General features: G+C 39.2%; 1 protein-coding gene across 4 annotated transcripts; it reads right to left on the bottom strand.

Moving 5' to 3' along the window:
• Positions 1 to 21806: 21806 nt before the first annotated feature.
• Positions 21807 to 30673, bottom strand: TAC1 (tachykinin precursor 1). 4 transcript variants are annotated; one of them, XM_060156109.1, is made up of 7 exons: positions 30565 to 30673; positions 29961 to 30092; positions 28823 to 28919; positions 28306 to 28350; positions 27748 to 27771; positions 26244 to 26297; positions 21807 to 22388 (listed from the first exon to the last, which is right to left on the bottom strand). In XM_060156109.1, the coding sequence occupies exons 2-7, from the start codon at positions 30081 to 30083 to the stop codon at positions 22339 to 22341; spliced, it is 393 nt and encodes a 130-aa protein (XP_060012092.1). In that variant the 5' UTR covers positions 30084 to 30092; positions 30565 to 30673; the 3' UTR covers positions 21807 to 22338. The 4 variants fall into 4 exon arrangements, with proteins under 4 accessions (XP_060012092.1, XP_060012094.1, XP_060012093.1 ...); XM_060156111.1 differs by lacking the exon at positions 26244 to 26297; XM_060156110.1 differs by lacking the exon at positions 28306 to 28350.
• Between the last annotated feature and the right edge of the window lie 41416 nt (positions 30674 to 72089).

The following is a 72089-nucleotide window of genomic DNA, read 5'->3' as shown; positions in this document are numbered from 1 at the left end:
GTGGTTGAGAGTCCGCCTGCCAATGCAGGGGACACGGGTTCGTGCCCCGGTCTGGGAAGATCCCACATGCCGCAGAGCGGCTGGGCCTGTGAGCCATGGCCGCTGAGCCTGCGCATCCGGAGCCTGTGCTCCGCAACGGAAGAGGTCACAACAGTGAGAGGCCCGCGTACTGCAAAAAAAAAAAAAGTCCTTCCTTTCCTCACTAAACTTCAAAGGCAGCTGGTTTCTATATATGAGTAGGTATGTTTCCAGCATCCAGATTCCGTGCTATTTGTTTGCTTGTCTATCCCAATACCAGTGTTACAGTATTAATATATTATAGCTTTATAATAAATATTGATACTGGGGGTATTTTTTTTCAGAAGGTTAGATTAAGCTGAATAGGACAGCATTTAAACATAGGTAAAGACAGCACCTCATTATACATAAGCATTTTCCTCCAAAAGTTTTTTCTTTCTTTACAAAATCATTATTATTATTATTTGCCTTTTGCTTTTCCATTGGAATTTCATGAGAGACTTTAAAAATTCTTTCAAAAATCGTATGATGAAGAGTTTGGCAAAACTTGTAGTCAGAGGATGCAATTACTATTTCTGAAACAAAAATGCTTTGGGGCTTAAAACAATAATGAGACACCACTCCATGCCTATTGGAATGGTGAAAATCCAGACCACTGACAATACGAACCGCTGGTGAGGACGTGGAGCAATAGGAACTTTCATTCATTGCTGGTGAGAATACAAAGCAGCACAGCTACTTTGGAAGAGAGTTGGCAGTTTCTTACAAAAGTAAGTAGATTCCTACCACTCAGTCCAGCAATAGTGCTCCTTAGAATTTATCCAAATGAGTTAAAAACTTATTCCATACAAAATCCTGCACACAAATGCTTATAGTGGCTTTATTCATAATTGCTAAAACTTGGAAGCAACCGAGATGTCCTTCAGTAGGTGAATGGAGTTAAAAACTGGTACATCCAGACAACAAGATATTATTTGGCAATAAAAAGAAAGAGGCTATCAAGCCACAAAAGAGACATGGAGGAATCTTAAATGCATATTGCTAAGGGAAAGAAGTCGATCCGCAAAGGCTGTATACTGTATGACTCTAAGTATATGACATTCTGGAAAAGGCGAAACTATGGGGACAGTAAAAAGATCAGTAATTGCCAGAGGTTCTGGGGGAGAAATGAATTTTTTTAAAAAAAGTCTTATAAGAGAATTTCCCAAATGACGTAATGAGATTGAACTAGATTGAGTTGGATGCCCCTGTTATTTGTTTTCACAGCATCTTGTTCTCACCCAGCATGTGAGATTTATCTTACTATATTGCAATTGTCTGCTGCCTTCTGTTTGGGTGTAAGCTTCTTGAGGGGAGTGCCCAGTTTTATTTATTGTTTTATTAAAAATGGTAGCAGAAGACTTGTTTGGTGCTCAAAACATTTGAGAATTAACTTGTGACTCTAGTGATGCAATGTAATAAGAATCTAAAAAGGAGATAGGAGAAAATTAAGAAGAAGAAAAAAACCCCTAATGCTCATTTGCCATGAATAAATGGAATAAAAATGAAACAATAAAACCCAAACCTTAAATCACAGTATATTTGCTGTCAAACATTTTATGTTTAGACATGCGGATTTCACTTTCATGGGGTTCCCCGGCTCCCAGAGAAATAAATTTGCAAATTGAATACACTGCCATGAATTTTTTTTTTTTTTTTTTGCGGTATGTGGGCCTCTCACTGCTATGGCCTCTCCCGCCGCGGAGCACAGGCTCCAGACGTGCAGGCTCAGCGGCCATGGCTCACGGGCCCAGCTGCTCTGTGGCATGTGGGATCCTCCCGGACCGGGGCACGAACCCATGTCCCCAGCATCGGCAGGCGGACTCCCAACCACTGCACCACCAGGGAAGCCCTGCCATGAATTTTTGAATGTGCCTTCTAGAAAGTATCTGAGGTAGAGGCAAACATGCTTTTCTTCCTTAAAAAAAAAAAATCCTAAAATAGCTAACTTGAAAAATATTAGTAAGCATTGCATTTAAAGGAAAATAATGGTGATCAGGCTTTTGGAAGAAAATACTTAGGCGTAATTTTGTTTCTTCTCCACTTATATTTAAATGTTGCCTGGCTCAGTTTTCTCTACCCTTATGTCAGAAAATGACTATTCTCTACAGTGATTTCCTATTCTAGCCTCTCTTGATTTCTTTTTTCTTTTCTTTTGTGTGTGTGGGGGTGAACTCCAGTGAACTCTCCCTTCCTCTCCCCTTGCCACTGACTAACCAGGATTATCTCTCACTTAGAGATATCAAAAGATTCCAATAAGAGAGAGACAAGACAAACCACTAACTGGGAAAAAAATATTATCAGAACCTTGGTTAACTAACAAGGGGTTAGTAACCAGAATATATAAAGAGCTCCTGGGAATAAATAATAAAAAGGCAGACAATCCAATAGAAAAAAATGGACAAAAGAAAGAATGGAAATGCTATTTAATACTGCAGGGACATTCCATCAAATTGGCAGAAGCTAGAAAAACTGATAATACCAAGGGCAGCCAAAAACGTCCAGCTGTGGGAACTCCCATCCGCTGCTGGGGAGAACGCAAATTGGTACAATCACTTTTGAACAGGTTTGAAAAACAATTTGTATTACCTAGTAAAGTGGAACATGACCATACCATACGACCCAGCCATTCTGCTACCAAGCACATGCTCTTGGGAAATTTTGGCACTTGTATATTAGGAGACAGGTACCTGAATGGTTACAGCAGCATTTTTTTTCCAGCATTGTTTATAATAGGAAAAAACCTGGAAAAACCCAAGTATTCGTAAAAGTAACATGGACAAACAAGTATGGAATAATTATATAGTGAAATACTATACTGCAGTGAAAATGAATCAACTTCAGTACATACATGACATGGATGATCTTAAAGGCATAAACTTGAACAAAAGAAGAAAGTTATAGAAGAAGAGACACATAGTATTATTCCACTGCAAATGTTCAAACATGGGGACACACAGATTGTAAAGACAGAGAATAACTAGAGAATGATTACAATTTCAGGGCAGTAGTTACCACTGAGAGGGGCAAGAAGGGGTGCAATGTGAGGGTGTGGAGTGGCTTCTGGGGGTGGGAATATTCTATTTCTTGATGTGGTAGTAGGCATATGAGTGTTTAGTTTATTACTGCTCTTTAAACTGTACAAAAGCTTTCTATATACACTTGCAAGTAAGTTGTATTTTATAATTTTAACAAAATGCACCTATATGTGGGACAGTGACTTCCCTCAGGTTCATGGTCAGCTTAACTTGACCTTGATGCCATTAATTTTGTTCTTTAATTTCAGACCTTTCCCTTCCACTCAGTGGGCTCCTGCTTCTTTATGCCTTTTCAGTTTCCTGTGTTCTGCTGTCTTCTTTACTCCTTAGTACTCTGTTTACAGGCCACCAACCTGTGAGCATATCTCAATATTGTCCCTCCTGGGTTGGAGAACAGTCAAATACAGAAAAGAAATGGTTCACACGTAGGCAAGAACCGAATTATGTAACTTAATAAGTTAATTAATTACCTAAGCTTCTTTTAATTAGAGACCTTTTGTGTGCCAAGCTGTGTGCTACATTTTGGGGATAAAGCCCTTATCCTGGCAGGGGGCCCACAGCCTATTTCAGCCTGGCAGGCAGGTGTCCTCTGGGTTGCCAGTACTGGTCAACTGCTGCAGGCTGCTGCTGGCCGGGCTATTGGGGGAGGATTTCTATGTCTGCTGCAAGGGAAGAGGTAGCATCTGTGTAACTGATTTGCTATCCTTCAACTTAAAGCAGATGCTTTAACATCACATACAGGAAGAGAAAGTTTGCTTAATAAACCCGTGCAATGAGAGCTTTCTCCTGTAAGCTTCCACGGTGATGTTTTCTTCTGTATTTATTTGGCATTAGCCATGAACTGCCACTGCACCGCTCCCCCCAGCCCCGATTTTGTCTTCTTCAATATGTTTTAACTCGGTCTATTCAGTTCTGGTATTAACTCTGTAAGGGACACAGAACTTGTGTTTATATCCCACATGGAAGTTAACAGGTAATCTTGCTTATGATATGGCTAAATAAGCATTTATTAACTGATTTGTCTAACATGGTTTCAGCACCAGGACTGAACCTAATATTTAGTACTATTTAGGTATAGCTGTTCACAGTGAACCAAATTGACCTTGATGGTTTACTTTTTTAAGAGGAGTGGCTTATATTTCTTGTAAATGAAACAGTTTCAGACTCTGAGATTCTCATTTGTAAACTAAAGACAAAGTTAATAGCACATAAGGAAAATGACAAATCCTTAGTATTTGGATTGTTTCTTCCTTAAAAATCCTTTTTAAAAATTCAAAATAATGTAATATTTTACACTGTACAATGTATGTACAAAAAGGAAAACATTCTTTTTATAGCATCCCACCTACATAGTATAATTTAAGAGAAGTGCTTTAGGGCATATTTCAAATACAGGCTGTCACCTTAAATATATATCCTTTATTTAGTTGCTAGAAGTTGTTAGGTGTTTGTGTACTACCTCTCTCCTCTGTTTCAATAACATATTCCTTTGGACAGAAATATGTAAACAGGTAATAATAGGAACTAGCCTTAGAGAAAGAATTTGAGCGTAATATAGTTTAATTATATCATGCAATGTTTCTGATTTTTGATGGAAGATTAAGAGGTTGGGGAAGTCAGGCATTTTAGACTCAAAGAAGAAGTGACAACCTGTAGATAAAACAACATGCTTGGAAACTTGAGCCACTGAAAATCTTAACCTGAGAAAAACATGAGTTTTTGCTGTGTTTTATGAACAAGTTTGGATTCAAAAGGCCATGTTTTTGAAGGGCTGGTCTCATACATTGCCTACATTTTGTGCTTTCAGGATCATTCTCATGTTTCCCCAAACCTTTCCTCATCTGTTGGTTGATACTGTAAATGTCTATGACAGTGGACACTCCATTCGATTTCAGGTTTAAAGTGAAGTTGCTCTGGGAGAATATAACACAATGATTTAAACTGATTTAAATCATTGTGTTATATCAAGCATACCAGATGCTTGATTAGAACAGATTTTGGTAGATGGACAAGAGAGGAGACTGTAGGAAGGATCATAGTAAGCGTGAGAAATCCAAACTAAAAACGTATCTGTGTATCGTGATTTCTTAATAAAGTTCAAATGGTACTTACTTCTAATGTGTCAATATCATAAGTAGAATTTTCGTGCAGGTGTGTGTGTGCAATATGTCATACCTGAAGTATTTAGAAAAGGCAACTTTGCTCTTGACATTGGCTCTGTCCCTACTCCCCTTTTGCTAGTGAATTCCTTATCACATTCCAATCCTCAGAATCATGCTGACTACCATGTTTAACAGATATTTATAAATAGGTGTTTAGTAGATGCCCTTAGAAAGAGACAGAACACAAGTCTCCTCCTGCATGCCTATGTCATGGGACAGAGGGAGAGATCAACAGACAACTACTGTTTCTTTCTTGGAAGCTCTGTTGAGGAGTGACTCAGTGTTGGCTCTACCAATTTTACTATAATCGTGTATAATTTCATCACTTTAATTAGTATATTTCACATATAATTCCTATATGATATAGTTAGTACATGACAACTGAAAAATGGTTAGGTGTCAGTTGTATAATAGGCAGAGTTAGTAGAGAATGTTCCTTTAACACAGGTTAAATATTGAGAAATATGAAAATAAAACTTGAACTTTCTGTGGTAGAAAACAAAAACAAAACAAAAACAAAACCCTAATCTTTGTCAATTTATGGAAAGCCGGTCCTAGAATACATGTTTCAGACAAAATCCATTTGTTTTATCAAGTGCAGTTTAACTGCATGCTGTGAACAGATATTTTTTGAGGTTATTTACTGTAGGTTTTGAGAGAAATCCCTCAGTATCAATGTAAGCAATGGTTTGGCCACAGGGATAAAAGGAAATAGTATTACATTTTCTGCAGAGGGGAATTAAAGTTGGAAATTAATGACATCCTGGGTATTAAGATTTGGAAAAGTACACGAGTTAAAAACATCCTGACTACCAGATTCACATACAAGAAGCTTGGGAGTCGCTACTCTGTTCTAACAGATAAAAGCTAAACAGGCTGAAAAATAAACAACTTTTCTTGGATCTGCAAGAGAAGGGAGGACAGAGGGCAAATTTCCGCCTCCAAGACTGGAGAGAGAAGTAAATACAGAGGGTCACGACTTACCTGAGCAGAGACTCAGAGTAAAAACCGCAGTGGGGGAGCTTTCCTGGTGGCGCAGTGGTTGAGAGTCCGCCTGCCGATGCAGGGCACGCGGGTTCGTGCCCCGGTCTGGGAGGATACCACCTGTCGCGGGGCGGCTGGGCCCGTGAGCCATGGCCGCTGAGCCTGCGCGTCCGGAGCCTGTGCTCCGCAACGGGAGAGACCACAACAGTGAGAGGACCGCGTACCGCAAAAAAAAAAAAAAAAAAAAAAAACTCCAGGGGCACCCAGTCTTGAGAGGGCGGGCAGGGGATGGCGGGCTCAACAATATTGTGAGAATTACCTTTAGGAGCTCAGCCAGGTTCTCACAGCAAATATTGGAGAAAAATCCCCTGGTGTTTCCAGAAGGAGGAGGGGAAAAGGAACCATTTTGAACATGGCTTCCCTTCAGGTGAGACTAATTAACCACAGCCTAATTTACTGGGATATTATCAGAGCCTAACTGACCTGGCAGAAGGGAAATACACAACTCCAGCCCACTCTAGCCATCCTGTCCTGTCTAAGTGGGGAGAAAACCACTGAGAAACTCTTGAGAAGTTCACAGTCCAGAGGCACAGGTTCACTAAAGGCTGAGACCTAATCATAAGACTCTAGAAAAACTGTCCTGTCCCCGTACCTCACCATTACATTACTAAAAGCATATTTCCAGAGTTTCCTTTTACCCAGTATATCATGTCTGATTAGAAGAAAATTACAAGGCATGCCAAATGGACCCTGGAGCACGGGTGATGGGCTCATGCAGGGTCCAGGAGAAAGATAGAGAGGATCTGAAATAGAGCTATAGCCATGGAAATGGACAGATGGGACAGCTGCCGGCAGCATGCAATATATTTTGGTCTGTATAATGAATGCATCTTTTACTGAGTTAGCTCAAAAAAGAGGCTTAAGATCATCATAGATGGAGCATTGTCTTTACAATATGCCAAGCCATCATTTGTAATTACTTTTATTTTCATGATGAAGGGGAGAATCAAAACACGGCTCTTTCTCAGGAAGAGCATAATTTTGAATAGTTGATATATATAATCTCAAACTAGACATTTAGAGTGTTCCTGTTTCCCTCAATAATCTCATGTTATTTACATTGAGTTCCTCTCTTTACATAAGGCTGTAAGCCTCGAAAATTGTTGTTTAAAATTTGGTGAGCGAGCAAAACTTTCGGAGCTCATTAATCTCCATGCCCACAATCTCAGTAGCGTTGCCCTCAGAAATGTGCTGAATCCTGGTGCACCTTCTGTTCAGCTCAGTGGAGCTTGCAGCTGGGCCAGTGTTATACAAACTGCTCAATTGCATGCATTCAGTGGTAGGCAGAATTCTAAGATGATCTCCAACCCTTGGGTGTGGGAGGGACCTGTAAATATGGTGGGTTATTACTCTTATGATTGGGTTACGTTACATGGCACAGTTGGATTTTAAAAAGGGAGATTATTCTGGACCTGACCCAATCAGATCAGGAATGAATGGAAAAGGAATGAGGCTCTTCCTGGAGAGAAGGATTCAAAGTTTGGGAAATTTGAAGCATGAGAAGGATTTAACCTGAGAAAGATTCTCCACTGTTGGCTTTGAACATTAGTGGACCACATGGCAAGGAGTACGAGCAGCCTCTAGTTGCTGAGACCATCTCTCAGCAAGGAAACAGGGACTTCAGTGCTACAGCCTCAGGGAACTGAACTCTGCTACAGCAACATGAGCTTGGAAGAAACCTTGAGATCCATCAGAGGTGCAGCTGGCTAAGAGCTTGATTTCAGCCTTGTGAGAACCTGAGCTGAGCCCCCCTCCACGATGTGCCTGGACTTCTACAAAGCTGCGAGCTAATTAATGGGATTTGTTTTAAGCCACTAAATTCGTGGTTGTTCATTATATAGCAGTAAGACCTAAAGCAGATTCTCAACTTGAAATGGGTCTGCGTTTAAGAAACGCTAATAAATCATGTCCTCACCACTACAACCAAATAATTATCTCAGAAAACAAGAGGAAGAATGCCCTCTCTTTACTGCCTCATTTCCTCTGAGGGACCATGGGACTTCTCTGGATATCAGCTTCCTCAGCCATAAACAAGACAGCTAGGTAAGATGCTATCTGGTTTCTCTAATTCAAACATTCTATAATTTTCTTCTGACCACTGCTCCCTATAACTGATAACATGAAAGTTATTGCTAGAAGAGTGATTCCATTCATTGCTCACAGTATCGTAAGGAAAGGAGGAAGTGCGATGGCTGGAAATAATGCTGTGGTGCTCGGTGAAGATATGGTTTTATTTTTCTATCCCTACTTCTGGGCTTACTCACCTGTGCTGCACTCCTGAGGCAGACATGGAAACCTACAGGTTCAGATTCTGAACAAACATTAAAACCCTTACAGAAAGCTTGGCCTTTATTAAGGGATTTATTAATGTAAGTCTTAAAAGTTAATGTGTCATGTTTTAGGACTATCATCTTAAGCAGAATTATCCTTACATTATTTTATTTAAAACAAAACAAACAAGGACAAATTGCACAAAACAAGAAAACAAAAACAGGTCAGTTTTGATCCATTCAGGATATATTTATTGTCTCTGCTTCATGGAAGACCAAATATATAATTTATTTTCAGTGTAAGGAAGACTCTTTTGCCACTACTCTGGACGTAAAACTGTGTGAGAGGCTGCTCCCACCAACTCAGGGCTGATAAAGAATAATAATGATCATTGTATTTTTTTTAAATTTATTTATTTTTTGTTTTATTTTATTTTTGGCTGCGTTGGGTCTTCATTGCTGCACATGGGTTTTCTCTAGTTGCAGGGAGCAGGGGCTACTCTTCGTTGCGGTGCGTGGGCTTCTCATTGTGGTGGCTTCTCTTGTTGTGGAACATGGGCTCTAGGCACGCAGGCTCAGTAGTTGTGGCACACGGGCTCAGTAGTTGTGGCTCACGGGCTCTAGCGCGCAGGCTCAGTAGTTGTGGTGCATGGACTTAGTTGCTCCATGGCATGTGGGATCTTCCCGGACCAGGGCTTGAACCCGTGTCCCCTGCATTGGCAGCTGGACTCTCAACCACTGCGCCACTAGGGAAGCCCACGATCATTGTATTGATCTGAAAGGCAGGCTTCCTGACTGTCAACTAACTAGTTTTGTGCTTCAACTTAATGGATATTAATGACTCATTGCATTTAGTGATTCCAGTTTTCCCATAAGTGAATAAAATTTCCTGAATGAAATTCTAAATTTCCTGAATTGTAATATCTTTATACCCATCTAACTGTGATTTGGGGCTCCTATTAACAGAACAATATATTTTTTTAATGAATTAATTTTATTTAGTTTCTTGGCTGCGTTGGGTCTTCATTGCTGTGCGCAGGCTTTCTCTAGTTGCGGTGAGCGTGCTTCTCATTGTGGTGACTTCTCTTGCTGTGGAGCACAGGCTCTAGGCTGCAGTTCCTACTTTAGTACCAGTTTCACATGATTTTTCTTAATTTTTTGCAGCATCTTTCATTAATTTAAAAGCATATTTAAAAATATTTTACCTTTAAAAATATTTTAAGATGGTTTGAGGCTAGATGATTTGGGGCTCTCTATTATTCCATATTCCTGGAAATTGAACAAAGCTCTTATTTCTTTTCCTTGATGGCTCAGTGTTTGTCTTAATTCATTTCACTGAGGAGCTTCTGGGTTCATTTTTGATTTTTCTTGGTTAGGAAGCTAAGTTGGAATATTTTAGTTGTACATAGACTATCTTCACTTCCCTCAATTTCAGTAGGTTTCAGGGAGAGGAGGAGCATACCATACCTGCAAACTGCCCTTCTTTACCAGAACTTAGGTCTCCATTTCTGATTGGTCTTCTTAAAGCCTAAAATTTGCTATTCAGCCTCTCTGTCAAATAGATAGTGATCAGTAAATGCACATGAAATAAAATAGGGAAGATGTTCAGTCATTTTAAAATTGCAGTGAATCTCGTGTTAAAGAACATTTTATAATTTGTTGGTTATAGGAGTCTAACATGAAACAGCAATCTATCATTCACCGGCATTCAATATACTGATGATTAAAAGACAAAACTGAGTTCAGGGACGCCTCATCTGTCTCTCTAATGCCAGTGCGCATCGCAAAGTCTGATGCCCAGCCGACATTCAATAAATGCGCCGTCAAAGAACGGTGTTTGAATGAATGAACTAATGAATGACAGAGAGCAGTGTTAGCAACTACAATAAACTATCAGACATGAGGTGGATCACAACAAATTTGTTATTAATAATAGCTAAAATTCTAAGGTCATGAAATTTAAAAAGGAGAAAAGTTAAGGTAAAAATAGCATCATTTTGATTTACTTGTATTCCCTTATATTTTCTCGAGCATGAGTTTTTATTTTTTTAAAATTTCTTATTTAACTATAGTTGATTTACAGTATTGTGTTAGTTTTAGGTGTACGGCTTCAGATTCTTTTCCATTATAGGTTATTACAAGATATTGAATATAGTTCCATGTGCTATACAGTAAATCTTTGTTGTCAGTTTTATATATTGTAGTGTGTATCTATTAATCCCATACTCCTAGTTTACCCCCCCTCCCCTTTCCCCTTTGGTAACCATAAGTTTCTTTCCTATGTCTGTATGTTTCTGTCTGTAAATAAGTTGATTTATATATTTTTTTAGACTCCACAAATAGTATCATATAAATGTCTTTCTCCACCTGACTTACTTCACTTAGTATGATATTCTCTAGCTCCGTCCATGTTGCTGCAAATGGCAATATTTCATTCTTCTTTACAGCTGAGTAATAGTCTATTGTATGTATATATACCACATCTTCTTTACTCATTCATCTGTATATGGACATTTAGTTTGCTTCCATGTCTTGGCTATTATAAATAGTGCTGCTATGAACAGTGGGGTTGTATGGTCAGGCCACTCAAGGTGGGTGTTCTCTTGCTCTCTGCACATCCCCAGCCCGACCAGTGCCTGCTTCACCTACACCCTACTCACATGACTGACCTTCCTATGAACTTGCCCCAGGCCCCAGCTGGTGATTGTTCTTATCAAAGGGGTGGTGAGGGGCGTGCCCCTCTACTGGTTTCGCTGGTAATAAATGAACCCACCTGACGTGAATTCCCTTGTAACCGGTAATCTGCCCTTTACCCTGGGATAGACTGCCATCATATCCTGCCTGCTGTCTGCTGCACATGATGGAGTGCTGCTCCAGGACCTTGCTTCAGATGTGTAAGCTCCCCCATCCATTAAACTGTTGATGTCTCTGTTGCTGATGCTGGGCTCTTTCTTTGGTCTTGAAATTGGGCAAGCACAGGCCTTGTAGGCCTGTGTGGTGCAGCCCAATAGGGGTGCATGTATCTTTTGTGAATTAGAGTTTTTGTTTCTGGATATATGCCTAGGAGTGGGACTGCTGGATCATATGGTAGCTCTATTTTTAGTTTTTTTAGGAACCTCCATACCGTTCTCCATAGGGGCTACACCAATTTACATTCCCACCCACAGTGTGGAAGGGTTCCCTTTTCTTCACACCCTTTCCAGCATTTATTATTTGTAGATTTTTGGTGATGGCCGTTCTGGCTGGTGTGATGTGATACCTCATTGTAGTTTTGATGAGCATGAGTCTTTTGAGGGTAGCATTATTGAGAATTGTTCATAATCTTCAGAATGTTCTATCTGTTTTGCGGTCTTCCATCTGGGATTGTGTCACACTTTTGTGAATATCATGCATCATGGTCCCATGTGCAGTCTTTTTTGAGAGCCACTGAAATATATCATTTCAGTTGACCTAATGAATTATAATATAAATCACACAGGAAACTAGTTACAGTTTTTACAAAAATGAGTGGTAATTATTTATCATATATTACATAAATGATTTGCTATTTGAAAGAGCATTTTCCTTATGTTTCACTAGTTTCTAAAATATTTGGACAAACACTCATCTAGAAATTTTTCTACATTAGTTTCTTCTCTTGAAATCAAGATAATTATGTCCACAAGCTTGTAAGAATTTCTTATAAAGTTTTGGGAGAGTGAAAGGACATGACATTCTCTCATACATCATTTCTATAATTTTGAGGAAAACCTAGACAATGTAAGGTGCAAAGTGAAAAGAAAAAAGAGACACATTTTAAAATAAACAACAAGAACTTTTTAATATTATTTATGCTATTGTTGGTTAATAGAACTTTCTGACAGTCTTTTTAAAAGATTAATTAATTAATTAATTTTTGGTTGTGCTGGGTCTTTGTTGCTGCTCGCAGGCTTTCTCTAGTTGCGGTGAGTGGGAGCTACTCTTCGTGGTGGTGCATGGGCTTCTCACTGCGGTGACTTCTCTTGTTGTGGAGCACAGGCTCTAGGCAGTAGTTGTGGCTCGTGGGCTCTAGAGCGTAGGCTCAGTAGTTGTGGCAGATGGGCTTTGTTGCTCCGCGACATGTGGGATCTTCTTGGCCCAGGGCTTGAACCCGTGTCCCCTGCATTGACAGGCGGATTCTTAACTACTGTGCCACCAGGGAAGCCTCCTGAAAGTCTTAAAAAAAAAAAACTACCAGTATTTGAAGGGATCCCCAAGGTTATTTCATTTTCTGGGTCAACTGTAGAGAGGACAGAGTATCTTCATTTATTACTGAATAATGGAAGAAATAAATAGTTAACATAGAAAGATGGTATGCATAAAATGTAGTCTATCCTGGATGTTAAGGGAAAGACATTGGCATATCTTCACTAATGTATGACACTGAAGACACACCATTAATAATAAATCATGATGATGATACAAGGGAAAATAACTAACCATCTAAGAGCATAGATAAGATCCTGTTCAGAGCCATCTTACACTTTTTAAAAATAGGGTGTTCCTTTGTTTCTTCCATGGCGTATGTTCCAGTTGGGTATTATATTAGAGATGCTCATCCACTTTTGAAGTTTTTGCAAGGCTGTCTTCTATAGTTCAGAAGCACCTTCTTGTTTTACATTAATAAAAAAAATTCTAGTCTTCTTGATGTACTTGTTTGCTATGAAATAACTCTTTAAATGATAATCTAACACTTTGTTACTCTGATCTTTTTCAAGCCCTTATTGAATTTCTGGCAATTCAGATGTTCAATATATGCTTAGTTTTTCAGTTCTGAAACTGAGTCCTTGTAAAGCTAAGATCCTCTGCGAAGTTCATGATTAACCTCTCTATCCAAAACTTTATTCCCTTTCTTGTCCTGTACCTGTTCCCCCTCAAGATTGAAGAGTATCAAAGAAAAGGGGGGATTGAAACTGAGCAGAATCCTGCAGAGCCCTACTGGGTACAAAAGCCTCCTAGATATTCCTAGAGTTACAAAGGGAAGATTCAAACAGTTACTAATTATGGAAGTGTGGAAAACAAAGGAAAAGCAGTATAGAAACAATAATGCAGTGGTAAAGCAGAGTCCTATTTCCTCCTCAAGGAATATACATAGCAATCTGATATGTCTTTGAGTTCATTTATAGGAACTAAGGCCCCCCATCCAGGTGGAAGACGCTAACTTCAGGCTGAGCACAAACACATAGACCCCAAACTGGTTGGAACCAAAAGGCTGATGACTAGGACTGGTGGAACACCACCCTATTACCTCACCATCAACCAATTAGAAGAAAGGCATGCATCCTGCAGCCCTCTCCCCAAAACTTGCCGTTAAAAACACTTCTCTGAAGACCATTGGAGAGTTTGGGTCTTTTGAGCTGAGCTTCTGTACTCCTTGTTTGGCCTTTGCAATAAACCTTTCTCTGCTCCAAACTCGACATTTCAGATCGTTTGGCCTCACTGTGCATCGGGCACATGAACTTGGGTTCAAAAACAGTTCCATTGAGATTTTAGAAAATATCCCCTTACAAATCCTTGCACAAAGTTGGTAGGAAAATTTGCAAAATAGTGTGGCTACTATACAAAAAATTATGGAGATTCCTCAAAAAAATTAAAAAGAGAGTAACCATGTGATTCAGCAACCCAGCTTCTGGGTGTTTATCCAAAAGAATTGAAATCAGGATCTTGAAGAGATTAGCACTCCTATGTTCATTGCAGAACTAGTCCCGATAGCTAAGGATGTGGAAACAACTTAAAAGTCCACAGATAGATGAATGGATAAAGAAAATGTGGTATGTACACACAATGGGATACTATTAAGCCTTCCCCAAACAGGAAATTCTGCAGTATGCGACAACATGGATGAACCTTGAGGACATTATGCTAAGTGAAATAAGCCAGTCAAGAAAGACAAATACTGCATGATTTTACTTCTATGAGGTATCTAAAGTAGTCAAATTCATAGAAGCAAAGAGTGGAATAGTGGTTGCCAGGGGTTGGAGGGAGGGAGAAATGGGGAGTTACTTATCAATGGGCATAAAGTTTCACTTCAGCAAGATACATAAGCTCTAGAGATCTGCTGTATATCATCATTCCTATAATTAACAATAATGTATTGTACACTTAAAAAAATTGTAAGAGGGTAGATCTCTTGTTGTGTTCTTATGTTAATAAAATAAAAATTAAAACATCAAATTATTAAAATAAAAATCAATGTTCCATTGCTGAAAAAAATATGCCATTACATTACAGTGCGTAGTTGAGGATTTATTTAAATAAAATGGTAATGTAACCATCTAAGCTAGTCTCCTATCACTTTACATGGTTTGTCATCACGTACAGCAAATATTCTGGGGACGTGATTTTGGTATCTCTTTAAGATATTTAATAATAATGTTCCTGAACTGACCTACTTGAATATTTAAGTGGAGAAAATATCAGGACTCCTAAATATCAAAGCTGCTCTTAAAGAATAAAAATGTAACCATTGTGGATGTTTATAAAGAGCTGATACAGATTCTGGAAGCAATTTCCAGAGTTCTAAGGGTATAGTGAATAATGTCAACATCGTGGAACTAAGTCCATAAACCTCAAGGTGACTCCTTTGGAAAGGAAAGAATTCATCTGATGGATGGACCATGGTTCAAAAAATTTTCCCTAGTTTCTGGGACTACATTTGCCTTTATGTTCATTGATGATTTCTCAAGTGGTTGTGACAGGACAGTGTGGAAATGGAGGCTTGGGACCAAAGGGAGGCTTGAGGCACTTATTGCTCAGCTGGAAAAAAACTGAGAATTAGAGTGATCAAAATAAGATTCATAAGCATGACCTTGGTTCTTGAAACTTTCCTTCTTTATCTTCCCATAACCAGATCCTTCCATCACTAAAACCTAGATTAAATACCACCTCCTCTTTTATTCATTCATTTCTTTTTTCCCCCATTCAGCAAGTATGAGCACCTTCTATGAGCCAGCACTATTCTAGATATAAAGGTTTACCAGAAAGCCAGAGGGACATGGTCTCTGCCATCGCAAGGCTAATCACACTTTATTTGTATCTCTCTTATGGCAATCACTACATATTATTTGGGCATATTATTATTATTTGGGCATATCTCATCCTCCCATAAGATAGTGAGTGCTTTGATGTCAGTATCACTGTCTAATTTACTTATCACAATGTTTTACAGCTAAAGGACAATTGACAAGTGAATGAATGGACAGTGAATGAATAAATAGGTGAGTGAATGAACCAATTTTTCTGACCTATTATGCCTGAGTAATGCAACATAATTTTTACTTTTCTGAATTGGTACAAAAGAAACCCAGCCTCCATCATTATGGGTTGGAGTCGCATAAAATAGGCATCAAGGAAGCCATTACAATGGAATTTTTAAAAATCCAAATGTATTTCTGTGGAATTATAGAATACATTTTCATAACCTAACATAACTGAATCAGGATTTTAAAAAGGTTACAAATGCAGAATGATGTATTTATGTAATAGACTTATTACCTATTTAGAAGAGGCCATTAATGTGTATTAAGAAAGAATACCACTATATGAAATAGCCATAGAGGAAGTTTTTTAACTTCCTTAAATATTTCTTTATGTAAAATAATGACTCAATAAAGATTAGAAATTAACTCCATGTTAATTGGTTTATTTTAGAAAATAGTTTTCTTACATGTATGTAAACTAGCTTTGAGGAAGAAGATTACATTGGAAAATATTTTAAAGAATCGAGATTAATACAAAGTTTAGGGAATTGACAGAATGTAATACCTGCTGAAAATGTCCCCTATTGAGGTACATTCTCTCCTATTTGAGGAGTTGTCAATTTGGGGTTTATTTCTCTCTCTCTTTAGCTTTTAATTTCTTCCCATAATTTTTGCCCCAACAACTGTCTTCCCACTAACAGTGTACAAGGGTTCCCTATTCTCTGCATCCTAGCCAACACTTGTTATCTCTTGTCTTTTTGACAACAGCCATTCTAATTGGTGTGAGGTGATATCTCATTGCAGTTTTGATTTGCATTTCACTGATGATTAGTGATGTTGAGCATCTTTTCATGTACCTGTTGGCCATCTGTATGCTTTGTTTGGAAAAATGTCTATTCAGGTCCTCTGCCCATTTTTAAATTGTGTCATTTGGTGTTTGTTTGTTTTTTTTTTTTAATTAATTAATTAATTAATTTATTTATTTATGGCTGTGTTGGGTCTTCGTTTCTGTGCGCGGGCTTTCTCTAGTTGTAGCGAGCGGGGGCCACTCTTCATCGCGGTGCGCGGGCCTCTCATTGTCGCGGCCTCTCTTGTCGGGGAGCACAGGCTCCAGACGCGCAGGCTCAGTAGTTGTGGCTCACGGGCCCAGTTGCTCCGCGGCATGTGGGATCCTCCCAGACCAGGGCTCGAACCCGTTTCCCCTGCATTGGCAGGCAGACTCTCAACCACTGCGCCACCAGGGAAGCCCCTGTTTGTTTTGTTTTGTATTTTATTTTTTTGCTATTGAGTTTTATGAGTTCTTTATGTATTTTGGATATCAACCCCTTATCAGATACATAATTTGCAAATGTTTTCTCCCATTTCACAGGTTGCCTTTTCATTTTGTTGATAAGTTTGATGTAATTCCAATTGTTGATTTTTGCTTTTGCTGCTTGTGCTTTTGGTGTCATATCCAAAAATCATTGCCAAGACCAATGTCAAGGAGATTTTTCCCTGTGTTTTCTTCTAGGAGTTTTATGGTTCGAGGTCTTACATTTAAGTCTTTAATCCATTACAAGTTATTTTTTGTGAGAGGTGTAAGATAGGTGTCCAATTTCATTTTTTTGGCCGTGAGTATCCAGTTTACCCAGCACTATTTATTGAAGAGACTATCCTTTCCCTATTGAGTATCCTTGGCTTCCTTGTCAAATATTAGTTGACTATGTGTGTGGATTTCTTTCTGGGCTCTCGATTCTGTTCCATTGGTCTACGTATCTGTTTTTGTGCTGGCATTATATTGTTTTGAATACTACAGTTTTGTAATATAGTTGGAAATCAGGAAGTATGATGCCTCCAGCTTTGTTCTTCTTTCTCCAGATTGCTTTGGCTATTTGGGGTCTTTTGTGGTTCCATACACATTTTCGGATTGTTTTCCTATTTCTGTGAAAAGTGCCCTTGGAATTTCAATAGGGATTACCTTGAATGTGTAAAACACTTCGGGTAGTATGGATATTTTAACAATATTAATTATTCCAATCCATGAGCACAGACTCTTTTCCCATTTATTTGTGTCTTCTTCAATTTTTTTCATTAGTGCTTTATAATTTTCAGCGTACAGATCTTTTGCTTACTTGGTTAAATTTATTCCTAAGTATTTAATTGTTTTTGATGCTATTGTAAATGGGATTGTTTTCTTTATTTCTTTTTCAGCAGAATAGTTGTTATTATATAGAAATACAAGATTATTTTTGTATGTTGATTTTGTATTCTGCAACTTTACTGAATTTGTTAGTTCTAACAGTTCTGTGGTGAAGTCTTGAGGGTTAGGCTGGTCTTATTAAATCCTGTCCCATGACTAATGCAGCATTAAGTTCCCTATAACTTCCGAGAATCAGAACTGTGAACAATTCTCAGAATTGTTTTGACAATAGTTGTACAAATAGTGGAACTTTGACTGACCTTCATCAGTCTAACATGTGAATTCTTTAGGCTATCTGCTCTCCTGCAGAACAGCCATCTTGAGCAATTCACCTGTTGTGATGGTTTTAATAAAGGCTTAAGCTAACAGCTTTTAGGTGGTTTTTCTTCTTTCACAAATTCATAATTTGGCTGAATATTATTTTCCTTAAGAACTTTTAGATTTTGTTTCTGGATCTCATGGCACCCAGTATTGCTGATGAGAAGTCCGTTCTGCAGTGGTCAATTCCCTATTCTGGGGTTAGCACCTTCCTTTGCAGTCTCCGCATTTTCCTGCCAGGACCATGGCTTACAGCTGTGGCTTCCCTGTGCTTTCTTTTTCCAGAAACTGTGTAATTTCTGGCCCACCAAAAGTCCTTTCTCTGTTTTTCACAAATCCCAATGTAATTATTAATTTCTTTTAAAAATGTATGTACCTTTTAAAAATTCTTATAATGATTTGGTGTTAAAAGGGGAGATTTCAGCATGTGCTCAAGTTGAAATAAGATTAATTTTGTTTGTTTCTTTGGATGGATCCACATGAAACTATATCCTTCGGGAGTAGAATTGGTGTTCAGATAAGGACTTTTATTTTTACTCTCTACATTTCTCTATTTGAATTTCTGCTTATGAGTTTCCTTTTGATTCAAAATAATGGGATACTTGATGTATTGAGCATCTTCCTTTTCCACCTCCCAATGTGCTCACCAGCTTTTTCCACCAGCTTTGGTGCCCTGTCTGTGCAGCTTTCCAGTGTGGACAGCACCCAGGGCTCTGAGCCCTTTGTTTTCTAGGTGGGTTTACCCAATGGAGGCAACAAGAGCATATCAGACAGGGGGAGGAGATTGAGGTTGGGGCATTTATACACTGACCTCCCCACTCTCTCCCCCATACTGATTATCCTGTGTTGGTTCGTCCTCTAATGAAGACAACAGCTGCCAGGCGGCCCTTGGCACATAGAGACCCTCACTTCCTCATCTTGATCCTTCAGGCCTAGGGAACACAGTGGCTCCAAGGATGTTAGCCTGGAGACCACATTCCATTGCTGGCTTCTCTACATCCTGCCCACACTTTTGTGATTAGTCCCTTTATTATATCTTCCTCTAATGACTCAGCCTGACTGTCATTTATTTTTGCTCTGGATCCTGACCAAAACAAAACCAAAATCAAAAAACAAACCCCAAACCAAAGCAATATTGTGGTAACTTAACTATACAGATTGAGCTTTTTGCTGTTTTGTAACAGAGTAAAAGTATTTTAGAAAGAATATAGGTGAAGAAAACTCATTTTAGTTGAAGGAAGTATGCCACAGAGGGGAAGTAACAATAAATATTTCATGAGTACAAACTTCAAGTTGAAGTCACTCTCTTTCCTGCTCAGCGGTTGCTAGGTTTCTGGGCCTGGAGGGAGAGCAGACAGGGGTGTGGCCTGGCAGACAATGGTCTTCACCCAGCACTGTTCAATCCTGCTGCAGAGATTTATAGAATCTCAGAGAGGGATGGGGCTGTGGGGACTGTCTAGTGCAGTGGTGCACAGCACAAGGCGCCACTCTATTTGTGAGACGGCCCCAGATTTAATTTGTGTGGTAACTATTTAGAAACTACCCATGCTGCTACTACTTCTTTAGTGTGTCTATAAAAACCATTTTAGTGGCTATCATATAGTGCTAATTTTCTCTTTGGGGATTTTGGAGAATAGCTAACAATGGCATCAGGTAACATTCACAGAATGCTTGCTGTGTGTCAGAGATGGTGCTCAAAGCTTGACATGCATCATGTCCCACGACCCTCACCTAAGCTCCACCTGGCTACTGTCCACTGTGTAGAGTGGTGTATGATAGTACTGGACAGCATCATTAGTCCAGTTTTACTGATGATGAAAACAAGGCAGAAAGAAGTGAAGGGACTTGCCCATCATCACACAGCCATTAAGTGATGGAGTAGTTTGACTCTGAACCCCGCACTCTTATCCATTACATGGTTCCTTCCTGTTAAAACATCTATGCAGAAAAATATATGTACATACAATGTAGAAATACTGCTTTGTGCCTAAAAACATGCCATATATGTTGTTTCATGTCACTAAACACACCATAATGCCATTTTAAGTGATGTCATAGTATTCAGTTTTGTCGCTATGCCAGTTTGCTTCATCAATCTCATTGTTATTTCTGCCTAATAATTCCCTTCTAATCCTGACTCCTCTCATATTATAATCTCCGACCCCAACATTTCTTTGAGCTTCATATCCTCAAATGTAAAATGATGATAATAATAATACTTCCTTCAATGAGTGATTAAATATATATTATGAAGCTATTATTATGATGATGATTCTATGTTACAATTATTGTTATTATTAAATAGAACATCAAACATTACTGTTGGGGAATGGGGTTCTAGATGACTCTGATTTTCTCCTTTTGGCTTATCATAATATAATTTGTAGCATTTAAATGTATTGTGTGATAAAGAAAATTAGTTCATTGGAGTTTTTTGAACAAATTATTCATTTAAATATATAAAGATTAAAATATGCTTTAGCGCTCCTGTCCCACAAGTGTTTATTATTTTTTTTGTTTTTTTTTGCGGTACGCGGGCCTCTCACTGTTGTGGCCTCTCCCGTTGTGGAGCACAGGCTCCGGACACGCAGGCTCAGCGGCCATGGCTCACGGGCCCAGCCGGTCTGCGGCATGTGGGATCTTCCCGCACCGGGGCACGAACAGTCGGTAGGCGGACTCTCAACTACTGAGCCACCAGGGAAGCCCCCCACAAGTGGTTTTAATGTTGATGAACAACAGTCACCAGTCCAGAATAAACTCACAGAGTTTTATTTCACTGAGCAGTTTGTCCTGAGTTGATTTACCACTTGTCAATATTTCACACTCTCTTATGCAATCAGAAAATGATTCCAAGGACACTTAGTAATGCTTCCCCTTAAATAAATACACAAGAGCTTCCCTCTGATTGCCCTGTATTTCTGATACTCGTGCTTCTGCTGGAGTGTTAAGGGCACTAGCAATTCACAGGCAGTCTTTAGATATGCAAGAAAGAGGCTCTTATCTTTGTTATGGGGGTGATGCCATATTATCAGCTCTCTATCTTTCTGTATCATCCTCCAGTGACCTTTGTGAGAGTTTGGTTTGGTGTCTTGATTCTAGTGAGACTCAAACACTGCTGCATTTATTCCTGGGCTTTAAACACGGCTGAAATGGTAGTGTGCTGATATTTTGCACAACAAGGAAATAACCAGTGAAATGCATCTTTAAAATAGATGATCCTATTTGTAAAAGTAAATCATAAGCACATATAAACGGAATTGAGCCTTAACTGTTTTGGGGACCAGAATGTAATTGTTTTCTCCATGAATGATCCTGTGCCAAAAGTGTGTGTGAGAGAGAAACTGGGATTACATTTTGCTCATTCTCCTTAAGAAAGAGAGATTTAGTAGTTTTCTGTTTCAGTATTTAGCAGCCCAAAACAGCTTGGAACATATTTCATCTACTAAAAGAAAGGTTGCTGATTTGACATAAATGTTAATGAAAGAATAAGACCCACTTCTCAAGATATTTTTTCTTTTATTTAAAATGTAAACTATCACAACACATTGTACAATAAAATAAAGACCTTAGAATCACATTAAAATTTTGAAACATCTCTATATAGTCACAAAACATAAAACATGCTGCAGGGATACAAACACAGTTTGGTACCAAGTCTTAGTACACTTTCACCATGAAAACAAATGGAGAAGCACAGCCTATCTGTGAGTTTCCTTTCTTTAGTAGTAGCTGATGTGACTGCTGCCAACAAAGAGAAATGGTTTCTTTCTTTGGAGACTATATCTCTGATAGGCTTTTACAACTTCATTGAATACTGTGCTTTGTTGAGAAATTACCACTGACTTCTACTTCTGAGCGAGTTGTCATATTAGAATTACAACACGCTTTTACAACACATATTGGCACAATATGAAAAATAAATACTTTTTGAGTTTTCAACTCAAAGCAACAATTATTATTAAATAAATAATTATTCCTCATAGCGCATGTCTCATTTTATCGTGCCTTGGCCATTGACACAAATGAAGCTCAATGAATAATACATTAGGTAGTTTATTTATGTCTTCTTTCATAATTCTGCATTGCACTCCTTTCATAAGCCACTGAGAACAAAGATAAGGTAAAGGGTTTGTTAAGAAGATTCACTGACACAGTTAAACAAAGTTCAAGGCATACAGAAACTTATTTTAAACTCATAATTACTTTTTTCACTCCATTGAAGTATTTCTAAGAGTCTTATTTGCACATCTTCCAATCGGGCCTCAGTCTTTATCCTGATTGGAAGTGATCTGTCCACAGAATTCTTGGTTATTTTGGTCATCCTCATAGACTTGGTGCCCCCAAAGTGTATTTCCACAGTATACTGCAACATTGATTCTCCACAGCTTTCTCAAGCAGTGGCGGACACCATGGTGATTTATAGAAAGGACAATGCCTAAAGTAAACAGGAATAGTAGGAGGATGAAAGCAAAATGTGGGACTTTTATTCTAGGACAGAGTCAACCAACTACAGGCCATGGACCAAATCCAGCCCACTATCTTTTCTTGTAAATAATGTTTTATTGGAATATGACCACACCCATTAATTTATGTATTGTCTATGCCTACTTTAACATTAAAATGGAAGACCTGAGTAGTTGCTACAGAGACTGTTTGGCTCACATAGTCTAAAATATTTACTATCTGGCTCTTTACAGAATAAGTTTGCTGATTTCTGGTATAAGGGTACCTAATGGCGTGAGGGTCTCTTCCTATCTTGTGGATTCCTCCCAATGATACATTGTCCTTGAGACTAAAAACAATCTCATTGTCTATAAGTAGGGCAATCGAGCCATCTAAACACAACATAGTTTAACTTACCTCCTAGCACCCTAATGGCCTGTGAAAGATTAATCACCGCTTCCAAAGGTGTTTAACATATAGCTAGCAAGTAACTTAAGTACTTTGACTATATGGACAGAAAAAAGTACCAAATTACATTATATTATATTATATTATTAAATATAATTTCAAAGGAGTCTGCAGCCACAAAAGGGTAAGGATCAGATTGCTGTGATCAAAATACTTAAGTATATATTTTCATCATTTTATCTAATACTTTATACACTTAGATTTACATTGTAGTCAAACTACTGTGCTTTTAAAAATTCAGTATGCATGTATAAAATACTGAATTTAAATAGAAATAGTAGAAAGAATTGTGAAAGACATGTAGGAATCATAGGTGCCACTCTAAACAATTTTCTCAGTGAGAAGGATATGATGAAAGAGTAGGTAGGTGAAGCCTCCAGTGTTATCACTTTCCCCTTTTACCACTGAGCAGGTTCTCATTAGCATCCAAGATTCCCTTAAGTGAGGTTAACAATAAGGAGAATGTTTTATGTCAATCATGCACACACTTCTGGGGTGGACTAGTCTGAGGCCCAATCTTGGCAGTTCTGAAGGAAAGAAACAGTCCATTTCTGACCCTGGTTTGTTTGTAGGAGGAGGAGGGTGATCAGCACAAGTTCAGTTCCTGACAAGCTTTCGGTAACATAATGTTGTTCCTCAGAGAAGGGAAGGGAATGCGAATGTAAACTAACCAAAGACATTAGTGATTGAGCTGAAATACAATGTTCTCTTAATTGGAAGCAGAGTTTCTTACCTGGTCCTTGAACCCTCTAAAACCATATGTAAATGTTTGTGTGTATGAGCTGATAAGGGTTTCTCTGGGAAGACACTTTCTAGATTACTCAGATTGTCAAAGGGGTCTGTGACCCCAACAGGGTAAGGATCGGATGGCTGTAGAAGGTGTCTATGATAACCTTGCCTCAACTGATTAAATGAAAAGGTACCCGATTGGGTATAAATTACATGCTTGCCCATTTTTTCCTTTTTTATTTTCTTAACTAAAATGGAGGAGCAAAGATTTAGTCATAAATTGACTCTGATTCATACAGTGATTCTATTTAATATTATCTATAATTATATTATTTTAAGTACATTTAATAGCATCTAATTTGTTCAAACTGCACATATATATATATTATTTGTAAAGTTAAGCATGTTCTGAAACCTTTTATCAATTCTGAAAATGGAAAGTTGTTGACTGGTGTGATTATCAAGAAAACCACAGGTATATAAGGGCTAGTGTACACTTCTGATACAAATAAAGCCAGTGTGGTTTAAACTTATATTCCATTTCCAAAAGCTGGAAGATAATACATACTAATAAAACAATTCTAGTTTTTCATTAGGTACACTGGTAACTTCTTTAAAATTTAAACTTGAGAAGCCTCCAAATTACTGACGAAGAAATATAAATGTAGTGTCTAAATCTGGAAGGTAGAGAACCAATACAGATAGGAGGATACCTTGGACTTCCCTGGTGGTGCAGTGGTTAAGAATCCACCTGCCAATGCATGGGACATAGGTTCGATCCCTTTTCCGCGAAGATACCACATGCCCAGGGGTCGACAGAACTACTGAGCCTGCGCTCTAGAGCCCTCAAGCCACAACTACTGAAGCCCCGTGCGTCTAGAGCCTGTGCTCCGCAAAAAGAAAAGCCACTGCAATGAGAAGCCTGCGCACCGCAACGAAGAGTAGCCCCCCCTCACCGCAATTAGAGAAAGCCCGTGCACTGCAACAAGGGCCCAATGCAGCCAAAAATAAAATGAAATTTAAAAAAAAATACTAGGATACCTCATTTTTGCATGACTTTTTCAGATTAATTAAGCCAGCATATCTTACTTACAGATTTTCAGGAAACCAGAAATATTCTAAATGGATAAGACAGGGGATGATTGCTTTCTAATTAATTACATGATTAGTATTTTAATTCTAATTTCACTGAAGGTAAAATAAAGAGAATTTGAATAGTTTCAAATTAAACTACGAACTATATGGCCTGAATGAGCTTAACAAAATATCAGTTTCTATGAAAATGATACAGGGGTTATTTAACCTTAAAAATACTGTTATGGGGGCTTCCCTGGTGGCGCAGTGGTTGAGAGTCCGCCTGCTGATGCAGGGGACACGGGTTCGTGCCCCGGTCCGGGAAGATCCCACATGCCGCGGAGCGGCTAGGCCCATGAGCCATGGCCACTGAGCCTGCGCGTCCGGAGCCTGTGCTCCGCAACGGGAGAGGCCACAACAGTGAGAGGCCCGCGTACCGCAAATAAATAAATAAATAAATAAAAATACTGTGATGAATGAGTTAAGAAATTAGAGTTTTCAGATATATGCATACGGAATTTACATAGAAGAAAGAAATTAAAGGAAAGAAAGGAAATATGCAGGCTTTACATCAAGTGAAAGAGTTGTTCAGACTTAAACTGGGTTATGAGGAGAATTGTGGCACTCCTTCTCTTTAAGGGTTTTGTAGCCAGAACTGATTATAACCCTCTAGGATAATTTGATTGTGTTCGTTTTTGAAGGCATTGGAACAGCCTATGTTACTCTCCTAGTCTTAAACATTCACCAGGAGGTTTAGAGTTTGAGCTTCTATAATATCATTAAGAGCAAGTGATTTGTAAAAATGGATTTGTTTTTATTTATTTATTTATTTTTGTGTTGGAAGACTGTCAGATTTAACCTTTTGTAAGACTTTCCAATTACCTTGGTAACAAGTAAAATTATCTGTCTTATCTCCCCCATCCCCATCCCCCTTAGTTCAGTAAGGTTAAATGTGGCTTATTGAACAGATGTAAGGGAAAGGGTATTAGACTAGCCCAAAGATTCAGGTTAGGTAATGATTAAATGCGGCAGACACTGGGAGTTTGAGAAGGATAGATTGATATTGTGGTGATATTAGCTCAATCATCTATAAATCCATTCTTGGATTTATTTATTGCAATTAGATTTTTTCAATATAAATACTAATTTTAATATTCCTGTTTAATACTTTGAAAAGAATGCCTTAGAGAAAATAGAAGTAGATTTAAGGTACTGTTTATTTGCAGTCATGGTTTTATACATACCAGAATTTAAAGCTCTTTTGCCCATTAGTCCAACAAAGGAATCTGTTTTATGCCCTGGAAAAATACATTTAGGGGTATTTTAATATGTATATCTCTGAGGAAATAAACTGTTATAACTAGTACCAAGAAAAAGCAAGCTTCTAAATATATGCCTATATAATAAATATATAATTATTTCAAGTTTTGATGAGCCTGAAGAAATAAAGATTCCTAGTAAGTCTTATAAATGACACTAAATAAAAATAATACAGTGAAAGCACTTTTCTCAATTCTATATCTAAATATTAGCAAGTACACTTTATTCATATTGTATTTTATCTGTTTATATACAAATGTTTTAAATATTGCTATTTGAGCTAGCTTTGATGTTTAGGGAGTCAATTTCACATTTGTGTGACAGAAACATCAAAGCTTATTTCCTCATATTACTGAATATGTTGTATTTCTCAGGAAACTGAAGCTTAGTTAAATCAGATTCCTATACCTGATGATTATAAACTTCTAAAGTTCACTAGTGCTATTTTATTGGATTTTAAAAAATATTTCTTTTGGAAAAAGTACATTAGTTTTGACATTAATAAAGTACATTTATTTTCATTACATGGAATTTTGCTATATATAATTCCCCTGAAAGTCAAGTCCTGAGAAAGTAAATATGAATAAGATTTATTTATTTTCAAAGATGAAGCCTTTGGAAAGGATTATTATTTTAACTCTAGTGGGAGGATGTCTCTTGGTTTATACTACATTAGCTAAGAACACGGCTGCTATCTTAGTGTGGCCTCTACTCTGCTTCCAGTGAATCAAAATCCAAGTTGGAGTAAGTGAGTGGACCTTGGGATAAGTGAGTGTGATTAAGATGGACCCCTGGTACTTTCTACAACTTTATCTATATTTACCTTTAGTATGGATTCTCAGACATTCACTCCATCCTCTTAATTGGCTGCTGGATTACTCTAATAAATGACATCATCATGGAATCCAGCATACTAAAATGAACTAGGAGATGCCTATAAATGCTAAGATTTTTGTTTTTGCTTTTGTTTTTTTCAGTGGAAGTGATGGGGTGGGGATGAGGGGAGAGGAATGTATGGTGGATTTTTACCCCTAGGATTGAAATTCTTATCTTAAACTAACAATTTACAGGAGTTAAAGGATTCCTTCCTCCCTCCCTCCCTTCTTTCCTTCCTTCCTTCCTTCCTTCCTCTCCTTCCTTTCTTTATTTATTATCTCAGTTTCTGTGGGTCAGGAATTCAGCAACAGTTCAGCTGGGAGTTAAAGGATTTTTAATATAATGCATGCTTTTGGTAAGTATGATATGTTTAAACAACAGAGCTTTAAACATTCATGTTCTGGATGTAATATGAGTCTGCTCCATTCTTAAATTGTGTTAATTAAAAATATTAAGTTCTACATTACAACAGAAAGTAAGTTATTATGTAAAGTGGAATTCAATCTAATTTACATTTGCATATGATAAATGTCAAAATAATTTGGAACTTACTTTTATGAGAGAGCTGGCCATGTCCTATAGAAAGAAAAATAAAATTAACAAACACAATAGATTTGTTTTAAAGGAGCTATATTATATCTTTTAAAGAGAATTATAAAATAGATTTTTAAAATAATGCAACATTTTCCATTCATGTACTATCCTGAGGAATATAGCAGAATCATAAATGCTATCCAAATTATTAATAATAAAAACAAAATATTTTAAACAAAAGGAATACTTTTAAGTGATTTATGTGGGCCACAGATTCAAACTCAGGTCTGTGAGACTCCTGAGGCCTGAACTGCCTGGCCGTACCACCTCTCTTGTTTTCTTATAAGAGATACATCTTCAAGGCCGGTCAGCTTTAATGCTCGAGAGAGAGAGAGAGAGAGAGAGAGAGAGAGAGAGAGAGAGAGAGAGAGAGAGAGAGAGAGAGAGAGAGAGAGCAAACCCATCTCTTTATTCAATAGTCAACCAAGAATCTGTATTTCAGCCCACAAAAGACATTCTCCATTTTCATACATGTGCATTCACAAGAGTAAAATAAAGATTTATAGAAATGTTTACCATAAAGAGCCTGTAACAGGGCCACCTGTTTTTCAATTGAGGAATCTGACAAGAGACGAATTGACATTAACTGTTTACACGTTCCACTGATGGTGTGAGAATTCAAGAAAAGGAAATATTTCTATCATGAGACACTGGCAGCTAAATCTAATCTAACCCCAGTGGTCTAAAGTCAGTTTTCCACATGGACTGAGAACATTCTGATATCCCCTGGAGGCCCCGTGCCTTCCTGTTCTTTGTCAGTTTGGATCCTTAGTCAAGGAAGCACTTAGCTTAAGGTTGGTTCCTGTTCTCGGTGGTTTGGACCGATCTCTCCCTCCCTCCGTGTTATGTGTGTGTTAGCGGGGTGAGGGCCAGAGTCGCGCTCCGGGAGATGTACCCATTTTAGGGTGGAAATCTCTGCTCATAGATCAAGAGAGACTGCGTGCTCTGAGTACGAGCTAGGATTCCGGGGTGGGAGTGGCGGGGTGGGGGCGGTGCCCAGAGAGACAGAGAGGGTGATGGCTGCCCATCTCACCAGCGTCCCGTTTGCCCATTAATCCGAAGAACTGCTGAGGCTTGGGTCTGCGGGCGATTCTCTGCAGAAGATGCTCAAAGGGCTCGGGCAGCTCCTCCTAGAGGACAGACGCACCGACAGGGACGTGTAGGCAACCAGTGCAAGGCGCCGGCAAACTAGAGTCATTCTGGTGGTGCGCTCCAGCCTGGGGCAAATCTTGGCGGTGGGGACAGGCCAAGCCAGGGTTGGGGAACCAGCTCCGAGGCGTGCTCCCCACACCTGGGCGTTGCCTCTCTCCACTCCTCCCCGCCGAATTCGTGTCCGGCGCCGCCGCCTCCCCGAAGCCTAGCCCTAACCAGTTAGCTGGAGGCTCGTCGTCTCCAAGCCCTGCTCACTTTCCCCTCTTTCCTCCCATCCCGGGGACCCTCACTCATCTTCCGCTCAGCTACCGGACTTTGTTCATCTCTAGCTCGGGCTTTGGAGGCTTCTCACCGCCCTAAATGCGCACAGGTGTGTGTGGGGGAATGGCGGGGGGAGGGTAGGGAAGGTGACAGCCCTTTACAAGCAACTAACAGTGCACGACTTTCACTGTTCGGCGGGGCGCGCTCCCTTGCGCGAATAGCCTGCGAGCAATCTAAAGGAAAACTTGCGGCTACGTCTCCAGGTCCGTAAAATAAAAGTCATGGCAGGAAGTTAGCCTCCTACCCACCTGCGACCCTCCAAGCCCTCAGCACCTCGCCACTTGCCCCTGCTTTTGCCTGCGTCGGGCGCACACTCCTCTGCCCCTGCCCCAGCATTTCCAAATGCCAGGTCCTTGCAGCTGGACCTGAGTCTCCGAGATCCGCGTTACCAGGGGATGAAACCTTGTGAGGTTTCCAGTCTTGTGAGGATTCCGGGATCACCTGGGAGGGTATTATTCCTCCTGAGAGTTCCCGAGACCCGACGATGCAGCCCTCGGGAGGAAACTTGGTTCTTGGATGCAAAATCTCGTGTGGGACCCAGGGGATGGCGTTCCTCTACATCCCTCCCGGCGCGCCTCCACCGCCTCTGGTTGCGGTCCCGGTGCCCGCTAGGGTAACTAGGATGCTATCGCGGGGGGTAAGTGACACCTCCTAAGCCCATGAAGAACGGTGCGGGCCATCTTGGGACCGAGTCTCACCTTGATCTGGTCTCTGTCGGACCAGTCAGACCAATAATTCAGATCATCGTTGGCTCCAATTTCTTCTGCAAACAGTTGAGTGGAGACGAGAAAAAAGACTGCCAAGGCCACGAGGATTTTCATGTCGGATTTCTGGGAAGAGTGAGGAGAAGAGGCAGAGGAGAGAAAAAAATATAGATGTATTGGGGGTTTCTATCCAAGAGTTGAGGCAGCAGAATTTTCGATCCCACAACGGAACTCAAGGTCGATTGAAACAAGATAAACCGCCTAAGGGCTAAAGTCCTGTCGGTACCCTTTAGGAAAGAGAATCAAGCCCTAAAGTTTCTCAAATCCTATTCTTCCTAGATCCCAGCTCCCCCAGCCCCCAACCCACCAATCCACACCTTCAAGCCAGGAGGCTGTGCGGGTGGAAGACAAAAAGGGACAAGGCACTTGGGATACCCGTCTCGCCGCCGTCTCCCTGCCGTCTCCCCGCAGGCCCCCCGCGGTCCCTCAGCTCTCTCCCCGCAGTCCCTCGCTGCAGCGGCCCATCCAGCCCTGCTAGACGTCGCCTCGGAGCGGTGCGCGGTGAGGAAAGCCCACCCAGCAGGGCGCAGGCACTTACTGCGGCTGACCAGCCCTTGGGGTTCCTCGGCGGGTCGGAGCGCTCGCTGGGCGCTCGGCACTCTCTGTCGCAGCAGCTCGCGCTTTTGCCTGCTGGCTGCAGCGCGGTATTTATCCCAGGTTCGCTGAGCCTCGAGACCCACGTGACACGCTCCCCACGCGACTTTCTGCTCAATATTTAATTAGCCGCCTCCTCTCCTTTCGCTTGCGTCTGATTGAGAGTTTCCGAGACGGCAATCCGTCGGTGCGCATAACATCTGGACCCAATTGGGTTCGAAATGACGCAATTATAGGAAAATCGAGATCTCGCCATCCAATCCGCAGCGGCCTGTCTTCTTCCGTTTGCAGATCTGACGCCCCCTCCCCTCTTTTTCTTCAGAATGGGGTTCCATGACACCTGAGATTACTCATCAAAATTGAACAAAGTGACTCATTCCTCAGACTTAGGCAACTTTTAAGTCCCTTGAGAGGGTAAGTTGCACTTCCAAGGATGGCCAAATAACTTCGGGTATTAAGATATTGTTGTCGAAAATCAGAAAGAGATAAGAAAGAAGAACTTCAAATGGGGGTGTAGGGAGACATTTCCCCCCTATTTCCATCTGCAGAGTGTCAAGTGTTTCTGAGATATATCAATAGCATCTTTCTACGAGCAGAACATCTTTCTCCCAAATTAGCTAGCATACTGGCGTTTCTTCAGTAATACGAAAGGATTTTTCAGTCCCATAGGATTTCAGATGATGGCAGCAGAATTATTTTACGTTTTGGAGGCAGGGGAATTTAAACCTGGCATTGCACGTAGAACTTTTATATCAGTGCCATTCTAGGATATCTTTTTTTCCAAGCTAGCTAGCTACATGCTGGAGCAGGGGTACGTTTTCGCTTCTCTCCTACCACTTCTCATTGAAGACTAAGAAACGCGCCAGAGGTGTACAGGATTCTTCCTGGTTGTCACTAAAGGACTCTTAAGATCCTTCATAGATTTCTCCTGTATATGAAAGTAAGTGTAGTGAAGATGTTAACTGGGCAGTCATTATCAATACGAAACTATTTGACAAATAACATCTGTATAGATATCACAGCTTTCCATGAGCCCATGGTTTGCCCTGCAGACTAAATGACTGTTGTATCTGGGGTGGAGTTGTTTTCTCCTCTTTTCTTAGTAAGTACTATGCTTTCCAGTTAATTCTGATGTTCTTAGTATAGTGCATAAAGGAAATAATTTATTGCAATTCATATAAACCAGTATTTTTTCTTCTAATACTTGTTGTTCTTTCTTAAATAACCCTGACTTTTGAAATTCCCATGTGTCTATCTCATTTCTTTAGGCCTAGCCTCACAATGCAAGGCGTTATATTCTTTGTTTTTATAACTTTTTTATATGGGAAATTATAAACATATACAGAAGTAGAGAGAATCATCCACTTGAAACGATTTACAAGTTTCACTTACAAACCCTTCCTATTTCCCCACCACTCAGATTATTTCAATGCAAATCTCAGACATAATTTCAACTGTAAATATTTCAGCATGTTTATAGAAGGATAAAAAGTAAAAACAGAACAATGCTGTTGTTCCACCTAAAAACAACATAAAATAATTCCTTACATTAATATCCAGTCAGTGTTCAAATATTCCTCATTGTTTCATAAGCCCCACCCCCATACAGTTTACTAGTTGAAATCAGAATTGTAATGAAGTTCATAAATTACAATTGGTTTGTATATCTCTTAAATCTTCCCTAATCTATAGTTCTCTCTCTCTCTCTCTTTATGAATAAAACTGCTCAGTAGACTGTACTATGTTCTGGAGTTTGCTGATTACACCTAGTGGTTTCTTTTAACTTGTTCCTCTGTTCTATTTCCGATTACTTGGTAGTTGTATCTAGAAGTTTAATGACATGGTGGTTTGGTTTTTCTGACAAAGTTACTTTGCATATGTTGTTAGGAAGCATGTGATAGCTGGTTGTTTCTCCTTTTGAGAGTTAGCAGCTGTTGCTGATCATTTTAGATCCATTAACTTATTAGTACTTTCAAAATAGTGTTATTATGATTTTATCATTTATTTTTTTAATTTATTAGCTGGCCTATTCCTTCCATATAAAGAGAAAATTTTTTTCTCAACAACTATGTAGTTACTCTAAGACATGGCTAACCTAGGAAAGATGGGATAAGTGCTTGATTAATTCCCTTTACCAATTTAAAAAATGAGTTGGTAAATTAATACATTCAAATATGCCCCCCCCCATTTAGGATTATTATGACTTCATGGATTTAAACACAATTGAAGTATTTCATTTCTTCAAAGAAAGATAGAATCAGGCCTCCTTCTAATCGGTGCTCAGATTATCCCATTTCTTGGCCAGAAGAAGAAAGGTGACCAGAAAGTGACTTTTGAAATTGACTCCTGAGATATCTGATATGCCTTAAATAGGCTTTAAGGGCTTTCTTGATTTTGGTAAGACAAGATATTCTAGGTTTAAGTTGTGTATTTCCTGCCTCAAACCTGCAATTTGCATTTAAGGAGTTCTTGTTTCTTTTGAATTAGAAATGATAATTAGAGACCATAATCTGGGTATTATGGGTGCACACTACTACAGAGTTCTTCATTGTTTCAAGACTTTTTTTCAATGAATAGAGCTGAAAATGTGTGTATGTGTGTGTTTAAAATCATGAATATATCGTGACAACTTTCTGTTCAAATCAGGATACTATAGGGTCTTTCTCTAACCTCTTCTATTTTGCATCTTCTCTTCAATGCCAGAATATCAGTTCCCACTGACATCAACATTGTTACTCATTTGCTTTATCCCAATGCACAATGCCAACATGATCAACAATATGATTATTAGAAACAGACTAAGGGCTTTTTTTTGCATTTTAAAAAAATCTTTAAGATATATCACACAAGGCATGTTCAGTCCAGTTACTATGTTTTAAAGTCATTTTAAAAGTTCTCTATATGGTTATGCTATCAACTATAATACACATAGGTTCATTTGCTCACTTTGCTTTTGAGTTTTAGGAATTGCTTTTATTAGAATTGTATAAAACACATAGTTCCAAACTCAAATATTTGAAACATAATGTATTCAAAGAAGTATACTTTCAATCCCTGTCCCACTATCCTCTTCCTTCTAGTAACTATCTCTTTTAGGTTTAGTTTATCCTTTTATTATTATTTTATTTTTGTTGTTATTATATTTTAAGCAAATATGTATTCATATCCCTCTCCACCTTGTAAAATTCCATACCCAAAGTGGGGCATTTTAGACTAATTTATTTTCTTAGTTGCTGATGTGGTTTATGAAGTAACAATAGAGACAGCTATTTCACAAATTCTTCCCTGCTAGCTCAATGTAACCAGGTGTATAACTCTGTTCAGATGCTATATGTTGTAAATGTGCCACAGTACATAAAACAAAGGCTGTTTTATAGAATTGAGTAATAAACAACGAGATGAAAAATTGATCAGGGGCTTCCCTGGTGGCGCAGTGGTTGAGAATCCGCCTGCCGGTGCAGGGGACACGGGTTCGTGCCCTGGTCGGGGAAGATCCAGCATGCCGCGTAGCGGCTGGGCCCGTGAGCCATGGCCGCTGAGCCTGCGCGTCTGGAGCCTGTGCTCCGCAACGGGAGAGGCCACAACAGTGAGAGACCCGCGTACCGCAAAAAAAAAAAAAAAAAAAAAAAAATTGATCAAAGAAAACATTTCCCACTTTTCCCATGTTATTTGTCAATTGCTAACTTAGCGCTCCTAGTAAGGTCATGCACTTACTGACACTCTTTCTCCTTGAACATTGCAGGGTTTGGACTACTTATATTCTTTATTTCTTTTATTTGGGATATTTCTATTCTTTATTTGTTTTGTTTCCCAAAACATCGAATTTATGAAAATATACATATCAGTAAAATACATATGTATGAGAAGTAGAATGGTGAAAAAGTAAATAGTTAATAAATCATATTTTATGTTTATAGATTAAAAACATGCAGGAAAGCACAAAGAAAAAATACTATCATCCATTTCTCATAACCCAGAATAAACCACAGTTAACATCTTGATATACTGCCTACAATTTTTAAAGGGAAAAAAAAACACCTGATATTTTTCTTTTTGTAAAACAAGACCTACTCTTTATAAAAAATAAAGCAATGCAGAAAAATACAATAATGTATTTTTTAAAAAATTACCACAAACTCAGAAATTGCCACCCTTAACATTATTTTGAATATAGTTCTATGCATATTATATGTTGAAGACTATAGCAATAGTCACAGATAAATAAAAGTTATGAAAGTAGGATGAGATCCTAGGAAGTATTTTTAATAAAAGATGGTTGCTTATATTTTATTTGACTTTAGTAGAAGAAAAACAAAATAAAAGTGAAAAATGTTTCTTTACCACAAGATACTTTTTCCATAAAATAACCCATTAATGTTATAAAACAAGATCTGGAGATAAACATTAAGAGGCTAGTATGTAACAGTTTAAAAAATAGATGTTTGGAGAGTATCTATGTATCTCCTGTTTTGAAAAATGAGGACATTAGCACTCAAACTTCCTCCCATCTTCCTTACCCCCCACCTCCCAATTTTTATAGTTATATTATTATTTTAACATTATTCAGGTTTATAACATTCACAATTATTTTTGCTACTGTACTTTCATTAGTTGTCTTCTATTCATTCTATATTTAAACAGATTTGTGTTCACCACCAGTCCCTCTAATCTAACTTTGCCATTCTCAAGTTTATTTTCAATCATCTTTTATTTGGGTGGATGTTACCGTCAAGCAAATTTTTCTTCCTTGAGAAGAAATCATACATATTGCATTCCCTGAGTTCTTTTGTGCTAGTGAATGTCTCTCAGTGGTTCCTATGCTTGAATGACATCTTAAGTAGTTATAATATTTAAAAATTAAATTTCATTTTTCTCAGCCCTTTATGGACACTGCTTCATTGTCTTGCAGAATTGAGTGTTGTGGAGAATTCTGAGGTGGGATAGTCTTTCCCCCTGCTTGGATGTGATTTGCTGTTTTGCTTCAATATCTGAGGAATTCTTTCTTTATCCTTGATGTTCAATATTTCAATTAGGATATGTCTTGTTGGGCATCTCACATCTAATTTTCTTAGCGTGTCATGACTGTTTTTGTTTTGCAGATAATTCTCTCTCTTCATTTTGGGGAGATTCTACTGTATTATGTCTTTGTGAATATATCTTTTAAATGGAAATTCCACTTCAAAAATATTATGGTGTTTTTCTTTGGATCTTAATATATTTTATTTTATATATATATATATATATATATATACTATTGTAATATGTATATCTAATGTCTATAATATTCTACCAAGTTGCTTTAATTCTTTGCGTTTTTCATCCACATTCACTTAGGTTATTTTACCTTTTCCTCTTTGCGTAGTAGTTGACTTTTGTGTCAGTAATTCACCTTGCTGTATCTAAATTACTTACTATTTCCATAATCATGTTGCATAGTCCCCAATTTGTCCACATAGATTAGTAATTTCCTTTTTCATCTCACTTAATTGCTTTATTATTTTATTGGTATAATTTTATTTTATTGAACTTATGTTCTTATTAAGATGTTCTTGGTGTGAAGTAATTGAGGGAGTTTCCTTAGTTATGTTTCCTTCAAGTTCAGTGGTAAAATGCATGAGTTTTGAGCAAGTGCTACCAATTTTAATACAGGCTTAGCCACTTGCTAGCCATGTACTCTCTGCCTCAATTTTCTAATCCATCAAATGGGACAATAAATAGTACTTACCTCATAAGATTGCTGTGGGGGTGAAATGAGTAAATACATGTAAAGTGTAAAGAACAGTGCTTAGCACATGCAATGAACATTTGACTATCATTATGCTAGGTGGCTCTGTGTGTGTGTGTGTGTGTATGGTTAATTTTATGTGTCAACTTGGCTAGGCTATGTTGCCTAGTTTGGTCAAATGCCATTCTAGATGTTGCCATGAAGGTATTTTTTTAAAGATGTGATTAATATTTGAATCAGTAGACTTTGGGTAAAGCCATTATTCTACATTACATGGGTGGGCTTCATCCAATCAGTTGAAGGTTTTAAGAGAAAAAGACTGAGGTTCCCTAAGGAAGAAGGAATTCTGCCTCTAGACTGCTTTTGGACTCAAGACATCAACTTCTTGCTGAATTTCCAGCCTGGCAGGCTGCCCTGTGGATTTCAGATTTGCCAGCCCCCATAACTGTGTGAGCTAATTCCTTAAAAACCCAATCTCTCCCTCTCTTTCCTTCTCCACACACATGCACACATACACTCATACACATCCTATTGGTTCTGTTTCTCTGGAGAATCCTAAACAGTGTGTAATATATTTGCACAGTTTCTGGACCATTTTCTCCATCTAGGTGTTGCTTGGGTGGCTCTGGGCGTGACTGTTTGACTCTATTTCTATAATACTGGAGATTTCTTTCCCTCTGAGGACTAGGAATTTTGCCTTCTGTTCACATTTAGCCTGAGGGAATGACAGGGGAGGGGGAACTTGGATGAGGTGTGATACAGTCTGAATACTTAGTCTCTGCTCTTTCCCCTGAGATTTTGGTGCAGTGTCTTGTTCCATGTCAATTCCCTGATTGGAGGGTCTGTTCCTTTCTGGCGAGCGACCCCATTGGACTTTGAGTTCTGTATGCCTGACAGCTTCCTTCCACTTCCCTGAGCGTCAGCTCTATTCTATTCCCTGGTGTCACCAGTTTCTCTCAGCCACTTGTATCCTTTATGTTTTGGAAGAAGGTAATCATTTGCCCACTCAGTTTTCTTCTCTCCATGTATAGCATCATTGAGAATTCTCAGAATTTTTCAATTCACAAATAAATCTTTTGGAAGGTGATGGCAAAGTTAGGGAGACGGGGGTCCTGTGGAGTCAAGCAGTGATGGGCCTCTCTCTCTGCTTTGCTCCAGAATTTTCTGCTTCTTTCATTGGCTACAGGTTCTTGAAGATTAGTGCATTAATTAGATTGCGACTCTTGTTTGGTGGCTGATGGTAGATTTTAATTTTCTTCCTGGAATTAACAATTTTTACTTTATTTTGTAGGCATTGTAGAAGGCCTGAAATAGTACCATGTTCATGTTATCTGACTAGTAAATGTTTGTAGAATTGTTGGATATCATCTATATCACATGGATGCATTAGTTCTTTACTGTTTTGTTGTCCCAGACTCCCTAACTTTAGAAAATCCTCTGGAGCACTGCTGTAGCTGCAAATATGACAGTGGAAGAATATGTTATCTGCAGGGTAAAGTTCCTTCTCTCTTCCCTGGCACACTGGCTTACCTTTTACATGTTATTTACCTGGGAAATCTCGCTGCTATGATCACTTCTTTTTTTCTTGTTGCCTCATGGAAATTCTAACATGCTTTATTGACTTTTTAAGCACACTCATGTCAATCACTCTTTGAAATCCTTCCAGCCTCCATTATTACCAGGCTCTGAGTTTTTGAGCATTTGCCACTGCATGGAAAGAGACGCCACTCAGAGGCAAAGGTAGAATTACAAGTTTCTGTAGCACCTGAGGTACACCAGAGGGGATTTTAAGCAGTTCTACTCAAAACCAGGTAATATAATCATGGTTTCATCAGGTAATACTAATCCCTTGCATCTAAATCTAATTACTTCCTTCTATGTTTCATGATGCTGCTTCTTCAAGCATTTAGTTGTTGTGTTGCTGTCCCTTTGTCCAGAGAGCCACTTCTTATGAGAAACTGATTTGAGTTCCTGGTATAGTAAAGTCAGAAGTGGCACACTACTAGAAAAAGGATACAGTATTTCAACCCTCCAACCTTCTGCACATGTTACAAAAAGAATTAAATCAATAAACATTTATTTAATGTTTGCTATTTTCTAAGCAAGTATGGTGTTGGGAATACAGAGCTGAAGGAGTCACACTTTTTGCTCCAGCAGGGCTCAAGAAAGTCAGAGGGGCAGGACACGTAATAGATGCTATAACAGAACAGTGAGCATTGTATTAAGGGAGCATGGAATGAGATTTCCCTAGATGGGAGGGAGTAGGATAGAAGGCATTCCAGGGAGAGGGAACAGCTTAAGCAAAGGCAGAGAGGTAAGGCTATGCAATGGATATTCACTGGAGGATCAGACCAAGGTGGCAAATGTTGCGGGGGGGTGGGGGGTGGGGGTGGGGGGGTGGGGGGTGGTAGTCTAGGATCGGGAGGGGTAAAACAAGATGAAGTCAACTGACATTAACTTCTTGTTCAGTCTAAACATTAGCAAATCCTGTTAGCAAACAAAGGTAACTTGCTCTGGAAGAAGAGCAAAGCTCACAGCTGTTGTTTTTCACCTCATAAACTCCTAGTCACTAGTGGTTCTTGAATCAAAACATTAGGTGTTTGGTGATTTTTTGAACTACTTACATATAGTCAAGGATAACAGTTTTTTAAAATATTTAACAAATGTGTTTTCCTTCCATTGCTTCTGGGTGCAATTGAAAAATTCACATTGTATATACCTGCCAAAAGACTGAAGATAATCTCTTTATTCAACATGACTCTGCAGTGTTAAAATAATAAACCATACTAATAAGTCTACTGAACATACTCCTAATCAGTTATCAGTTTTACTAAACTGGATCCTTAAAGGTCAAAAGTTCAATGAAAATTAGGGGTAGCCAACCCAACTGTCTTAGCAAAATGGCCAGTTTGTGACACGGCATAGAAACAGTGTTAAAAATCAGGAAATAAATCATTCTGAACTAGATTGATAATGAGAATGTGCACCTTTAGATTCACTGGGCACCCTAAAACAGGAAAGTGCATTTTTCAATGTCAAACTGAGAAACCCAGTTGTGAAGCCATACTTTATTCCCTTCATCCCCTAGGCAGTAGTTTAATAGTTAATGTATCAGACAATTGATTTTGAACTCTGAAAAGTCCTCCCTGATTACCCCAGTCCTGGGAAGACCTTGCCATTTGGCAGCCATGGCCACTCTCCTGCACTGCTTCCATTAATGTCTCTACCAAATGGGTTTTGAACTCAGGCTATCTGGTTCCAGGGTCCATGCTGCTAGCTCTTACCACCATATTGTCTGGGCTGCTGTAGAGTTGATGTCATTTATGTGCTGAGGGTTTGGGTGGGGGATGTCTAAGGGAAGCACTAATCATGTATTCCTATTTTCTACGCTTCACTTTTGAATCAACTCAAGTCACTGTAAAACTCATCTGGATTTCATTGCTTCTAATTTTTGTAAAAATACTATCACAGGTCTATAGTATAACATATTCTATTTAATTGGGTGTTTAGATATAAAATGTAAGAGTTTTTGATTTAAGGAATTGCTAATGAGGAGTATATATGTTTTGATCAAATAGCTCTTATGGCATAGTTCATTGTGTGTTTAGTGTTCCTTTTGTAAAAGACTGTGAGATTTATTTCTTTTATTATTTGGTGTATCTTCTCTGGAAAACTGATATGTCTCCTTATATCAGATAGGAGTTATTTTATCCAATATTTTCACCTCTTTTCCCTTGTTTTTCTTCTGTTTTATTTATCTCAGCTGTCAGAGAACTTAGAGCTAGTTTTTGATTTTGGGGCTCAGTTTTATTAACTTCTAGTCTAGTCTAATTACTCAACATTTCTCTTTAAAACTTGGCTTTCATCTTATGTTTTAATGTTTAAAATTAGTTTATATCATTAATTTTTTATAAATAGCTTCAAATTTTATGTATATATACATAGACATACATATATATATACATATATATGTATATATATATAAAACCAAAAGACCCGTTAGGTTTACATTTCTTATCATTTCCAATACTAATAACCCTGGACCAACTCTTCATTATCTCTTTTCTATATGATTTCAATAATTTCTTAACAATTTTCCCTGACTCCTGATATTTCGCTCTCTAATCTATCCAACACAACACAGTTTATAGGAGAACTCTGATGGTATTATTTTGCTCTACAAAACTCTTCAGTAATTTCCTCTTTTTCACAAAGACAATTACAATCTCCTTAACTCATTTCTTAAGATTCCCTAATATGCATTCAACCTAACTTTTTAGGCTTTTCTCCCTCTAGTGTTCCTCTTTTTTGTGTTTTTTAATTTTTAAAAAAATTTTTGAATTTATTTTTGGCTGTGTTGGGTCTTCGTTGCTGCACGCAGGCTTTCTCTAGTTGTGGCGAGCGGGGGCTACTCTTGGTTGTGGTGCATGAGCTTCTCATTGTGGTGGCTTCTCTTGTTGCAGAGTGTGGGCTGTAGGTGCACGGGCTTCAGTAGTTGTGGCACACGGGCTCAGTAGTTGTGGCCCGTGAGCTCTAGAGCACAGGCTCAGTAGTTGTGGCGCACGGGCTTAGTTGCTCCGTGGCATGTGGGATCCTCCCGGACCAGCGCTCGAACCCATATCCTCTGCATTGGCAGGAGGATTCTCAACCACCACCAGGGAAGTCCTGTAGTCTTCCTCTTTGAAATTTTAAATTTAGCCCAACTTGACTACCTGTGGTCTACCCAGTTGTTCCAGCCAGAAACCTCAAAGTTAATTTTCTCCTTTCTTTCATCTCTGCTCCCCCAGCCCACCCCCGCCACCGCTGCCCTCACCCAATCGAATTCATCAGTTACGATCCTCACCTTTTTTTTTATGGCCACACCAGGCAAGTCCTCCTCTTCCCATTTTTGTTGCCACCTTGTGAGTCCAGAACGACTTCAATTGTCTTCCAAACCACTCTCCACAAAGGAATTATAATGAGCTTTTAAAACACAAAGAGCACCTTGTTACCACCCTGCTTAAAACTCAAAGTGGCTTAAATAAGATCCTTAACCCTGGCCTTCAAAGCCATGCATGATCCGGCCCATGCTTACCTCTTCATGCTCACTTCCTGCCCCTCTCCTCCCATTTACTCTACTTTAGCCTACCAGTGTCTTATCAGTCCCTTGAACACAGCAGTCCCAGTCCATAGTCTTTGCCCAGGTCCTATATCTGGCTAGAGCAGGAGCTGGCAAACTAGTCTATGGGCCAAATTTGGTCCACTGCCTGCTTTTGTCAATAAAGTTGTATTGGAGCAGTCAATGCAGATTGGGTTAGGTATTGTCAATGGCTGCTTTCATGCTCCAGTAGCAGTGTTGAGTAATTGTAACAGAGAACAAGTGGCCCCCAAAACATGAAAATATTTATTCTTTGTCCCATTATAAAATGTTCGTTGACCTCCAGGCTAAAATATTCATGCCCCTTCTCCTTGCAGAGCTAGTCTTTTCTCATTGTACTGCTCTCAGGTCAAATGTCTCTACCTCAGAAAGGCTTTCCTGATCACCATATCTAAGCAGGTTACTTCCTAAATTTTCTATCATTGTACCAAATTTGTGATTCCATTACATTCACCACAAGTTGTGTTTAACTATTGTTTGTTGACCTGTGACTATATTTTTAATTGAAATATACATTTCTTAAGGGCAGGAAACATGTCAGTTTTGTTCTTCACTTTATACTCAGTTCCTGAAATAATACCCAATCATAGCAGGTAATAAATGTTATCTGAACAAATGAGTGAACCTGTCCTATGTCCCACCTCCAATTTAAAAAATAAGTTCCCTTTTGCTTGGTGAATATTCTGAGATCTTTTAAGCAGCCCCTTTCCCAGTTTATCTTTCACTGAGAATGCCCTTCCTCTGTACTGCCCTTATGGGGCCCTCTTTGTAGTTTAATCTGCTCTCATGGGTGGGATCAGGCAATAGTCCTTAAGTCTTTATTTTGTCTTGAGGTGTTGGGACAATGCATTTACCTGAGGAGAATAACATGGAGGTCCAGAGAAACACTTCCCTTATTAAAAAGTTACATCAAAATGAAAATAGAGAAACTGTTTTAAAAAAGGAAAACTATGAAGAATCATTATTAGAGATTATTTTCTTATTTAAAAGTACAGGGGCTTCCCTGGTGGCGCAGTGGTTGAGAGTCCGCCTGCTGATGCAGGGGACACGGGTTCGTGCCCTGGTCCGGGAAGATCCCACATGCCGCGGAGCAGCTGGGCCCGTGAGCCATGGCTGCTGAGCCTGCGCATCCGGAGCCTGTGCTCCGCAATGGGAGAGGCCACAACAGTGAGAGGCCCTCATACTGCAAAAAAAAAAAAAAAAAAATTACAGAAATGTCTAATCTTTAAAACCTTAAGAAATTCATGTATAAATAGATACCCTAGTATATGTAAATTACCTAATATAATATGTCCTTAGTAGTGAAACTCCATCATCTGTATTGCTTGAGCTTCGATCATAGCATTAAGATAGAAAAAGAAACAAACTTTACCATTGATTACAAATTTTATCAGAACAGTTTCATAGGAAGACTCCAGAGATGTATTATTGCTCTGTAATCATATGTCCTTATTTACAGTGATAGTTTTGATGTGTTAAGAACCATGCATAAGGCTAATTAATTAATTAATTGGTGGGAAAATCTTAGAGCCAAGCTCCGTGTTGTTTTTAGTAGATTTGTCTGAAAGGAATGATGAGTAAGGAACACATGAAGGACAGTATCCCAAGATATCCTGGTGAAGTAACCGGTGAAAACTTCAATAAAAAGGGGGACTGAGAGACAGAGAGGCATGGTTAACATTTATAGTGGGAAAGAGTTTTGCCCGAGACCTTGGGTCTGGTTCAAAAGCTGAGAGAAACCCTGGGAGACTTTACTACACTTTGACAATGATTTTCATAGCCTGGAACAGAATTTAAAAGAAATCATAAGCTCTTGTCTGAGCAAATATCTAGCACTATATGGCTGTCATCATCTGTGAAGTTTAAGGGAAATCTGAAGCCACTAATGCCTAAACCATGGAGAGGTCTGATATTCCATCCTCAGTGCTTACTCTATAAACAGAAAGTAAAAAGGCCAGCAGCCTTCTACTCTGCTTGTCTTGTACTGGCCATGAGTCATTGTTAGTGCTATGTAAAAATCGGTCATAAAGCTATCCCAGTAACAGATATAATTACTTGGATTAAGAATTAAATATAAAATAATAATTTATTATTCTACATCTCTGTCAGTCACAAGAAGAATCAATAGAATTATGGGTCAATGGATTTTTAATTATAAGGAAGTAACTTAACTAGAGGTCCAGTGATTTATCTTCCTTTCTTTTAGCCAACTGAATTCAAGAGATTTGGGATGATTCTTCCAAAATTAGCAAATAGCATTACCAGTAACTAGGAATTCAGAGAAACCTTTAAAAATTTATTGCCAGTCCCTTTTCCATTTACTTCATTTTGGATTCCCCATCATCTTTCTAGGGTAAGTTATCAGTTAGAAGAAGCTTCGTGAAAGGAAAGGAAGTCCAGTTATTTCTTTTTTAAAAAATTTGTGCCAGTGGCAGACTGCAACTTTGTTCTACCAACATTTCTTTTTTTAAAAAATTAATTAATTAATTTTTAGCTGCGTTGGGTCTTTGTTGCTGCGCACAGGCTTTTCTCTAGTTGCGGCGAGCAGGGGCTACTCTTCGGCTTCTCATTGTGGTGGCTTCTCTTGTTGCGGAGCATGGGCTTCAGTAGTTGTGGCACGTGGGCTCATTAGTTGTGGCTCACAGGCTCTAGAGCGCAGGCTCAGTAGTTGTGGAGCACGGGCTTAGTTGCTCCGTGGCATGTGGGATCTTCCCGGACGAGGGCTCGAACCCGTGTCCCCTGCATGGGCAGGCGGATTCTTAAGCATTGTGCCACCAGGGAAGTCCCTACCAACATTTCTTTAGAATATGCTAAGCATACAAAAGAAAAATAATTTCAATTACTGCATCCATTCTAGTGTAATGGGATTTTGCTACTTTAATCTATACCGTGCATAGCTGTTTTAAAACTTTGAGATTCATAGGTGATTACACGTACTTAGAATCATTTAGAGGCTATAAGAACATAGATAATGGAATGAAATGCAGATATCGCAGTAAGATGGACCTGGTTTATTGTCTGTTTTTTTATCGTATGCTAGCTGTTTGACCTTAAGCATATAACTTAGACATCTTATTCTGTATGTGTGTGTGTGTGTTTGTGTTTAATATTCCTATATCATAAGGTTTCTGTGATACAACATGAAATCACATTGTAAAACACATAGCATAGTACCTGGGAACTGGTAGACGGTAAATTGCAATCATGGTTATATCATTATTACTCTAAATGTAGAATTTGAGTGTTCCAGGGGAAATGCAATATTCACTGAGAGACATATCTTAGTGTGGAGAATATTTCCAGGGAGAAGTTAGCTCTGTATACGTAAGTGAAATTAGCTTACTCAACACTTAGTTTCTGTGAATGAAACCGTAGCCAATGTATCTTTCCTTTTCTTATTAGGTATCTAAGCTTGCAGCACTGGCCTGTATTTTATGAATGCAGGCTTCATGAGTTTAGATATCAGAATTAAGGCACAGCTCACTTTAAACAAACTGGGATTTAAGGTAACCTTGAGAGTGAGATGAAAGATTTGTTTTAATTTTAGATTCTTGTATTTACAGAAAGCTCCATGATGGATGTTTTAGTTCAAGCTGCTGTAACAGAACACCACAGACTAGGTGGCTTGTCGACAACAAAAATACGTTTCTCATAGTTCTGGAGCCTGGGAAGTTTAAGCTCAAGGTGCCTGCAGACTCAGTATCTGGTGAGGGCCCCTTTCTTTGTTCATAGACTATCTTCTCACTCTGTCCTTACAGGTAGAATGAATGAAGAGCTTTCTGGGGTCTTTTTTCATAGGGCACATTTCACATTTGGGTTAGGATTTCAATATATGAATTTTGGGGGGACACGGTCTGTAACAACGGAATTTTAGAATTGAAAGATACCTTAGCAATCATCTTGCCAAACACTTTTTTCAGGTGATGAAACAGACAAGCAAAAAGATGTTTCTAAGATCATATAGTCAGTTATCAGCTGAACCAGGATTAGAGCTCAGGACTCCTGACTTCCGATCAGCTCTTCCTGTGCCTGGCTCTGCTTAATTTAGGACAATTTCCTAGGAGGTGTGATACTTGAATTGGTCCAGGTTAGCAGGCTTTTCCAAATGTTTAAAATATGCCTCTATTTACAAAAATTGATTCTTGTTATACTTTTGGGGAACATTGACATTGGTGGTGAGGAAGAATGGGTGAGGCAGCATGAACCACCTACACCCCCAGACGTATTGAAGATGAATACTGCTCAGGCTTCAGATAACTGCTGGGTTCCTGGGCTGCCACAGGGGAGCAGGTGTGTTGTGTATATACCTTTGGCAAGAGGTGCATTTCTTGAGAAATTAGAGACATTTTCCCATAGTGTGTGCAAGAAGAATCCTCTTCCCATTAACAACACAAAATCTTCAGTAAATTCTCACTTCTCATTATTGCATTTGGACCTATTTTTGTTGGTGTGTGTGTGTCAGGGGTGGGGGCAGTCTTATATGTTAAAGTGTTTAATCCTTCATCAAGACGAGCACAAGGCAACAGTAGCAACTGCCCAAAGAGGCTGGGCCATATAAGATTATAAAGAATAGTGAGAATAATGATAGTTATTTTTTATTGAGTGCTTACCAAGTGCCAGATTTGTGCTAAGTGCCTTATTTCATTTAATTATTGCAGTAACCCTCTAATGTGAATACTATTATTATCTGTCTTATTGACAAGGCAACTGAGGCTTTGAGAGATTAATTTGATCTAAGCTCAGAAACAGAGTAGATGCATTTAAGATCATTTTACGCTCTCCAAGGCACCGTCTTCCCAGACTCTGGAACTACAGCAAAACCTGTACTGTTCATTGTCAGTAATGATGTCTCTCTGCATCAGCATTAGCTCTCATCTCAGAGGGGTGCTGAAGCATAAAGTAGTGATGCACGATGTGAAGCTCGGTGGTTTGACTTTATTTTTCTTCCTGTTTGAAAACTTTTTATTTGCATATTTTAAAAATGGTGCATTCGAAAACCAAAATCATCTGAAGAACACACAAAAAAATGGCACTCTGATGAAACTGCATTTTACAACCTGCCAGACACCTTGAACCAGCTTAATTTTCACTGAAGATTCACCTTGGTTCAACCCAACAGTTTCATCGTCAACATCCAAGTACTTTTTCTTCCCTGCCAGCCAGCCAGACCTGCCTGGGAGAGACAGGCTTTCTCTGTCGGTAGTTCTTGATTCTTCGATGTGAAAAAGAGCAACATAGTCATTTAAATCTGATCCAACCCCTGCATCTCACAAACTTAAACAGCTAAGAGAAGTAAAATAAGAGGACAATGCTTGTGGAATGAACAGTGCCTATCGGTGGCACACCTCACTAGCATTCACCTGTTTCCTTCTCCAGTTTGATCTTTTCTTTTGAAGACGGTAGAGCTTTCTCTTACACTTCTGCCTTGAACAACTTTGGCTTATCGAATTTCTCAATCTCAGCTATATCGGGTTTGTCAGACGTGGTTGCAGAGAAAGTGGAGTGAAGCAGGCAAGCCAGCAGAGTCCAGTTCGTGAGTCTTGCCTAACTTTTTTTTTTTTTTTTTTTTGCGGTATGCGGACCTCTCACTGTTGTGGCCTCTCCCATTGCGGAGCACAGGCTCCAGACGCGCAGGCTCAGCGGCCATGGCTCACGGGCCCAGCCGCTCTGCGGCACATGGGATCCTCCCGGACCGGGGCACGAACCCGCGTCCCCTGCATCGGCAGGCGGACTCTCAACCACTGTGCCACCAGGGAAGCCCTTGCCTGACTTTTAAGCAGTTGCTGTTCAGCTGAACAATTGGAGTGAATAGATGTAAACAATTTTTGGCAGTTTAAGACAGTGAGCTATATTTACTGCCTTCCTTACTATTAAGTACTGACTCTGTTCGTGGGAAAGCAGGTAGGTGTAGCTATAGGATTACCTCAGGTTTTTTTGCTGTTATTGTTTATTTTTTCTTAACAATTGCACATCTCTTCACCTTCAAATTCACAGTTGGAGTTTTAAACCAACTGACAGTCATAAAGTCAAGAGTATGTACTCTTGTTCTTACCCGGGAGTATGACTAATGGAAACATAGCTAACAAGTTGTCCTCACAGCCAAGCCTCAGCAGCCTACTTGATTTGTTCCCAGTTGGACAGGCAGAAGAAATAGAGGAAGGGTTACAATGGCGGCATTAAATTCTAACCTTCTGGGCTTAGATTGGGATCTTTTGTCTCTGACAAAGGTTTATAAAGTTAGTAATTATTAAAACCAAAATAAACCTCTAAATAGCCTTTTCTGTAAAAGGAAAAAACATCTTGGGGCATTGAAAATCCCGCATGAAATGAAGATATTTTTCTTAAAAAGAGCAAGCAATAAGGCCTTTAAACTCTATGCTAAACCAAAGAAAAGAACAAGAAAAGAAATGTTATCTTAATGATTGGTCTGCATTGGAAAATATATACATAATCATAATCATGTAAACTTTTAAAAAAATTTTAACTTCTAGAACAGTGTATTGACAGAATACGGAAGACTAAATGATGGTTACCAAGCGGTATACACGTTATCAATTTTGACGGTACAAAATTAAGAGTAAGGATGACAGAAGTAAAGAGGCGAAGGTGGGGTGAAGGAGAGCTAAAGGGAAGACTAAGAAAGCCAATAGCTTAATATACTAAACGGCAAGTCAAAAATTGCTGTCTATACTGGATGGAACAAGGGATCCAGGTAGAATGCCAAGTTAGCCAGTAAAGAAAAAAGAAAGCCATACAATTTGGGGCAATGACAGAAGGGGAGGCAGGTGGGTGATTGCAGAGTGACATAAACCTTCATCTATCATAGCAGGAAGTTAATGGGAAATGTTGGGAGCTGATGAAACAAAGAGCTCAGGAGCATAGTGCTCAGAGAGATTTCAGGAGTCCAGAAGGAACAGGCGAATTTGGTGGCAGAAAGGGATGGGTGGAGGACTGCTGCTTGTAACCAGCATGTACATTTATTATGTTGATAAACAAATATTAAAAGTTAATACTGTAAAAGAAATGTTGTAGGAAAATATTTTTCTAATATATACCTCTCAGACCCACTCACACACCTTTTTTTTTTTGTATAAAGTGCATTGAGAACATTGAGTTATTCGGCTTTTTATGGGTTTGGAAAGACAGTGTATTTCTAAGTAGGCGTAGGAAGAACAAGCTTGTCATTTTTTTTATTATGATACAAAAATGACCAAGAAAATGCCACTCTGACTATAGATAGGCAGAGGGACAAGCAACAAACAACCCTGAGGGCCATCATATGTAGAGGTGTTGTGATGAGGACTACGAGTGGCTGAGAGTCGGGGTGCAGACAGCTCAGCACAGGCCAGGGAGAACGGGCACCAGGAGTGGGATGCAGATGAGTTAGAACTCAGACAACCCTCCCCAAGGTCCCGGCACCGATGCAACACCAGGAGGCACTTTTCCCTGATAGGGGAGGGAGTTAACCCTGAATTGATTGAGAACACCTGGAATCAATTAAAGAGCGTGTTCTATCATCAGGTGAAACGAGGAATTGAAATAGAGATTGAGTTAAAGAAAATTGCGTTCCTTATTCCACCAATGGGAAGCGTCGTACATTCACGCGATGCTAGTTATTTGGCGAGGGAGGAGCTGGGGCCCGGCAGTGTGGCTGCAGGGTACTGCTCGCGACCAAACGCCACACTACGGCACTGGCGAGGACAGAGGCTGATCTGCTTAAAGAATGGGTGGCATAGATGGCAGGAAAAGGTAAGTACCTGAAGACAGACGGAAAAGTATTTTGGGAATTTTAAGAAAGGTATCCTGAATTACTTAGAACTGAGGGAATGGGAAGATTTACCTAGAAGATATACCAGTTGAACTTGTGCTTGAAGAAAAGGAAAACCTATTCTAGGTTTTATTATATATATATACACACACACAGAAGCCTGGTGGATGTGTGCTTATGTATCCCATTTGGGATTAAAAAGAGAAGAATTAAAATTTAAGTACAAGTAAGAATCTTTTCTTTTTTTGGTCTTATTTTTATTGGGCTATAGGGGATGGGTTGGACAATATTTCTGCAAGTTATGCCCCACTAGGGAAATGTCCATTCTAATTTTCCTGGGACAGCTTTCAGAGCTTTCTCTTTTTTCTTGGAGCCACTGCTCTTGCTGGCAGCAGCCTCTTCAGGTCCACTGCTGAGTGGCTTCTCCTTGGAAGAGAATTTCCTCTTTTTCTTGAGGACACTCTTGTTTTCTGACTCTTCAGGGTCAATAACTGGTTATGTTATTAGATAATACATGTTCTTCTAAAGAAATTAGTAAGATAGTCCTTACCAGAAATATTTAAAATTGGAAAACTGGAGATGTTCACAGACTACATACATTGGGATCTTTTGTCATTGGCAGCAAATTAGACAACACATTAATAAGTCTTTGAAGCTTCTATAGTCAAAACAACAAACCGAAAGTTTGTTTTGACTTTATTTTATTTTTTATAAATTTATTTATTTTTGGCTGCATTGGGTCTTTGTTGCTGTGCACGGGCTTTCTCTAGTTGCCGTAAGTGGGGGTTACTCTTTGATGTGGTGTGCGGGCTTCTCAGTGAGATGGCTTCTCTTGTTGCGGAGCACGGGCTCTAGGGGCACAGGCATCAGTAGTTCTGGCTCGCGGGCTCTAGAGCACAGGCTCAGTAGTTGTGGCACATGGGCTTAGTTGCTCTGCGGCACGTGGGATCTTCCCAGACCAGGGATGAATCCATTATCTCCTGCATTGGCAGGTAGATTCTTAACCACTGCACCACCAGGGAACTCCCTGCTCTGACTTTAAACAATCCCTAAAATAAAATTCATGTTCTATGTTTCTGTTTGTGTTATAAAACTTGTGTTTGTCAAATCAGTCTAATTTTTTTTTTTTTTTTTTTTTTTTTGTGGTACGCAGGCCTCTCACTGTTGTGGCCTCTCCCGTTGCGGAGCACAGGCTCCGGACGCGCAGGCTCAGCAGCCATGGCTCATGGGCCCAGCCGCTCCGCGGCACGTGGGATCTTCCCGGACAGGGGCACGAACCCCTGTCCCCTGCATCGGCAGGCGGACTCTCAACCACTGCGCCACCAGGGAAGCCCCGAATCAGTCTAATTTTTAAAGGGAGAAGAAAATTACTATTTATTTGGTGGTGGGGGGAGAGTTGTTTTTATCCTACTGTTGAGACAACAAAAGATAAAAATACTACTTCTGGGCTTCCCTGGTGGCGCAGTGGTTGAGAGTCCGCCTGCGGATGCAGGGGACATGGGTTCGTGCCCCGGTCCGGGAAGATCCCACATGCCGTGGAGCGGCTGGGCCCGTGAGCCACGGCTGCTGAGCCTGCGCGTCCGGAGCCTGTGCTCCACAATGGGAGAGGCCACAACAGTGAGAGGCCCGCGTACAGAAAAAAAAAAAAAAAAAAAAAAAAATACTACTTCTACATTCCATTTGGTGTGGTATCTTCCAATTCACAAAAGAGAGAGATGGGGAAGTTAATGGATGCTGGAGAATAGCGGTTTGCTATACTTCCTTCTGGGCTGCCTCTGCTTGAAGTCTCTGGGTAATTCAATCTAGCAAAATTATGGACTAATGAAGCCTTTCTGTTGTTAGCTCTTAATTGTAGCCTGTACTCTTACTTAGCGTATCTATAGTGATGTCTTCTCTAAGGGTGAAGAGAGGCTGGGTTTATCTGATGCTAAAATTACTAGGTAAAATGTAACAATACTAACCAAACTAGCATATCTAGCCTCGTCTGTTATTTGGATGAATTTACCTTTTAAGCTTTACTCAAGGCTGCCACGTCCTGCCTGCTGTCTGCCGCACAAGGTGGGGTGTTACTCTAGGACCTTGCTTCAGACAGGTCTGAACTCAAAGAGGGATAAAAATCCTCAACAGAAACTCTCTGGTAATTAAGCAGCACCCAGCAACAAATGAGCACAGGTCCCTGGCATACCCTCATACTTGCTTTTCACTGAGTACCATGGTTTGTCCAAATACCTCCCATATGACCTGAGAGTAATATACCTTCAGAAGAGAGGAACCTCAGAGGCCTGCTCCACCACCTCTGTGAGACCTGGCAGGCCCAGACAGAGTTTCAAGCTAGGGACCCTCACTTCGCCCTCAGCCGTGTGGCTGACAGGGTCTTGGTGCTCCAGGTGGGTGTCAGGCTTGTGCCTCTGAGGTGGGAGAGCCAAGTTCAGGACACTGGTCCACCAGAGACCTCCTGGCTCCATTTAATATCAAATGGCAAAAGCTCTCCCAGAGATCTCCATCTCAGTGCTAAGACCCAGCTCCACTCAATGACCAGCAAGCTACAGTGCTGGACACCCTATGCCAAACAACCAGCAAGACAGGAACACAACCCCACCCATTAGCAGAGAGGCTGCCTAAAATCATAATAAGGTTAGAGACACACCAGAACACCACCGGACATAGCCCTGCCCACCAGAACATAGGCACAAGTCCCCTCCACCAGGAAGTCTACACAACCCACTGAACCAACCTTACCCACTGGGGGCAGACACCAAAAAAAATGGGAACTATGAACCTGCAGCCTCTGAAAAGGAGACCCCAAACACAGTAAGTTAAGCAAAATGAGGAGACAGAGAAACACACAGCAGATGAAGGAGCAAAGTAAAAACCCACCAGACCAAACAAATGAAGAGGAAATAGACAGTCTACCTGAAAAAGAATTCAGAGTAATGATAGTAAAGGTGATCCAAATTCTTGGAAATAGAATGGAGAAAATACAAGAAACATTTAACAAGGACCTAGAAGAGCTAATGAGCAAAGAAACAATGGTGAACAACACAATAAATGAAATTAAAAATTCTCTAGAAGGAATCAATAGCAGAATAACTGAGGCAGAAGAACGGATAAGTGATGTGGAAGATAAAATAGTGGAAATAACTACCACAGAGCAGAATAAAGAAAAAATAATGAAAAGAATTGAGGACAGTCACAGAGAACTCTGGAACAACATTAAATGCACCAACATTCGAATTATAGGGGTCCCAGAAGAAGAAGAGGAAAAGAAAGGGACTGAGACAATATTTGAAGAGCTTATAGTTGAAAACTTCCATCATATGGGAAAGGAAATCGGCAATCAAGTCCAGGAAGTGCAGAGAGTCCAGTACAGGAAAAATCCAAGGAGAAACACGCCAAGACACATATTAATTAAACTATCAAAAACTAAATACAAAGAAAAAATATTAAAAGCAGCAAGGGAAGAATACCAAATAACATACAAGGGAATCCCCATAAGGTTAACAGCTGATCTATCAGCAGAAACTCTGCAAGCCAGAAGGGAGCGGCAGGACATATTTAAAGTGAGGAAAGGGAAAAATCTACAACCAAGATTACTCTACCCAGTAAGGATCTCATTCAGATTTGACCGAGAAATTAAAACCTTTATAGACAAACAAAAGCTAAGAGAATTCAGCACCACCAAACCAGCTTTACAACAGATGCAAAAGGAACTTCTCTATGCAGGAAAAACAAGAGAAGGAAAGACCTATAATAACAAACCCAAAACAATTAAGAAAATGGTAAAAGGAACATACATATCGATAATTACCTTAAATGTAAATGGATTAAATGCTTCAACCAAATGACATAGACTGGCTGAATGGATACAAAAACAAGACCAGGGGCTTACCTGGTGGCACAGTGGTTGAGAGTCTGCCTGCTGATGCAGGGGACACAGGTTCGTGCCCCAGTCCAGGAAGAGCCCACATGCCGCGGAGCGGCTGGGCCCGTGAGCCATGGCTGCTGAGCCTGTGCATCCAGAGCCTGTGCTCCACAATGGGAGAGGCCACAACAGTGAGAGGCCTGTGTACTGCAAAAAAAACCCCAAAACAAACAAACAAAACAACAAGACCTGTATATATGCTGTCTACAAGAGACCCACTTCAGACCTAGGGACATATACAGACTGAAAGTGAGGGGATGGAAAAAGATATTCCATGCACATGGAAATCAAAAGAAAGCTGGAGTAGCAATTCTCACATCAGACAAAATAGACTTTAAAATAAAGACGATTACAAGAGACAAAGAAGTACACTACATAATGATCAAGGGATCAATCCAAGAAGAAGATATAACAATTGTAAATATTTATGCACCGAACATAGGTGCACCTCAATACATAAGGCAAATGCTAACAGCCATAAAAGGGGAAATCGACAGTAACACAATAAGAGTAGGGGACTTTAACACCCCACTTTCAACAATGGACAGATCAACCAAAATGAAAACGAATAAGGAAACACAAGCTTTAAATGATACATTAAACAAGATGGACTTAATTGATATTTATAGGACATTCCATCCAAAAACAGCAGAATACACTTTCTTCTCAAGTGCTCATGGAACATTCTCCAGGATAGATCATATCTTGGGTCACAAATCAAGCCTTGGTAAATTTAAGAAAATTGAAATCATATGATGTATCTTTTCCCACCACAATGCTATAAGACTAGATATCAATTACAGGAAAATAACTGTAAAAATAGAAACACATGGAGGCTAAACAATATGCTACTAAATAACCAAGAGATCACTGAAGAAATCAAAGAGGAAATCAAAAAATACCTAGAGAAAAATGACAATGAGAACACAACGGCCCAAAACCTATGGGATGCAGCAAAACCAGTTCTAAGAGGGAAGTTTATAGCAATATAATCCTACCTTAAGAAACAAGAAACATCTCAAATAAATAACCTATCCTTACTCCTAAAGCAATGAGAGAAAGAAGAACAAAGAAACCCCAAAGTTAACAGAAGGAAAGAAATCATAAAGATCAGATCAGAAATAAATGAAAAAGAAATGAAGAAAACAATAGTAAAGATCAATAAAACTAAAAGCTGGTTCTTTGAGAAGATAAACAAAATTCATACTCCATTAGCCAGAGTCATCAAGAAAAAAAGGGAGATGACTCAAATCAGTAGAATTAGAAATGAAAAAGGAGAAATAACAACTAACACTGCAGAAATACAAAGGATCATGAGAGATTACTACATGCAAATCTATGCCAATAAAATGGACATCCAGGAAGAAATGGACAAATTCTTAGAAAAGCACAACCTTCTGAGACTAAACGAGGTCGAAATAGAAAATATAAACAGACCAATCACAAGCACTGAAATTGAGACTGTGATTATAAATCTTCCAACAACAAAAGCCCAGGAACAGATGGCTGCACAGGTGAATTCTATCAAACACTTAGAGAAGAGCTAACACCTATGCTTCTCAAAGTCTTCCAAAATATAGCAGAGGGAGGAACACTCTCAAACTCATTCTGTGAGGCCACCATCACCCTGATACCAAAACCAGACAAGGATGTCACAAAGAAAGAAAACTACAAGCCAACATCACTGATGAACATAGATGCAAAAATCCTCAGCAAAATACTAGCAAACAGAATCCAACAGCACATTAAAAGAATCATACACCATGATCAAGTGGAGTATATTCCAGGAATGCAAGTATTCTTCAATATACACAAATCAATCAATGTGATACACCATATTAACAAACTGAAGGAGAAAAACCATATGATCATCTCAATACATGCAGAGAAATCTTTCAACAAAGTTCAACACACATTTCTGATAAAAACTCTCCAGAAAGTAGGCATGGAGGGGACTTACTTCAACATAATAATGGCCATATATGACAAACCCACAGCCAACATCATTCTCAATGGTGAAAAACTGAAAACATTTCCTCTAAGATCAGGAACAAGACAAGGTTGTCAACTCTCACCACAGTTATTCGACACAGTTTTGGAAGTTTTAGCCACAGCAATCAGAGAAGAAAAAGAAATAAAAGGAATCCAAATTGGAAAAGAAGAAGTAAAGCTGTCACTGTTTGCAGATGTCATGATACTATCTATAGAGAATCCTGAAGATGCTACCGGAAAGCTACTAGAGCTAATCAGTGAATTTGGTAAAGTAGCAGACTACAAAATTAATGCACAGAAATCTCTTGCATTCCTATACACTAATGATGAACAATCTGAAAGAGAAATTAAGGAAATACTGCCATTTACCATTGCAACAAAAAGAATAAAATATGTAGGAATGAACCTGCCTAAGGAGACAAAAGACCTGTATGCAGAAAACTATAAGACACTGATGAAAGAAATTAAAGATGATACAAACAGATGGAGAGATATACCATGTTCTTGGATTGGAAGAATCAACATTGTGAAAATGACTCTACTACCCAAAGCAATCTACAGATTCAATGCAATCCCCATCAAACTCCCAGTGGCATTTTTCACAGAACTAGAACAAAAATTTTCACAATTTATGTAAACACAAAAGACCCTAAATAGCCAAAGCAATCTTGAGAATGAAAAATGGAGCTGGAGGAATCAGACTCCCTGACTTCAGACTATACTACAAAGCTGCAGTAATCAAGACAGTATGGTACTGGCAGAAAAACAGAAATATAGATCAATGGAACAGGATAGAAAGCCCAGAGATAAACCCACGCACATATGGTCACCTTATCTTTGATAAAGGAGGCAAGGATATACAATGGAGAAAAGACAGCCTCTTCAATAAGTGGTGCTGGGAAAACTGGACTGCTATATGTGAAAGAACACTCCCTAACACCATACACAAAAATAAACTCAAAATGGATTAAAGACCTAAATGTAAGGCCAGACACTATCAAACTCTTAGAGGAAAACATAGGCAGACACTCTATGACATAAATCACAGCAAGATCCTTTTTGACTCACCTCCTAGAGAAATAGAATTAAAACCAACAATTAACAAATGGGACCTAATGAAACTTAAAAGCTTTTGCACAGCAAAGGAAAACATAAAGAAGACCAAAAGACAACCCTCAGAATGGGAGAAAATATTTGCAAATGAAGCTACTGAGAATGGATTAATCTCGAAAATTTACAAGCAGCTCATGCAGCTCAATATCGAAAAAACAAGCAACCCAATCCAAAAATGGGCAGAAGACCTAAATAGTCTTTTCTCCAAAGAAGATATACAGATTGCCAACAAACAGATGAAAGGATGCTCAACATCACTAATCATTAGAGAAATGCAAATCAAAAGTACAATGAGGTATCACCTCACACTGGTCAGAATGGCCATCATCAAAAAATCTAGAAACAATAAATTCTGGAGAGGGTGTGGAGAAAAGGAAGCCCTCTTGCACTGTTGGTGGGAATGTAAATTGATACAGCCACTATGGAGAACAGTATGGAGGTTTCTTAAAAAATGAAAAATAGAACTACATACGACCCAGCAATCCCATTCCTGGACATGTACCCTGAGAAAAGCATAATTCAAAAAGAATCATGTACCACAATGTTTATTGCAACTCTAGTTACAATAGCCAGGACATGGAAGCAATCTAAGTATCCATCAACAGATGAATGGATAAAGAAGATGCAGCACATATATACAACAGAATATTACTCAGCCATAAAAAGAAACAAAATTGAGTGACTTGTAGTGAGGTGGATGGACCTAGAGTCTGTCATACAGTGAAGTAAGTCAGAAAGAGAAAAACAAATACCGTATGCTAATACATATATATGGACTCTAAAAATTAAAAATTGGTTCTGAAGAACCAAGGGGCAGGACAGGAATAAAGATGCAGACATAGAGAATGGACTTGAAGACATGGGGAAGGGGAATGGGAAGCTGGGACAAAGTAAGAGAGTGGCATGGCCATATATACACTACCTAATATAAAATAGATACCTAGTGGGAAGCAGCACATAGCACAGGGAAATCAGCTCCATGCTTTGTGTCCACCTAGAGGGGTGGTATAGGGAAGGTGGGAGGGAGACACAACAGGGGAGAGATATGAGGATATATGTATATGTATAGGTGATTCAGTTTGTTATAAAGCAGAAACTAAGACACTATTGTAAAGCAATTATACTCCAATAAAGATGTTAAAAAAAAAAAAAGTTCGGGCTTCCCTGGTGGCGCAGTGGTTGAGAGTCCGCCTGCCGAAGCAGGGGACACGGGTTCATGCCCCGGTCCGGGAAGATCCCACATGCCGCAGAGCGGCTGAGCCCGTGAGCCATGGCCGCTGAGCCTGCGTGTCCGGAGACTGTGCTCTGCAACGGGAGAGGCCACAGCAGTGAGAGGCCCGCGTACCAAAAAAAAAAAAAAAAAAGATCTACTCAAAGCATTTGTGATTCTGCATGGTTAGTGATTTCTCTCGCATTATTTCTTTTTATTCAAGAGATATTTTGATCCCCTATGTGCTAGGCACTAGGGATATTGCAACTGGATAAATAGACATTGCCCTTACCTTGATTGGGCTTGTGTTTTAGTGGGAAACAGAAAACAAACAAAAATAAATGAAACAAAATGATTATAGATTATAAGTACTTTTTACAAATAAAAATAAGTACATTTTATAAATACAAAGTGTAGTGATGGTTCAGTGTTTAGGGAAGGTTTCTTTGAGGATATTTTAACTGGCCTGTGAAGAATCAAAAGCCGACTGTCATGTAAAGAGTTAGACGAGGAGTGCTCTGGGAGAGGAAAGCAGGGTCAAAGGCCCTGTGGTCACTGAGCTGCAGAATAGTGGTGCATGATGTGGACTGAACAGTCGACATGGGCTAGATTATGTGGGGTCTTAGGCCATGATATGGAGCTGGGGCGTGATTCTAGGCATTATGAGAGACATTGAAGGACCACTTAGTAGACAAGTTAGTGGTCCCCTATCCCCACCCAGCCTTCTTGCCCTGTGGTGTACTTTCCCTTCTAACACCTACCTTCTAACCCTAATTGTTGTAAGCATACTGGAGCAGCTTTGCCCTTAAGCATAGAGTGTTGGAAGGAAGTACTTGAGAATGTACACTTCATCCATTCCCAGCCCTTGACCAATGTCTACCAAGTGAAGGGCCGCTAAAGGCCAGCTCCCTTGCTTTGGGTTTGACTAGGAATACTCTGAGTTCAGGTATGACTTATACTCCAGAGATCCACTATGGGATCAGGCAGAAGCTACACTTTGCCTGAGATCTCACCCTTCTTGACTACTTTCTCTTCCCTGCCTGTTCCCCTGCTCCTTTATAGCTTTCTTCTGGGAACATTTCCCTAATAATCCACTTATACGTGAATCTTGGTGTCAGCATCTGCTCCTGAGGAATTCAGCCTTAGTCACTCTGGTGTTACTTAGAGGTTGGATTGTGCAGAGATGGTTTAAATCCTACTTCAGCCTCTTATCAGCTCTGTATCCTTGGACACATTTCTTAACCTCTCAGTTACTTCCATACATTCCATACAATCATTCACCCTGGTCCTTGTGGAACTTACATCCTACAGTGGGGAGAAAACAAACAAAACCTAACAGAGAACATATTAGTGGTTGCCAGGGGTCAGGGAGAAAGTAGTGGCAGAAGTGAAGAAGGTGTGAATATAAAAATGCAACATGAGAGATCCTTCTGGTGGTGGAACTATTCTGTATCTTGACTGTATCAATGCCAATATCCTGGTTGTGATATTGTACTATACTGCTGTAATATGTTACCATTGGAGAAACTGTGTGAAGTGTATATGGGATCTCTGTATTATTTCTAACAACTACATGTGAATCTATAATTATCTCAAAAGAAAAAGTTTAATTAAAAAACCTAATAAAGGAATAAGCTCACAAATAAATAATATAGTATCTAAAAAGATGATCATTGTTAGGGAAAAAATAGAGCAAAGGAAACAGGGAATTCTGCGGGGGCAGGAATGGGTGTTGCAATTTTCAAAAGGGTGGTATCACTGCGAAGGTACCAGTGGAGCATATGAAGTGCTGGTGCAAAGGGCCTGAGGGTGGTGGGTGTCTGCTGTGTTCGAAGGACAGCAAGGAGGCCAGGGTGGTTGGAGTGGAGCCAGGAAGGAAGAGTAGTAGAAGTGAAGTCTGCTTCTTCACTGACCCTTCACAGCGGAGGGTCAGATGCTGGAGGAACTTGTAGGCCATTGTAAGCCTTTGGCTTTTACTCTCAGAGAGACTGAGCACCACTGAGGGTTTCTGAACAGAGCAGTGACATAATCTGGGTTTAAAAAGTCACTCTGACTGCTGTGTTGTGGATAGACTGGGGCTATGTGGAGCCAGGGTGGTTGGGCATTAAAAGGAGGATCTGCATTAAAGGGTTGAGAGAGGATTAAATGAGCTAACGTATGCAAGTGTTCAGTCTCAGCTATTATTGTTCCTTAATGCTGCCTTCAGTAGCAAAGAGAGTGATTTTATTGAAAACTCTTTCTGCTTAATGCCATTCTAGTGGAGATCTAGACATTTACTCACTGTTATCTGGGAAAAAAGTACTAGTTAAGGTAATTGGAAAAGAGAAGGGAATCTCCCCTGATCATTGGCTCAAGACTGCATTCACTAGAGTGGATTAGTTAGATCAGCAGATACTTGTCTGATTTCTAGATCCCTGGTAAGAAAGATTGACTTGGAGTCTAGATTTTAAAAAGTGAGTTGCATTGTGAGCCAACTTTGCTTATTTCATAATTTCCATAGGCAAGTTTAGTTTAAATAATTCAGTGATTAAGTTAGATCATACTTAGAACAAGGACAAATTACTTGCAATAAGGAAGGATAGAGGACCCTTCACCTTTTATGTTCAGTATTTCCTGTTGTGTGCTAGAGTCAGATTTTTAAAAAGAGGGAGGGTGGAGAAAAGTCAGGTGTTTCCTGTAAGTATGACTCACTTTCCTTCTGAAATGTAGGCGTAAGTATTGGGTCAAGAATTTCTATGCTATTATATTTCATTAATTAATTGAAATAGTTCCTCCTCTTCAAAGAGCAGAGGCTGTCAATATTTGGCCAAGTATCCAAGAGTAGAGTACAAACAAAAATGCTGCAGGAATTCAAACATAATGGAGGAATCAGGCCAGACCTTTTGTTCATGGGCTATAGTATTTAAGTTTGACCTTGAAGGAAGAATGGGTTGTGAAACTAAAGGTGTGGAGAGGGAGGGATAGGTCACTCCAAATGCTGAGAGGAGCACAGGAAAAGATGGAGAGCTGGGAATAAGGCGAAGCCACTATAAGGGATGACAAGGTACCATGTTAGGGCTATGAAAAGCATGGCTGGATATGTGACTGGAAAATAGCTAAACCTAGGAGGAAGGGTGTTTGTAGAGATACCACATTTGTTTACACTGCTAGAATTCTAGGTTAAAGACGGACCAGTGAGCACTCTCTGGCCTTAGATTTTAAGCTTCACTTAGTACACAGACATGATCTGAGGGTTAAATACATTGATTTTTTTTTTTTTTTTTTTTTTTTTTTGCGGTACACGGGCCTCTAACTGTTGTGGCCTCTCCCATGGCAGAGCACAGGCTCCGGACGCGCAGGCTCGGCGGCCATGGCTCACGGGCCCAGCCACTCCGCGGCACGTGGGATCTTCCCGGACCAGGGCACGAACCTGTGTCCCCTGCATCGGCAGGCAGACTCTCAACCACTGCGCCACCAGGGAAGTCCTACATTGAATTTTATGGCAATAAATCCTCAAAGAAATTAAGAGGTGTATGAGATTTAAAATTGGTTTGAGAGGTAGTGTGGTTGGAAAGTAGTATGTGAAGGGCGTCATGAAGATTTGTAAAGCATAGTCTTGTTTTTGCTTACTTATGCCTTTTAAAAGAGTTTCTCAGGTTTCCACTTACTTTGAAACTCAACAATTTAAAATGTAAAATCCTTAGAGACAGAGAACAAAGTTTGGTGATTCTTTGTTACCATTGACGTTCACGTGAATGATTTGCTTGAGAGTGAGTAGGAAATGAATTCTCTTCATCTATCTTTCAGTTTAAGAAATTTTGTTTTCTAAAATTCTGTTCCTTTTTTCCTTTTCAGTTGAAGAATGGTTTCTGAAATATTTATGAGGGAGGCCAGTTATAATTACTGGCAATGTACTCTGTTACAACATCAATTTATCACGTTCCTAGTGACACAAAGTCCAATTAACATCTCCAAGGGGTTCATCAAGTGTGTGCTATACTCTGCCATTTAATGACAAGGCTAAAATATATTCTTTCTCCATAATTTCTCTTGGAGCAAAAACAAAACCCTACTATCTAATGAAAAATATATACTCCATGACTGTGTTTGCTTTACTCAGTACAGTATTTCCAGAACCAGGCATGTAGAGGGCTTTCAACAAATACATGTTGAATGAGTGACTAGTTGGATATATGTATTAATGGATGAATGAATAAAAGGATGAATGAATAAATTTCCTGATAATTGGCTCTCCCTGGACCTCTAGATAGATTGCTTATTTAGAGCATCATCTTGTATGCATTGCCTTTCACTACAGAGCTTTCCTAACATCTTTTCTTTTCTTTCTTTCTTCTTTTCTAATCTCCTATTTCCAAGGTCTGGAATGCCAGACCTCTATGGGCAGAGTGGTATCTTTTCAGCATCTCTTTGATGCATCCAGTAGCCACGTAGGAAAGCTGACCACCTTCTCAGTGTTTGTAAAGCAGCAGGTTTGCCTTCATCACAGGTACAGATTATATTCTTTGCAGCATTTACAAAGAACTAAGTCACTTCAAAATAATTATTAATATGACAGACATGTGTCTAAAACATAAGAATTCTTGCTCCTAGAAATATTTTAGATGCTTAAAGGTACTCTAGATTTTTTCCATTCTCCTCTTCTCCTCCTCCTCTCCAATTTTCTTCTTGTCCTCTTCTTCCTTCTCATCCCCTCCCTTCATCTGTGTCCAATTAACTACCTAGATCTTGTCATTTGATCTGGCAGCTTTAATTTTAGACTGTGAATATTTCCCCGAAAGGCACTTGTATAAATGGAAAGAAATATATCCTGTAATAATGGGATTTTCTCAAATTTAAGCAGCAAATATTATCATTTCAGCAGCCCTTTCTGCATATTAACATGATACGATATGTCATGCCATGAGAATCTTGTGAATTTTATCTATGAAAGTTAAGTGTCTGACCAGTTCTGTGGGAGTGATTTCTTATCACATCATTTTTCACAACCAGGAAACCATGACTCAGTGGCCTCTTGGACATGGTTTTACTTAACAAGTGGTAAGGAATATTTGGCACTTTTTATAGCACTTGTTTTCCCACTTTGTCATTTTCAATAGTTTCCTAGAAGTAGAAAGATTGTAGGATATCATCCATTTTCTCTCTCTCCTTTCCCCTGCAATCTTCTCTTGTAGGCCCTTTTGGGACCTTTCTATTTCCCACACATCCTCTCTTCCTCACTGTTTCCCCCATGTCAGCCCAACATTGACTAGCCTATCTGCTGAGTAGAGGAGAGAAGCTTCACACCTATAGATGTAAATACTGCTCGTGGAGGAAAGACATAGGCAATGGAGTCCAACTGTCAGTTCCACCCACTGCCTAATTCCAGAGTGGGTTTTATGCAGGGATAGAATAGTGGTGTGAATTGAGGCGCTCTAAAAAACCTGCTTCCTCCATCAGGCTTTATTCATAGGGTCAATACAAGTCAATGAAGTCATTGCTGGATCTTTTAGGGATATAAAATCTGTTCTGGGTGTCAGCTTGTATCTTATAAATTAAGAATGGAGATGAATATGCTCATAAACTTTGTAATGTAAGGTGGAAAAATGTCACATTTAGGTGCTATAATAGAGATAATAGATAAAGTTCAGCCAGGGGAATCAGGGAAGGTCTTACGGAGACCCAGGCATTCACTTTTAGGATGCAGCTCTTCTGGAGGAGTAATTGACCAGAACATTATTTGCCACTAACAATTTAGCCCTCACTAATGTGTTGGTTACTTACCTGTTCTAGAAGAGCAGAGAGTAAATTCCTAAGACAGCAGTCTAAGGTCAGAAAAGTTTTTATGGTGGGGATGGGAAGGGAAGGGTATTGATAGAGGAATTGACAAGGAAGCAGATAAGTCATTATCTAGGGTGGCCCTGTGGAGGAAGGATCTGGGTAGATCAAGGGTATCATGTGTGATGGATCTCGGAAGAGAAGGGAAAGGAGATGGAAGAGAGTAGTGAGAAGAAGGATGTGAATAGGATAGTTGGGACATACTTGTTCTGGTCAGATCATCATTTCTGTACAAGAAATGTGACTGTGAGTGGTAAGTAGCTATGTATAGCATTACTTTTCCTGGGAGAAAAGCAAATGAATGTATCTCTTGCCTCTTTATATAATCTCTTTAAATTATTTAGGCTGTTATCTCATCCATCTTACAGGAAGCAGTGATTAAGACCTTTCAGGGTTTTCAAGTGTTTCTCAAGAATCATGATGCTATCAGTGACTTTTGGAGTCCTTTTTTAAAGTTGATAACATTTTGATTTTTAAAATTAATAATTATTAATTAATTGTATTTGAACAGGTGTGAAAACATTTTCCTATAGATAATATTCTACCTGCTTTTAAATGTAAGGTCTGTGAAATTCAAGTGGGCCTGGCAAGTCAGCCATGTCATAGAGGGAACTGTCATGCTACAGTTGAGACAGGATACCAAGCTGGTTGAACTTTTGGTCTGATTCAGCAATGTTCTTCATGAAGCTCTGTAATAAAATGTGCATTTTCCCATTTTCATGTTTTTAGTCTCTCTCTTTCTCTACTTAGTGTGCATGTATTTACATATAAACACACCTAAACATTTTAGTTCTTTTGTTATTTCTGATTATGATTTTTCTTTAATACTTGAGTCACCAATTATAAAGATATCTTAAAACTTAAAGTTAGCTCCTGTGACTAATAACCTTATTTTTGGGCCAGTTTCCATTAATATAGTTTGAGGAGAGCATGAGCATGTTGATAATATCTCAGAATGCAATATGTTATGCCCTGAGAAATCATTTAAATCTATATTTGGATCAACATTTTGAAAAGTGTGGAGGAGAGGGAATCACCATGGGGAGGAGAGAGGAACGTTTTTTTTCTTTTTAAAAGCATGTGGGTTGATGCATTTTTATATCTTTTTTTTTTTAAGTCTAAGCTTGTGTAGGCTTGGTGAATGTTAATGAAAGAAACAATATAACGCATATTCCTGGGTGTTAGTGAAAGTTATCGATAGAAAACTCATTTTGTGAAGTTAAGAGCATAAATACGTGTAGATTCATCACAATAAGATCTAGACACCATATAAGAACACACATTCCTTGTTTAACATAATTACTGGCAATAACGGTTACTGTTAATACTTCACCTGTATCTTTACTTCTGTGTAAGATGTAGTATTATGTGCTATGGAAGGCATTTGCCTTTCTTTCTGGACGTTCACACCCTTTTTGTATTTGGCAAATTCCAATCCTGATGAGCCTCTACCTCCCACTGTAGAATATAAATCTCTTTCCCCTCTTCCATTTCATTAGGGTGCAGGGATTTGACCATTGACTTAGGCTCTACCAGTCGCATTAAGTGATGAAAGAAACAGGTGCCAAACAAAATCCATTCTGCTTGCATGGCAGTGGGTATTGCTGCCTCTGCAATTTCCTGAGGCAGTGGTGGCAGAGGTTTCAATGGTAACACCCAGTGTCCAGTGTGTTGTTGCTGTCTCTGCTCAGTGAGGGTAGAAGTGGTGACTTCGCGTTAAAGGGGCAGCATGATGTGGTGGTTAAAGGTATTAGACTTTGGAACCAAAGGGTTATCTGGGATTGAATTCCAGATTGACCACTTAGCAGCTGTGTTGATCTTGGGTCAGTTACTTACTTCTCTGTGCTTCAGTTTCATTATCTGTAAATTGGGAATAACAATAGTGGTGACTACTTTGGGTTTGAAGATTAAATTAGTTAATATTGTAACATACTTAGAACATAGTAAACCCTCTGGGGCAACAGGTGAAAATTTCTCCAAGCAGTAAATTTCAAAGAGTCAGTGAGAGAAAATAAGATTGGTTTAGGTTTACGCCCCTGAGACTGGCTTATTCTATGTGCTAGTTATATCCATCGTTCCTAAACTGTGTGTCAAGGCATCCTGAGTCACAGAGGTACGGCAGGTATTTTAAATTTTTGAGGGAAACACAGTGATACTTGACATATGTTACACATCATGAGAAGTGTTAGCCCAGGGTAATTCAAAGTTTCATTAGTTTGTGCTATATTTTTTGATGATAGAACTCTTTGCAAAGATGGATTGTTTTTGCAGTTGCTGTGGTAAAAAGCAAGTACCGTGGGAGAAATTAATGTGGAACAGGAAATGAGAGCGCCATTTTCTCGCCTAAGGTCTGAAAAGTTGTGCAGTGCCGTATATGTGCACACATCCCATTAGTAAATGGTTTTGTCTATTCAAGAAAAACATAAAAATGTTTTTCTTTCAATAAAGTATACTATTTTTTCAAACAACTATCAACTTGTTAGGACATAAATACTTATTAAGTTGTTTAAATGTAACTACCTGATCAACAGAATGGTTAGGTGTTTCTTTTGGTCTAAAGACACTGTGTAAAAATCACTGTAACAACAAGGATACTGTACACCAAGAAAGTTTGGGAACTTCTGAATTACGTTTTCAGCAACAAGCAGAATCCTCAGACTGGCGCCATGATCTATGGAATAAGGAGACTATTAACGGCCAAATGGACATCATTAGAATTCCCCCACCCTACAGAAATAGAAACCCCAAGGCAGTAGTATATCTCTAGGGAGAATTGCAGAAGTTGTCAGACTTGAAAGATACAGGGATGGTGATGCCCATAATATCTCCTTTCATCTCACTTTGTTTTGGCCGCTATAAGAGGCAGATGAGTCATGAAGAATTATAGCTTGAGTCTGGAGAAGATTTGTGTCTACTTCTGTCGATTTCTGTGCACATTACCACCTCAAGATCGTATTAAATCAAATTTCCGACTAGAAGAGTTTTAGCCAGTGCAAGTAGCCTATATTAAAAGATTGCTGTGAGGCTTGACTTGAGGTTATAAATTCTCCCAGCACCACTGTTGAGACTGGATAGTTTCCTTGCTGTGCTGGATTGCTTGTTGTCAGGGTGGCGCCACTATCACCAATCCCTTTTAAATTCTGGGTTAGATTTTACCAGTGAGAATAATGTAGAAGCGTTTTGGATGAGGTGGAAATTATTATCATTAGAAGGCTGTCAGATGATGAGATGCTGCAGCTCGGTCAGTGCATTGGTTCCCATAGACATTGCAGCGTCCACGGAGCCCTGCACAAATCACAGTCAGGGGGACGTCACAGATAGCCTCCCAAGCTCTAACATTCCACTGGTTGTTGACTTCGTGGTAGTCCATGCCATGAGGTAGCCAAATAGATACTTAAATGATCAATCAGTGGTCACCTAGAGTCAAATGTTGATAGAATACTAGGATGACAAGGTAGTTGCTGCAACAGAGAATTATAGTGGGAATAAAGAGAATAGGATTTGTGGGTGATATTCTTGCTTCTAAGTATGCTGGAGAACTTTCAAAAAAATGATGGGACCAGGGCTTTATATTTATAGGATTAGGATTAGGTAAAGACATAGAAAGCTTTCATGATTGCCTTGAAAGAAATATTTATCTCATAGTCTAGGTCTTGCAGGTAACTGAATGACAACACAAATTGAATTCGCAGCCTCATAAGGTATTGAATTTTAAAGTTCAGGCATTCGTTGTTCCTGCTCAACTCAACTTTGTTGTCTCTCATAGTTTCTAGACCTATAACAGAATTCATACTCAAGGAGGCAGGTTCAAGAGATGATATGAGAGAAGTACCATAAATGTCAAAGATTGCAAGACTTTGTCAATTTGTATTAGCAGAAACATAGGTAATATGTATGGGAATAAATCCTAACTGTGTTAGACCAGGGTGGAAAAAATACTATGTTTTATTGATGTGACTATGTCAACCAGAGATTCTGGTATCAGTGTGTTAACTCAAGCACCTGAGAGTGGCTCTGAGAATTTGCTTGGTTGTTGGACTGAAAGCTAGACCTGACTGTTTTTTACATTAAATGAAGATGAGATGCCAGAACACACTTGATGGACTGCAGAGAAAAGTGTGCAAAAGCTTAGGGAGAGGAGAATTACTATGTACAAACTGCTTGGCTACTACTCCCCTCCCAGGTTGAAGCAGGGAATATGCCTTTCACCAAGGCTTTGAAAATACATCCATGTGGGGAAAACGAGGATCCTTAGAAGGCTTTTTATTGGCTCTTCTCTACTGTCGTGGTTCACCAGTTAGAGTAGTGGCTTATGGAAGTCAGATGATTAATGAACTTTCAGGTCAGGTCCATCTCACAGTGGGTCCTGTGAGTCTATAAATGCACCTCTTGGTTATCTTCCCAGTCTTAGATTCCAGAGTTGGGATAGACATATTCAGCAATTAGCAGAATCCCCTTATTGGTTTATTTATCCCCTTATTGGTTTATAGAGTGATATCTATCATTGTAAGAAAGAGCAAGTAGAAGCCTCTAGTGTTGCCTCTTCATACCATGATAGTAAACCAAAGTAATTTCACATTTCTGGAAAAATTACAGAGATGAGTGCCCTCATTAACAACCTGCAGCTCATCAAGCGATTATTCTGCCACATTCCCATTCAGTTCACCTATTTGGCCTATACAGAAGACTGACGGACTTTAAGAAGGTGAGTAGATTACCATACACTTAATCAGACAAGGATTCCGATTGCAGCTGCTGCTCCAGGTGTGGTTTCTTTACCTGGAGAAAACCAACATAGCTCCTAGATTTTCCTGCTAGCGTACTAACAGGAAAACTGTACTATATATTTTAGTAGGGGGAATTGGTTTAGATTATCTAAGGGAAATAGGGTTGCTGTTATTCAATGAAGGCAGAGAGGAAGGACAGAGCATGATGTAACCAAGGATCCTCTGGAGGGCCTTGAAGTTCTTCCACGCACAGTGGTAAATGTTAGTGGATAACCAGAGAACAGCTTCATTCAGGCAAGACTGCCATAGATTCAGATCCCTCAGGGGTAAAATTTGGTGTCACTTCATCAGGGGAAGACAACCACCAGCTGTGTTGCTGGTTTAAGGACAAAAATATGTAATATACATTGTAAAAAGAATCATAAATAACTATAGCTTGTGACTTGAAGAAAAATGGACTGATATCAAATATATGTACTTAAATACATATTTGTGTATATATATATAGTTAAATATTAAATACATGTTTTCCTCTTTTTACCCTCTCCTTGTCTCTCATAATTTTATGTAGAGTATGCTGATGGTGATTTTTTAAATTAATTAATTAATTAATTTTTGGCTGTGTTGGGTCTTCATCACTGTGCATGGGCTTTCTCTAGTTGTGGTGAGCAGGGGCTACTCTTCGTTGCGGTGCGCAGGCTTCTCATTGCAGTGGCTCCTCTTGTTGAGGAGCACGGGCTCTAGGCCCATGGGCTTCAGTGGTTGTGGCATGTGGGCTCAGTAGTTGTGGCACACAGGCTTAGTTGCTCCATGGCATGTGGGATCTTCCCGGACCAGGGCTTGAACCTGTGTCCCCTGCATTGGCAGGTGGATTCTTAACCACTGTGCCACCAGGGAAGTCCCTGATGGTGATTTTCATAATCCATAGGTTTCATGTTATTCAAGATGGGATTGTGAAGTAAAGGAGGAGTAAATTTACCCCAGAGATCCTGGACTTAGAGCTGGGTACAATAATAGACGTATTTGTTTCAAAGTTTGTATAAGGAAGAAGGGTGTATGAGGAAGTTGAGATGCCAAAGGAGTGGACTATAGTGGATATTTTCCATCCTTTTTGGCTTCTCCATTTTTAATCTCTTTTAAATTTAGGGGAATTTCTACCCAATGAGTAGTCCTCTCACTATGGAAACCAGAAACCCATTTCTCCAACTCTATTTTAGCTCTAAGTACAAATATGTGACCCAGCCTCCTCCAGTTGGACACACCCATGTCAGTCTTTGAAGCCGACTCTGATGGAGGAAGTTGCCATAAAAAAATGTATTCTGGTTTGGCTGACAAAGGATAGATCCTGCTTCCCAGAGGTAGCAGAGACAGAGCTTCTATTGGCAGCATCCTGTGCCCAGTGATACTGATGTCAATGCAAATCCCTGTATCCGTCTCAGTGGGAATGGCAACGCTGCCTCCAAAATGCTGTCTCCAGCTGTTGTACAGTCCAACTTACAGCCCTGGTTCTGGCTATGTAACCTCAGTACTTGTTGTTTTGGTCTTCCTGTAGCTCATGTAGTTACTTAAAAACATTTAATGAATTATTTTTCTGTTTAAGCTAGTTAGAGTTGGCTTTTTTTTATGACTATGTATCTTGTGATATAGGTACTTTCATGCATCATCTCTAATCCTTATAACTACTGTGTGAGGTAGACTTGATTATCCCCCTTTTATAGGTGATAAAACAGAAATTAAATAACTTGCTGCAGATCACAATGCTTGTTGATAAGACTAATGTTTAGTTTTTATAATTTATATTTATTAATTTTCACTTAAAATTGATTACATAAATATTATATACATATATACAATTGTTCAATTATAAACAATAGTGAGAATGTCAATATTTTAATAGTATTTATATCTTGGCTTAGTTTCCTAGTTATTTTTATTTATTCAACTTCTACCTAGTTATATGTCATAAAAAATAATTATATTGGTTCCATTATATTTAAATGCATTTAAATTCTCATTAGCATTCTCATGCAAAATTCTCATTAGCATTCTCATGCAAATATTTAATTGAACAGCATTTTCATACCATTCAATTTTTTTTACCGGAATTTTTTTTCCTATGTTTTATTTACATTTGTTTTTTTCTTAGACTGAATTACAACGTAACTTTGGGGTCAAACCTGTTTGGGAGCACAGCTCCCTTTGTAAAACAGAAAGCAACAGGGAAATGTTAAAAAAATAAGCTAAAACTAAATTGAATGACAAAGCAAGCCCACGAGTATGTTCATACTAAATCAGAAGCTGGTAACTTCATCCACGGCCAGTTGGTCAGGGTATAGACATATTTTCAAAGTTTAAAATTCTATTTTGGGGTTTCAGTAGTAATGATAGTCATTTAAATAGGCATAATGATGTTAATGAGTATATCCTTGGAGGGGAAGACAAGTTTTAATCAATAAAATTGTTTCTGTATTTCTTCATTAATATTTATGTTTACATACTCATTGTTGTGATGAATATTTCACATGTATAAATACAGTTTCACATTTGGTGCATAGAAACACATTTATGATGAGGGTTTAAGGGAATTAGAATGTTCTCTAAAAAAGCTCACTACAGCAGAACTATTATTATTCACTTTAATAACCTTTCTTATGATCATGCTATCAAATATTCAAGTAGCAAGCATAAAAGGTAGTACTTGGTATAAAAGACCTCTTTCCAACACATTCTTTTATCCCTATTGCCTTAACCTAGGTTAAAACTGTGTTTCATAATAAAACAATGAAGATAGCCACTATTTTATTTACCATTCAAATGCACTTTTAAAATTTGTTAGATGATGGCAAAGACCAGAAATGCTTCAGGTTCATTATTCATTTCACACCTTGTATAAACAAGGCACTAGGTCAACCATCTACCAAGTAAATAAGGCTGGATGAAAATGATTCACTGCAGCACCCACGGCAGGAATCTGGACCTCAAGTTAGTGTCAGTATGAGCAGAGCTAACAACTTACTCTATTTAACCCAAGAAGCTAAAAGAACCTAGAGTGCATGGAATCTAAAGGCCTTCTCAGGCAGAGGTCCATTAAACACTAAGATTTCACTTTCATTTCTGATGTATATCTGTTTGCAGAAATTTATCCATATGTTATGATCCATTCTAAGGCAAGGATCAGTCATATGTCTTTTCTTCTTTGATAGAATTTGCACTGACCTAAAACTATGAACCACCAACTGGTGTATCCTTCAGCCCTATGAACCAACACAGCTCCTGATATCAATCTTTTATTGATGCCTGAGTGAAAGGAATGCTATTCTCCTCCAAGAGCTTCAGTGATAGTCTCCAGGTAGATGACTCCTTGATTTATACTTTTGACTTTGGTCTCTCTCCTGAGCTTCTTATGCACACTTCCAACAAACAGAGTACAAATCTCTTTGTTGAGCTGTATCTTACCTTCTCTTGGAAGCATAACAGTATTTGGAGGGAGTGTAGGTTCAATGTCTGGTGAGGGGGGTAGGTGGCAACAGGAGGAAAGATTTGCCTCTTTGCCTTTTGCAATCTTTCATAACCATCCACCTCATCTCTTCTTTAACACTATTCAGATGACCAGTGAAGCTTTTTTAGAAAAAGATAAAATGTTTTGGTGACAGATATGGCACCAAGGCATTCCTTTATTCAGAGCAATTTTGTGAATTAGAGAGGTGACTTCTCTGGCTGTGGTTTGAAGGTCTGCCATCCTCCACTGGGCTGAGGGATGTGATAGAGGGTGGAAAGCTTCAAAAAGCTCTGAGGAGTCAGAGTGTTGTTGCCCAGGGTACAAGATCCAGCAGGGGAGTGGAGCTGAATTGAATGCAGAGGGGAGCTGCTGAAAAGAAAGAGGATGAACAAAGAATATTTGATCCCGTTATAACTTGAGCTAAATCAACACCTCCCCCTGCTATAATCAAGGGTATAAGGGACTTCTGTATGTTGAATTCTGCTTTCCTTTGGTTTATAGTAAAATGTTGATCACGTGTCCTTCTGTAATTTATTACTGCTTCATTCTCTTTTCTTCTGCT

The sequence above is a fragment of the Lagenorhynchus albirostris genome, chromosome 8, assembly GCF_949774975.1.
Source record: "Lagenorhynchus albirostris chromosome 8, mLagAlb1.1, whole genome shotgun sequence".
NCBI lineage: Eukaryota > Metazoa > Chordata > Mammalia > Artiodactyla > Delphinidae > Lagenorhynchus > Lagenorhynchus albirostris.
This window is presented reverse-complemented; position numbering and strand designations above follow the sequence as displayed.

Bases quoted from the DNA above. Each gene is read 5' to 3' on its own strand.
- TAC1 (XM_060156109.1), bottom strand. From the start codon at position 30,083: ATGAAAATCCTCGTGGCCTTGGCAGTCTTTTTTCTCGTCTCCACTCAA. The intron at 28,351-28,822 runs GTGAGATGGGCA...GTCTCTTGTCAG, and splicing joins AATGGGCAAACGGGACGCTG to ATTCCTCAATTGAAAAACAG. The intron at 26,298-27,747 runs GTAAGTTCCAAA...GTATTTTTCCAG, and splicing joins TGGCCAGCTCTCTCATAAAA to GGCATAAAACAGATTCCTTT.